Source organism: Salvelinus sp. IW2-2015, unplaced genomic scaffold (assembly GCF_002910315.2).
Source record: "Salvelinus sp. IW2-2015 unplaced genomic scaffold, ASM291031v2 Un_scaffold3509, whole genome shotgun sequence".
Lineage (NCBI taxonomy): Eukaryota > Metazoa > Chordata > Actinopteri > Salmoniformes > Salmonidae > Salvelinus > Salvelinus sp. IW2-2015.
This window is the reverse complement of record NW_019944789.1, coordinates 1-61308: the sequence shown is the minus strand read 5'-3', so window position 1 is coordinate 61308 and position 61308 is coordinate 1. Positions and strand designations below refer to the sequence as shown.

At 44.1% G+C, this 61308-nt stretch overlaps 1 protein-coding gene across 1 annotated transcript; it reads left to right on the top strand.

Moving 5' to 3' along the window:
* Positions 1 to 5440: 5440 nt before the first annotated feature.
* LOC112076003 (patched domain-containing protein 1-like) lies at positions 5441 to 57533 on the top strand (the record flags this gene model as incomplete). Its single annotated transcript, XM_070441142.1, has 9 exons — positions 5441 to 6448; positions 6762 to 6880; positions 11971 to 12066; positions 26636 to 26756; positions 32957 to 33187; positions 39425 to 39657; positions 39736 to 39974; positions 50339 to 50475; positions 56892 to 57533. Coding segments are annotated over exons 1-9 (1905 nt in total), but the record flags the coding sequence as incomplete, so codon positions are not given.
* Positions 57534 to 61308: the final 3775 nt, after the last annotated feature.

The window sequence follows — 61308 nt, the reverse complement described above, 5'->3', positions numbered from 1 at the left end:
TAAACAGGAGGAATATGCCAGCTAACAGGATAAAATAGATAGATACTAATATCTACATGTAAAAGAGGAATAGTGCCAGTAGCAGGAATAAATAGATGATACTAGTGTGAATTATACATGTTAATTGTAACAGAGCGAATAGGTGCCAGTAACACGATTAAATAGATAGAACTCAGTAACAAAGATGACCATGAGGTAATAGATAATACTATGTATAATACTATGTTACAGAGAATATGTGAACCCAGTAGCAGGATAAATAGATAGATACTAAGTATATACATTGTAAACAGGAGATAGTGCTCAGTAACAGGATAAATAGATAGATACGTAATATTACATGTAAACAGGAGGAATAGTGACAGTAACAGATATAATAGATAGATAATATATATACTGTAAACAGGGAGAAATAGTGAGCCAGTAAGCAGGATAAAATAGATAGCTAATATATACATGATAACAGGCAGGAATATTGACCAGTAGCAGCATAAATAACGAAGATACTAATATAACATGTAAACAGAGGAAAGTGACAGTAGCAGGATAAATAATAGATACTAATAATTACATGGTAAACAGGAGGAATAGTGGCCAGTAGCAGGATAAACATAGATACTAATGATAATATATACATGTAAACAGGAGAATAGTCCAGTTAGCAGATAATAGATAGATACTAATATATACATGTAAACAGGAGAATAGTGGACCAGTAGCAGAATAAATAAGAGTAGATACTAATATAACATGTTAAACAGGAGAATATAGGAGTAAACAGGATAAATAATGATACTAATGGTTTAATTATACATTGTAAACTAGGAGGAATAGACCAGTAGCAGATAAATCAGATACGATACCTGGAAGGAATATATACATAGAACAGGAGAATAGTGGCCAGTAGCAGATAAATAGATTAGATACTAATATATACATGTAAACCAAGGAGGAAATAGTGGCCAGTAGACAGAATAAATTAGATTAGATACAATTAATATATACAATGTAACAGGAGAATAGTGACCAGTAGCAGGATAAATAGATAGAATACTAATATTACATGTAAAAACAGAGGAATTGCTGGCCAGTAACAGGATAAATAGATAGATACTAGAATATATACATGTAAACAGGAGGAATAGATGACCAGTAGCAGGATAAATAGATAGATACTAATATATACATGTAAACAGGAGGAATAGTGGCCAGTAGCAGGTTAAATCGATAGATACTAATGGTAATGACAATCAATAATCATTGAACAGCAGCGTAATAGAGTACTAAATCTAATCAATACTCTTTGTAACAGCAGCGTAGGTTTTTGTCTGAGTGGGTAGAGACCTGTGGATGGGCATAGAGTCAGTGTGGATAGTCTGTGGGAGAGGGAGAGCAGTAGTATTAGCAATATAACAGTCTTATGGCCAGGGGATAGAAGCTGTTTAGGAGTCTGTTTGTGAGAGCCTTGATGCACCAGTACCACATGCCGGACTGGATCATGGAGAATAGTCCATGTCTCGGGTATCCAACAGGGTAAATGCAAATTGACAACCCCATGCTTCAGCCCATGTATTTATAGCCACTATGTTGCATCAATTATTGGGCTCATATTTTAAATATAATTTTAGATGTGGTCAGCATCATTCTATTTTCAGTCATTTTGGAGTAGAATGTCAATCTAAAAAGTCCCCAGAACTGAGCATCTCAGTCCTTCTACATAAAATAATTATACTGGGGAGGACCGCGGACCCCTTCAGCAAGGGGACTGGAATTGCGCAAACTTACAGTTTAATACATGTACGACATGATCTTCTTTCCCTAAAAGCATGATGGTCATGACTTTTTTACATGAAAGAGGGGTTTAACTTGGCCCCAGACAATCGATCTGAGATTAGGTTCAGTCATGGGATTTTCTTTTGCTTTAACAAAAGTGTACAAAGTGTATTGGTTGCGTACACAGTTTAGCAGGTGTTATAGCGGTGCAGTGAAATGCTAGCTCCTAACAATGCAGTAAAGTGTCAAACAATTAAAATGGCAAGAAAAATAAATACAAAAAGGGAAGACTGGCGGGACGAATCCAATTAACAACCCAAATAGCACTGTAGCAGTATCAGGGAATTTATACAAGATAAACTAAGAATAATATGTACAGCAGTAGATATATTAGAGTAAGCTATGTCAAGAATCCAGTATATAAATAAATATGCGATGTGTATGCACAGTGTAACTAAAATCCCATTTACAGTAGTAGAACTATTATGATGGGATCCAGTATGTAAATACACAGTGTGAAATGGGAAGTGTCCTGTGCTTCAGTGTCTCGATAACATGTGACAGCAGCGTTGGCTGTGAGTGTGTGTTTGTGAGTATAAGGTTTTTTGCAGATGTTTACTGACACAGGCCATATTCAACGGGTGTTGTACACACGTCACATGACGTTAGCTAACGAGCCAGACACCTAATGTTAACTAGTTAAACAACAATGAACAAAGTGCCAACAATGAACAAAGTGCCAACAATGAACAAAGTGCCAACAATGCCTAACATTGGGCTCTAAATAGAAAAGCAAACAGCTCTGGAAAACAAATAATAGCGTCCGCTAGGGAGCCAGTCAGCCAACGTTAGCTAGCTAGCGAACAGTACACTTTAGCTCACGCTTAAGACATAAGACATATAACAAGCTAGCTTGGTAAACAATGAACCTAGCTAGGTAAACAACGTTTAAGATCACACACGTAACGCAACGTTAGCTAACGAGCCAGCCAACTAACGTTAGCTAGTTAAACAACAATAAACAAAGTGCCAGCAGTGAACAAAGTGCCAACAATTAACAAAGTGCCAACAATGCCTAACAATGCCACAGTGCTGGGAGTTAACCAACCAGGTCCAATGTTAGCTAGCTAACATTAGGCTCTATCTAGAACAGCACAAGGCTCTGGGAAACAAATAATAACGTCAGCTAGCGAGCCAGTCAGCTATTCGTAGCTAGCTAGATAACAGTAACGTAAACTCACCCCATTCCGTACAAATGTGCGCAACCGCAACATTCAAACGAGGCTACAAAGAAAACTAATGGGACTGTAGCGACTGTGTTGACTTCAAAATCGGGGATGTGAACTACGTTTCTATTCAAGCGTTGATCGACATGGCTCTATAGTATTGGAGAAAAGTTGAAAAAAACGGACCCTCCGTTACATCGTGGCGTGTCATGCCGCAACGTACAGCACGCATAAAGCAACTATTTCTGTCTTACAATCTCTCTCCACCCGGTGTAGCACTTCTCTCATCCTTTAAAAACAAGAAATCGAAAGTGACGGGGGTAAGGGGCGGATACCTAGTCATTTCTTACATCATCACTGCAAGCAATCATCATTCTCAAAGCCGCTGTTTACTTCTGAAGATCACTTTAGCACCGCCCTAAAAACCAGATTCAAATTCGACACAAACCTTCAAATAGGTATGTAATGACACATTATATAAACTCTTTATCGTGTTTTATTTACATTTTAGAGGCGATAAGGTGATAAGTTGGACAGATCGAGTGAAAAAAAGCATTTTCCCACATCTCTCCTTCTCACTATCACGCATTAGTTTCGCTTCTCCACCCGCCATTTTTAAAAAGACCTGACGGGGCTCCTTGCCTTCTTGAATCATGCAGAAACGGGCAGCGTTGGGGTCATGTAATTGATTCTGTTGGAAAGGGGAGAAATTGTGCTTTACAATGGTATTGACATTACAGTTGATCTGAAAGTATTATGTTTTTGGGGCGCTAAAATAAGGTAAATTGTACGGACCAAGGTGATGTACAAAAGTGAGTGAGTTTACGTTACACTTTAGCTTGAAATGAAAGCACTTTCTTTCAAAATGTAGATACGTGTAATATCTGAAAATGTAGCTATCTATCTTACCTGTATACATCATCACACATGATGGACACGTCTCCCTGTCAGGAATGCCATACCACGGTTGCCCTTAGTTTGAAGATGTAATCCGGAGACAGGTGTTTTCTCCATCTCTTTAGCCATCATACTCTAATTCCACTGATTTCAAAACTTGATCCTCCAGAAAGTGGAGGATGCAGCTCCACGACACGATACATTTAAAAAAAAAAATGGACAGGATTACAAACACAGACTGACAAGATCAAATAGACAGAAGCCTGCAGTATGGCAGACCAATCCAAACTCCTCTCTCGGCATGTCCAGCCCACTCATTATCTCAGCCAATCATGGCTAGTGGGAAGGTTGCTGACTTTTTCTGTTTCTAAACCAACTAGGCTCGTAAAAAATGTATTTGTATTTACAGAAAGCATACAAGTTTGTTATTAAGGCACATGAAAATTCACATGTTCCAGAAGGCATTTCTGCCAAAAAACGCATTTTGATTAAAAAAAACGTTCAAACGGCTCTCCTGTGAAGTCGTGACTTGCGACATACACCTAGTTTTCTGAATCGGGTCACATATGGTCATACATTTGGCAGGAGGTTAGGAAGTGCAGCTCAGTTTCAACCTCATTTTGTGGGCAGTGTGCACATAGCCTGTCTTCTCTTGAGAGCCAGGTCTGCCTACGGTGGCCTTGCTCAATAGCAAAGCTCACTGAGTCTGTACACAGTCAAAGCTTTCCTTAAGTTTGGGTCAGTCACAGTGGTCAGGTATACTCTGTTTAGGGCCAAATAGCATTCTAGTTTGTTCAGGTTTTTTTGTTATTTCTTTCCAATGTGTCAAGTCATGATTTGTTTGGGTCTAATTGTGTCAGTCTCTTTCTCTCTTCTCTCTCTCTGCTCTCTCTTCGCTTTCTCTTCGCTTTCCCTTCGCTCTCTCTCTCTTCTCTCTGTGTGTGTCACCATAGCACCAGGAGCCATCACCATGGGAACCAGGGCTTGTCAAAGAAGAAGTGATCTGTCTGGTTACTATGGAAACAGCTAAATACATTCCAACAGTAAACATACAGTACAGTGGCATTCAGAGTGACCAGTGAGATTGGAGCTAAATATCACCAGGGTCAGAACCAAACAGAGTGATGAGAGTGGTGTGAGAGAGAACACAATCTGATTACATTCAGTTACTTTTCGATCACTTTCCACTTAAGAGGCATTAGAAGAAGACAAAAGGATCCTTCAAATGCATTTTGTGTGTCATCATATAAGACTCTGACTTGTGTTCTCCCTCAGGTGGAACAAATTTAACCAATTTAATTTAAACGTGTGACTTTTTTTCGATGACTAATTGAATGTCAGATTTTTTTTGTCACAAACATTTTTTTAATGTAAAAGTAATCGAATAAGTAATCATCTACTTTTTGAAAAGTATCTGTAATCTGATTCTAATATTTTAGCTGGTAACTGATAACAGTTACAGAGAAAGAGGCTGGCGCTCCCACTGACTGCCTGAAATAAAGGATATTCGGAGTTTGAGTCTCTGCATTACCAGCGAGGCGGGAGAGAGGCGGGGCGCGGGAAGCTGTGACACCAAGAGGTGCATCAGTAACGGAATCACTGTTTACCAGCCAGCCGGTAATTAGTGATGTCAGTTTGTTAGAGCGTGAGGACAACGGAGAGGAGCGGCCAGTGGAAGAGAGAGTGGCGTGGAGCCACCGGGGTGATAATGGGGCAGTGGCGCGTGAGGAGGCGATGACAAAGCCTTTACCGCTGCAGCGCGACCTAACCGGATAACATCACCTACACACACCGGGGAATCTTTTTTCACCTAGTTTTACCGAGCCTGCACTCTCTGGGCCAGTGCTACTGGATTACCGAGTTACCGCGCTAAACTAGCGATTGTATCTATCTTGGCGACACCCAGAGAAGGGTGGATGAGGCGGGAGATATGAGGGTCCACTGCGCCCACTCTGGATTATAACGTCACCATCTAGCTGCTTTAAGGATAGGCTATCGCTTCTCTTGTCTGCTTTCACTGGATCTCTGTTGCCTTCATTTACCCATGTAGGTTAGTTCGAGTTCTGTCGTCTTTCTATGGAGCTTTCTCTATGTAAGTGCCATTATCTCCCGGTATCTGCTGCTCTCTAGGCTACTGTGTGTCTACTGTCTGCTGCACCCAACCTGTGGAGAGAGGGAGAGTTGAGGGAGAAAAGATAGAGAGTTGGGGGAGAGAGAGAGGAAGTGGGGGGAAAGATAGAGCAAATTGGGGGAAGAGAGAAAGGCAAAGAGAGAGAGAGACAGAGATCTGCAGGTTATTTATCTGTTGGAGCTACAGTCTGCCGCCAGGGGCTCTGATGAGTGAAGCCCTGAAAAGGAGCTGTCTGACCAGGGAGAACTAGGCTGTCCTCCTTCCTGTCTGTCTGTCTGTCTACCGGAGAACACTGGGACAGTAGTGCCTGTGGACCCGATGCTGTGTGCACCTGATGGTCGGCGTGCCCGCTGTTTCCTCTCGCTGGTGGGAGAGGCTCAAGACGTTGTGTCCAGAGCGCGCTAGGAGGATGCTGCGCCAGGTGTGTTTGTGAGAGAGAGAAGGATGTTTGTGTGTTTGTGAGAGAGTGAAGGATGTTTGTGTGTTTGTGAGAGAGTGAAGGATGTTTGTGTGTTTGTGAGAGAGAGAAGGATGCTTGTGTGTTTGTGAGAGAGAGAAGGATGTTTGTGTGTTTGTGAGAGAGAGAAGGATGTTTGTGTGTTTGTGAGAGAGAGAAGGATGTTTGTGTGTGTGAGAGAGAGAGAAGGATGTTTGTGTGTTTGTGAGAGAGAGAGAGAGAAAGGATGTTCATGTGTTTCTCTGTGTATATATGTGTGTGTGTGTGTGTGATTCAGGTGTTGCAGGCAGGCCTGAGGAGCTCTTTCCAGGCTCTGGGTCGGTTCGTGGCGAGCCACCCAGTCTTCTTCGCCTCCGCCCCCGTACTGGTGTCTGTCCTGCTGGGGGCCAGCTTCAGGTAACAGACACACCTACACATACAGAGCTCAATGTTATATTTTTTTATTCAGAAAAAGAAGCCACATGGCGTGAAGGGCCACAGCATGTTGATTGGTGCAGGCCTGTAGCAGACTCCTAAATTTGATGCAATGTTTGATGGTGCAGGGCCTGTAAGCAGACTCCTTCCAAATGATGACATGTTTTGATTGGTCACCTTAGAGCCTCTTTTGATGAGCCAAGGTAGCCTCCTCTCATGATGACATGTTGATCTGGTTTGCAAGGCCTGTAGCAGATCCTCCATGAAATTTGATTGCGGCCTGTAGAACCTCCTGATGATGCTTTATTGGTGCAGGCCTGTAGGCACTCCTAAAATGTATTTGACATGTTGATTTGGGTGCAGCCGTGTAGCAGGACCTCCTCAATGACCCTGACCATGGTTGATTGTGTGCAGGCCTGTAGCAGTACTCTCCTCATAGATGACATGGTTGATTGTGCAGGCCTATAGCACGACTCCTATATGATCGACCATGTTGATTGGTGTGCAGGGCCTGCTTAGACAACTTCCGTATAATGATGACAATGTTGATTGGTGCAGGCCTGTAAGAACGTCCTTCATGATGGCATGTTGATATTGCGGTGCAGCGCCATTGTTGAGCAGAACTCTCCAATGATGACATGTTGATGTGCCGTGCAGGCCTGCTAGGCCGACAGACTCCTCCATGATGACATGGTCATTGGTGCAGGCCTGTAGCAGACTCCCTCCATGATGACATGTTGATTGGTGCAGGCCTGTAGCAGACTCCTAAATGATGACATGTTGATTGGTGCAGGCCTGTAGCAGACTCCTACATGATGACATGTTGATTGGTGCAGGCCTGTAGCAGACTCCTCCATGATGACATGTTGATTGGTGCAGGCTGTAGCAGGACTCCTTCATGATGACATGTTGATGGTGCAGGCCTGTAGCAGGACTCCTTAATGATGACATGTTGATTGGTGCAGGCCTGTAGCACTCCTTCATGCATGACATGTTGATGGTGCAGGCCTGTAGCAGACTCCTCCATGATGACATTGTTGATTGGTGGCAGGCCTGTAGCAGACTCCTCTCATGATGACATGTTGATTGGTGCAGGCCTGTAGCAGACTCCTCATGATGACCATGTTGATTGGTGCAGGCCCGTAGCAGACTCCTCATGATGACATTTGATTGGTGCAGGCCTTAGCAGACCTCCTCCATGATGACATGTTGATTGGTGCAGGCCTGTAGCAGACTCCTCCATGATGACATGTTGATTGGTGCAGGCCTGTAGCAGGACTCCTCATATGACATGTGAATTGGTGCAGGCCTGTAGCAGACTCCTCCATGATGACATGTTGATTGGTGCAGGCTTGTAGCAGACTCCTCCATGATGACATGTTGATTGGTGCAGGCGCTGTAGCAGACTCCCCATGATGACATGTTGATTGGTGCAGGCCTGTAGCAGATCCTTCCATGATGACATGTTGATTGGTGCCAGGCCTGTAGCAGACTCCTCCATGATGACATGTTGATTGGTGCCGGCCTGTAGCAGACTCCTCCATGATGACATTTGATTGGTGCAGGCCTTGAGAGACTCCTCCATGATTACATGTTGATTGGTGCAGGCCTGTAGCAGACTCCTCCATGATGACATGTTGATTGGTTGCAGGCCTGTAGCAGACTCCTAAATGATGACATGTTGATTGTGCAGGCCTGTCCGTGTGCCAGTCGGACTCCTCAAAATTGATTACATGTTGATTTTGGTGGACAGGCCTGTAGCAGCTCCTCTCATCCATGACATTGACATGTGCAGCTTGATGTGCTGGTGCAGGCCTGTAGCAGACTCCTAAATGATGACATGTTGATTGCGTGAGGCCTGTAGCCAGACTCGCTAAGATGCATGACATGTTGATTGGTGCAGGCCTGTAGCAGACTCCTCCATGAATGACATGTTGATTGGTGCAGGCCTGTAGCAGACTCCTGAAATGATGACAGTGTTGATTGGTGCAGGCCTGTAGCAGACTCCTCCATGATGACATGTTGATTTGGTGCAGGCCTGTAGCAGACTCCTCCATGATACATAGTTGATTGGTGCAGGCCTGTAGCAGACTCCTAACCATGATGACATGTTGATTGGTGCAGGCCTGTAGCAGACTCCTCCATGATGACATGTTGATTGGTGCAGGCCTTGTAGCAGACTCTCCTAATGATCATGTTGATTGTGCAGGCCTGTAGCAGACTCCTAATGATGACATGTTGATTTGGTGCAGGCCTGTAGCAACTCCTCCATGATGACATGTTGATTGGTGCAGGCCTGTAGCAGACTCCTAAATGATGACATGTTGATTGGTGCAGGCCTGTAGCAGACTCCTATGATGACATGTTGATTGGTGCAGGCCTGTAGCAGACTCCTCCATGATGACATGTTGATTGGTGCAGGCCTGTAGCAGACTCCTCCATGATGACATGTTGATTGGTGCAGGCCTGTAGCAGACTCCTAAATGATGACATGTTGATTGGTGCAGCCTGTAGCAGACTCCTAAATGATGACATGTTGATTGGTGCAGGCCTGTAGCAGACTCCTCCATGATGACATGTTGATTGGTGCAGGCCTGTAGCAGACTCCTAATGATTGACATGTTGATTGGTGCAGGCCTGTAGCAGACTCCTAAATGATGACATGTTGATTGTGCTGCAGGCTGTAGCAGACTCCTCATGATGACATGTTGATTGGTGCAGGCCTGTAGCAGACTCCTCCATTATGACATGTTGATTGGTGCAGGCCTGTAGCAGACTCCTAAATGATGACAGTGTTTGATTGTGCAGGCCTGTAGCAGACTCCTCCATGATGACATGTTGATTGGTGCAGGCCTGTAGCAGACTCCTCCATGATGACATGTTGATTGGTGCAGGCCTGTAGCAGACTCCTAAATGATGACATGTTGATTGGTGCAGGCCTGTAGCAGACTCCTCCATGATGACATGTTGATTGGTGCAGGCCTGTAGCAGACTCCTCCATGATGACATGTTGATTGGTGCAGGCCTGTAGCAGACTCCTCCATGATGACATGTTGATTGGTGCAGGCCTGTAGCAGACTCCTAAATGATGACATGTTTGATTGGTGCAGGCCTGTAGCAGACTCCTCCATGATGACATGTTGATTGGTGCAGGCCTGTAGCAGACTCCTCCATGATGACATGTTGATTGGTGCAGGCCTGTAGCAGACTCCTAAATGATGACATGTTGATTGGTGCAGGCCTGTAGCAGACTCCTTCATGATGACATGTTGATTGTGCAGGCCTGTAGCAGACTCCTTAATGATGACATGTTGATTGGTGCAGGCCTGTAGCAGACTCCTAAATGATGACATGTTGATTGGTGCAGGCCTGTAGCAGACTCCTCCATGATGACATGTTGATTGGTGCAGGCCTGTAGCAGACTCCTCCATGATGACATGTTGATTGGTGCAGGCCTGTAAGCAGACTCCTAATGATGACATGTTGATTGTGCAGGCCTGTAGCAGACTCCTCCATGATGACATGTTGATTGGTGCAGGCCTGTAGCAGACTCTTCCATGATGACATGTTGATTGGTGCAGGCCTGTAGCAACTCCTCCATGATGACATGTTGATTGGTGCAGGCTGTAGCAGACTCCTCCATGATGACAGTTGATTGGTGCAGGCCTGTAGCAGACTCCTCCATGATGACATGTTGATTGGTGGCAGGCCTGTAGCAGACTCTCCATGATGACATGGTTGATTGTGCAGGCCTGTAGCAGACTCCTCCATGATGACATGTTGATTGGTGCAGGCCTGTAGCAGACTTCCTCCATGATGACATGTTGATTGGTGCAGGCCTGTAGCAGACTTCCTAAATGAATGACATGTTATTGGTGCAGGCCTGTAGCAGACTCCTCCATGATGACATGTTGTTGTGCAGGCCTGTAGCAGACTCCTCCATGTATGACATGTTTGATTCGGTGCAGGCCTGTAGCAGACTCCTCCATGATGACATGTTGATTGGTGCAGGCCTATAGCAGACTCCTAAATGATGACATGTTGATTGGTGCAGGCCTGTAGCAGACTCCTAAATGATGACATGTTGATTGGTGCAGCGGCCTGTAGAATACTCTTCATGATGACACATGCTGATTGGTCAGGCCTGTAGCAGACTCCTCCATGATGACATGTTGATTGGTGCAGCCTGTAGCAGACTCCTCCATGATGACATTTGATTGGTGCAGGCCTGTAGAATACTCCTTCATGATGACATGTTGATTGGTGCAGGCCTGTAGCAGACTCCAAAATGATGACATGTTGATTGTGCAGGCCTGTAGCAGACTCCTCCATGATGACATTTTGATTGGTGCAGCCTGTAGCAGACTCCTCCATGATGACATTGCTGCAGGCCTGTAGCAGACTCCTCCACTGGACATGTTGATTGGTGCAGGCCTGTAGCAGACTCCTAAATGATGACATGTTTGATTGGTGCAGGCCTGTAGCAGACTCCTTCCATGATGACATGTTGATTGGTGCAGCCTGTAGCAGACTCCTAAATGATGACATGTTGATTGGTGCAGCCTGTAGCAGACTCCTCCATGAGACATGTTGACTGGTGCAGGCCTGCTAGCATACTCCTAAATGATGACATGTTGATTGGTGCAGGCCTGTAGCAGACTCCTAAATGATGACATGTTGATTGGTGCAGGCCTGTAGCAGACTCCTCCATGATGACATGTTATTGGTGCAGGCCTGTAGCAGACTCCTAAATGATGACATGTTGATTGGTGCAGGCCTGTAGCAGACTCCTAAATGATGACATGTTGATTGGTGCAGGCCTGTAGCAGACTCCTCCATTATGACATGATGATTGGGTGCAGGCCTGTAGCAGGACTCCTCCATGATGACATGTTGATTGGTGCAGGCCTGTAGCAGACTCCTAAATTATGACATGTTGATTGGTGCAGGCCTGTAGCAGACTCCTCCATGATGACATGTTGGTGGTGCAGGCCTGTAGCAGACTCCTCCATGATGACATGTTGCAGAAAGTTATTCTGCTATTGTGTGTGTGTGCGCGCGCGTGTGTTTAGTCGGTACAGAGTGGAAGGTAACGTGGAGTCCCTCCTGGTTCCTAAACACAGTCTGGCGAAGATAGAAGGAAACCTGGTGGACTCACTGTTTCCTGTCAAACAGGTCTGTTATCTACTATTTACTGTCTAATAGCTCTGTCTCTACTAGTATCTACTATTACTGTCTAATAGCTCTGTCTCTACTATTATCTACTATTATCTACATATCTACTAGTATCTACTATTATCTATTATATCTACTATTACTGTCTAATAGCTCTGTCTCTACTATTATCTACTATTACTGTCTAATATATCTGTCTCTACTATTATCTACTATTATCTACATATCTACTAGTATCTACTATTATCTATTATCTACTATTTACACTGACTAATAGCTCTGTCTCTACTATTATCTACTATTACTGTCTAATAGCTCTGTCTCTACTATTATCTACTATTACTGTCTAATAGCTCTGTCTCTGCTATTATCTACTATTACTGTCTAATAGCTCTGTCTCTACTATTATCTACTATTATCTACATATCTACTAGTATCTACTATATCTACTATTACTGTCTAATATCTCTGTCTCTACTATTATCTCACATATCTACTATTATCTACTATTATCTACTATTAGTCTAATAGCTCTGTCTCTACTATTATCTACATATCTACTATTACTGTCTAATATCTCTGTCTCTACTATTATCTACATATCTACTAGTATCTACTATTATCTATTAGTATCTACTATTACTGTCTAATAGCTGTGACTCTACTAGATCCTACTATTATCTACTATTATCTACTATTATCTACTATTATCTACTAGTATCTACTATTATTGTGCTAATATCTCTGTCTCTACTATATATCTTAACTATCTACTATATCTACTATATACCTACTATTATCTACTATTATCCTACTATTATACTAATCTTTTACTGTCTAATGCTGTGACTCTCTACTAGATCCTACTATTATCTACTATCTATCTACATTAATTATTCTCTAGTATTACTACTATTACTGTCTATAGCTCTGTCTCTACTATTATCTCCCTACTATCTACTATATCTACTATTATCATTAACTACTAATAATCTACTATTATCTACGTATACTGTTAATATCTCTGTCTCTACTATTATCTACATATCTACTATTATACTTACTATTATCTACTATTAGTCTAATAGCTCGTCGTCTCTACTATTATCTAACACTACTCTACTTTATTATCTTAACATATTATCTACTATTATCTACTATTATCTCACTAATATGTCTAATAGCTCTGTCTCTAACTATTAATCTCACATATATCTACTATTAGTCTATGTAGTCTACTATTATCTACTATTATCTACATATCTACTAGTATCTACTATATCTACTTCTCTATTATCTTACTATTAACTGTCTAATATCTCTGTCTCTACTATTATCTACATATCTACTATTATCTAACTTCATTATCTACTATTAGTCTAATAGCTCTGTCTCTACTATATATCTACTATACTATATGTCGTACTAATCTCTGTATCTACTATTAATCTACTATTTATATCTACATATTAGCGTCCTAAAATATCCTCTAAATTCTCTACTATTCCGTCACATACACTTCATGCCTAAAAAAAACTATAGTCTATAAAACTAAAAAACGGCCCCTCTCTATTATCTACCAAAAAAAAAAACCTATTAATCTACTATCAACTAAATAGAGCTCTGTCTCTCTACTATACTATATCTACTAGTATCTACTATTATTCTAACTAGTCTCATGCTTCTTACATACTATATCTACATATCTACTATATCTACGTATTATCTACTATTATCTACTATTAGTCTAAGTAGCTCTATCTCTACTATTATCTACATATCTACTATTATCTACTATCATCTACTATTAGTCTAATAGCTCTGTCTACTATTATCTACTAGTATCTACTATTATCTACTATTAGTCTCATAGCTCTGTTTTTACTATTATCTACATATCTACTAGTATCTACTATTATCTACTATTAGTCTAATAGCTCTGTCACTACTTTTATCTACATTTTGTCTACTATTATCTGCATATTATACACATTATCTAGTATGATATACATTTTAGCTACATATTTTCTACTATCATCTACATATTATTTACTATTACAGTGCATTCAGAGTATTCAGACCCATTCACTTTTTCCACGTTACAGCCTTATTCTAAAATGGATTAAATATTTGTTTCACTCATCAATCTACACACAATAGCCCATAATGACATCACAATAGCCCATAATGACATCACAATAGCCCATAATGACAAACATTTTGCAAATGTATTAAAAAGAAAAAACGGAAATATTACATTTACATAAGTATTCAGACCCTTTACTCCTTTGGCAGCGATTACAGCCTCGAGTTTTCTTGGGTATGACGCTACAAGCTTGGAACACCTGTATTTGGGGAGTTTCTCCCATTCTTCTCTGCAGATCCTCTCAAACTCTGTCAGGTTGGATGGGGAGCGTCACTGCACAGCAATTTTCCGGTCTCTCCAGAGATGTTCGATCAGGTTCAAGTCCTGGCTCTGGCTGGGCCACTCAAGGACATTCAGAGACTTGTCCTGAAGCCACTCCTGCGTTATCTTGGATGTGTCCTTAGGGTCGTTGTCATGTTGGAAGGTGAACCTTCACCCCAGTCTGAGGTCATGAGCGCTCTGGAGCAGGTTTTCATCAAGGATCTCTCTGTACTTTGCTCTTTTCATCTTTCCCTTGATCCCGACTATTCTCCCAGTCCCTGCCGCTGAAAAATATCCCCACAATATCCCCACACATTTTTTTATTTTATTTAGTTAACCTTTATTGAACTAGGAACTATAAATATATGGATGAGCGATGGCCGAATGGCATAGGCAAGATGCAGTAGATGGGATAGAGTACAGTATATACATATGAGATGAGTAATGTAGGGTATGTAAACATTATATAAAGTGGCGTTGTGTGACATCGGGTGGTGTAGGTGTCCTGGAGGGCGTCCTGTGACATCGGGTGGTGTAGGTGTCCTGGAGGGCAGGTAGTTTGCCCCCGGTGATGCGTTGTGCAGACTTCACTACCCTCTGGAGAGCCTTACGGTTGTGGGCGGAGCAGTTGCCGTACCAGGCGGTGATACAGCCCGACAGGATGCTCTCGATTGTGCATCTGTAAAAGTTTGTGAGTGCTTTTGGTGACAAGCCGAATTTCTTCAGCCTCCTGAGGGTTGAAGAGGCGCTGCTGCGCCTTCTTCACAACGCTGTCTGTGTTGGTGGACCAATTCAGTTTGTCCGTGATGTGTACACCGAGGAACTTAAAACTTACTACCCTTTCACTACTGTCCCGTCGATGTGGATAGGGGGGTGCTCCCTCTGCTGTTTCCTGAAGTCCACGATCATCTCCTTTGTTTGTTGACGTTGAGTGTGAGGTTATTTCCTGACACCACACTCCGAGGGCCCTCACCCTGTAGGCCGTCTCGTCGTTGTTGGTAATCAAGCCTACCACTGTAGTGTCGTCTGCAATCTTGATGATTGAGTTGGAGGTGTGCATGGCCACGCAGTCGTGGGTGAACAGGGAGTACAGGAGGGGGCTTAGAACGCACCCTTGTGGGGCCCCAGTGTTGAGGATCAGCGGGGTGGAGATGTTGTTACCTACCCTCACCACCTGGGTGCGGCCCGTCAGGAAGTCCAGTACCCAGTTGCACAGAGCGGGGTCGAGACCTTGATGACGAGTTTGGAGGGTACTATGGTGTTAAATGCTGAGCTGTAGTCGATGAACAGCATTCTCACATAGGTATTCCTCTTGTCCAGATGCGTTAGGGCAGTGTGCAGTGTGKTTGCGATTGCGTCGTCTGTGGACCTATTGGGGCGGTAAGCAAATTGGAGTGGGTCTAGGGTGTCAGGTAGGGTGGAGATGATATGGTCCTTGACTAGTCTCTCAAAGCACTTCATGATGACGGAAGTGAGTGCTACGGGGCGGTAGTCGTTTAGCTCAGTTACCTTAGCTTTCTTGGGAACAGGAACAATGGTGGCCCTCTTGAAGCATGTGGGAACAGCAGACTGGGATAAGAATTGATTGAATATGTCCGTAAACACACCAGCCTTATATGCGTTGCGGAAGGAGGCATGAGGCATGGAGGCATGAGGACTGCAGATGTGGCCAGGGCAATAAATTGCAATGTCCATACGGTGAGACGCCTAAGACAGCGCTACAGGGAGACAGGACGGACAGCTGATCGTCCTCGCAGTGACAGACCACGTGTAACAACACCTGCACAGGATCGGTACATCCGAACATCACACCTGTGAGACAGGTACAGGATGGCGGTGTGTCACAGCATCATCGGACTGAGCTTGTTGTCATTCCAGGCAATCTCAACGCTGTGCATTATAGGGAAGACATCCTCCACCCTCATGTGGTACTCTTCCTGCAGGCTCATCCTGACATGACCCTCCAGCATGACAATGCCACCAGCCATACTGCTCGTTCTGTGTGTGATTTCCTGCAAGACAGGATTGTCAGTGTTCTGCCATGGCCAGCGAAGAGCCCGGATCTCAATCTCATTGAGCACGGCTGGGACCTGTTGGATTGGAGGGTGAGGGCTAGGGCCATTCCCCCCCAGAAATGTCTGGGAACTTGCAGGTGCCTTGGTGGAAGAGTGGGGTAACGCCTCACAGCAAGAACTGGCAAATCTGGTGCAGTCCATGAGGAGGAGAAGCACTGCAGTATTTATTGCAGCTGGTGGCCACACCAGATACTGACTGTTACTTTTGATTTTGACACCCACCCTTTGTTCAGGGACACATTAGTCACATGTCTGTGGAACTTGTTCAGTTTATCTCTCAGGTGTTGAATCTTGTTATGTTCATACAAGTATTTACACATGTTAAGTTAGCTGAATATAAACGCAGTTGACAGTGAGAGGACGTTTATTTTTTTGCTGAGTTTATTATATACTATTATCTACATATTATCTACATATTATCTACTGTTATCTTCATATTATCTACATATTATCTACTATTATCTATATATTTTGTACTATTATCTACATATTATCTTCTATTATTTACATATTATCTACATATTTGGTACTAGGCTAACGCTAACGGTGCTAGCCCACCATTGTTTTTATGCACGACTGGGCACAAATGCTTCAGGTGTGAGATGTTTACCACACAATCACAAGATGAAGACAACGTGGAACTGGAAAATGGACAGGGATTTATCTGCCCTACATGCACCACCATCAAGCAGATTAGAGAAGAGATCCTCCGGCTGTTAGCTCAGCTGAGAGAAAAGGAGAGCCTGTTTTCTAAGTCCACCAACCTTGCTGTAACCTGTTGCAAACCGAATCTCTAGCAAAGCTGTTGATGAGTCAGGCGTCATTGATCTGTCCCAATCCAAAGGACAGATGTTAATCTCAACTCTGCGGCCCAGTGGAGACTGGACACTCGCAAGGCATAGGAGATCGGGGAGGCAGTCTGGCCACCCTTCATCTATCCGAGAAGATCCAATTGTCACGCCCTGATCTGTTTCACCTGTCCTTGTGATTGTCTCCACCCCTTCAGGTGTCGCTTATTTTCCCCAGTGTATTTATCCCGGTGTTTCCTGTCTCTCTGTACAGATGTAATATTTACCCTGGTTTCCTGTCTCTCTGTACCAGTGTATTTATCCCTGTTTTCCTGTCTCTCTGTACCAGTGTATTTATCCCTGTGTTTCCTGTCTCTCTGTACCAGTGTATTATCCTGTGTTCCTGTCTCTCTGTACCAGTGTAATTATCCCCGTGTTCTCTGTCTCTCTGTACCAGTGTATTTATCCCTGTGTTTCCTGTCTCTCTTGTACCAGTGTTTTTCCCTGTGTTTCCTGTCTCTCTGTACCAGTTTATTATCCCTGTGTTTCCTGTCTCTCTGTTCCAGTGTATTTATCCCTGTGTTCCCTCTCTCTGTACCAGTGTATTTATCCCTGTGTTTCCTGTCTCTCTGTACAGGGTATTTATCCCTGTGTTTCTCTGCTCTGTCCAGTGTATTTACCCTGTGTTTCCTGTCTCTCTGTACCAGTGTATTTATCCCTGTGTTTCCTGTCTCTCTGTACCAGTGTATTTATCCCTGTGTTTCCTGTCTCTCTGTACCATGTTATTTATCCCTGGTTTCCTGTCCTCGTTACCAGTGTATTTATCCCCTGTTTCCTGTCTCTCTTGCCAGTTTATTTATCCCTGTGTTTCCTGTCTCTCTGTACAGTGTATTTATCCCTGTTTCCTGTCCTTCTGTCCAGTGTATTTATCCCTGTGTCCTGTCTCTCTGTACCAGTGTATTTATCCCTGTGTTTCCTGTCTCTCTTGCCAGTGTATTTATCCCTGTTTTCCTGTCTCTCTGTCCAGTGTATTTATCCTGTGTTTCCTGTCTTCTCTGTACCAGTTTATTTATCCCTGTTTCCTGTCTCTCCTGTACCAGTGTATTTTATCCCTGTTACCTGCTCCACCTGTACCAGTGTATTTATCCCTGTGTTTCCTGTCTCTCTGTACAAGTGTATTTATCCCTGTGTTTCCTGTCTTTCTGTCCCAGTGTATTTATCCCTGTGTGTCCTGTCTCTCTATACCAGTGTATTTATCCCTGTGTTTCCTGTCTCTCTGTGCCAGTGTATTTATCCCTGTGTTTCCTGTCGTTCTGTCCCAGTGTATTTATCCATGTGTTTCCTGTCTCTCTGTACCAGTGTATTTATCCCTGTGTTCCTGTCTCTGTACCAGTGTATTTGTCTCTGTGTTTCCTGTCTCTCTATACCAGTGTATTTATCCCTGTGTTTCCTGTCTTTCTGTCCCAGTGTATTTATCCCTGTGTTTCCTGTCTCCCTGTGCCAGTGTTAATTATCCCTGTGTTTCCTGTCTTTCTGTCCCAGTGTATTTATCCCTGTGTTTCCTGTCTCTCTGTACCAGTGTATTTATCCCTGTGTTTCCTGTCTCTCTGTACCAGTGTATTTGTCTCTGTGTTTCCTGTCTCTCTGTACCAGTGTATTTATCCCTGTGTTTCCTGTCTCTCTGTGCCAGTGTATTTATCCCTGTGTTTCCTGTCTCTCTGTACCAGTGTTTTTATCCCTGTGTTTCCTGTCTCTCTGTACCAGTGTATTTATCTGGTAGTCTGTTAGTGCTCCAGTCCCAGCGACATCAAACTGTTTTAGAGACTGACAGACAAGGTCTGGTAGTGCTCCAGTCCCAACAACATCAAACTGTTTTAGAGACTGACAGACAGGGTCTGGTAGTGCTCCAGTCCCAGCAACATCAAACTGTTTTAGAGACTGACAGACAGGGTCTGGTAGTGCTCCAGTCCCAACAACATCAAACTGTTTTAGAGACTAACAGACAGGGTCTGGTAGTGCTCCAGTCCTCCCTGTCAGAATAACCAACAGAGGACTTGAAAACTATTTACATTCCTTTAGGAATGGCACTACGGTTATTGTGAGTAACCTAATTTATGTTCCTATAACACCGCCTTCTAGTGAGTTTATACAAACTGTCATCTCCTACTATTCTGATAGATTGAAGACTGCCAGAAAAAGTGGTTGTAACATTAATAATTTTGTTGTTATTTGATTGGTTACCTCAATCCAGATGGGTTAGGGTTAGGACCTGGTTATTACCAAGGGTCTTTCTATTGTCATATCCTCTATTGTTGATGTTGCTTTATCTGATCACCTCTATGTATTTCATACTACCTTGTTGCCCATAGCACAGGGTAATACAGAACGCATTATATTTAAACATTATCTTACCTCTGAAGTTGCTACAGATTTTATTGAGTGTGTGAACAATACTCCACCACCTATTCTGCCTTCCTCTTGTGATGATTTAGTTGATCACTTTAATAGCTAATGAAGGACAACCGTTGAAGGCCACATCCAAACAGAGAGCTCCGTTTGGGGAACTAATCAATTAGGAAACTAATCAATTAAAGAGAAATTGCAGAAAGAAAGAGCAGAAGTGGACGAAGTCAAAGTTGCAGATCCATTATGATAGTCTGAGAGAGCAATTTGGCATATATAACAAGGCAATTAGAAATGCCAGACAGTCTTATTTTTCTAGCTTGATCACAAATAATCAGAATAATTAGAGAGTGCTCTTCTCGGCCGTTGATGGCCTGATAAATCCTACGCCCTCAAACCTATGTGAACTTTCCTTCACATCTAAATGTGATGAGTTTGCGGTATATTTCAGAGATAAAATAACCAACATTAGGCTGGGTCTGAAGTAAGACCTGATGAGAAGTTTGATGATATGTGCCCTAGCTTACTGTACTGCTGTAACGGCTGTCGTCGGTGGAAGAAGGTGAGGACCAAGGTGCAGTGTGATAAGTGTTCATGATATTTAGTAATAATCCACAACTGAACACTGAATAACAAAACAAACAAAGAAACAACCGAAACAGTTCTGTCTGGTGCAGACACACAAAGACTGAAAATAACCACCCACAAAACCCAACAGAAAACAGGCTACCTAAATATGGTTCCCAATCAGGGACAACGATTGACAGCTGCCTCTGATTGAGAACCATATCAGGCCAAACACAGAAATAGAACATCATAGAAAAACTAACATAGACAACCCACCCAACTCACGCCCTGACCATACTAAAAGAAAAGACAAAACAAAGGAACTAAGGTCAGAACGTGACACACGCAGAGGCATTATGGATTTATTTTCCCTGGTTGACACAGACTCAAGAAATTAATATCACAACTTAAGCCTTCTACCTGCCTTCTAGATCCTATCCCCACCACCTTCTTCAAAATATTAATTGCATATCTGAAGAAATGCAAGCTATTGATAATCTCTCCCTGTTCACAGGCACTTTCCCCACTGCACTAAAAACTGTTATGTGAAACCCCTTCTGGGGAAACGGCATCTAGATTCTTCAGCTCTTAGAAATTATCGATCAATCTCTAGCCTTCCATTCTTAAGCAAAATTCTGCAGCAATTGATGTTCAAACAGCTAAATCATTTAAGTGACAACTGTAAAAGAAAAAATTCAATCTCTTTTTTGTGCCCACCACAACACAGAGAAGGCTTAGTTAGTGGTAAATGATCTTAGAGCCGTGACACAGATGCCAAACAGCTCTCTGTCCTTGTACTCTTAGATTTAAGTGCTGCATTCGACACTGTTCAAATCAAATCAAATGTATTTATATAGCCCTTCGTACATCAGCTGATATCTCAAAGTGCTGTACAGAAACCCAGCCTAAAACCCCCAAACAGGTGTAGAAGCACAGTGGCTAGGAAAAACTCCCTAGAAAGGCCAAAACCTAGGAAGAAACCTAGAGAGGATCCAGGCTATGAGTACCTTGAGCGTAGCTGAGGTGCACCCGTGACCGGCTCGGAAGCCGGATTGCACAGCGGAGAAGGTACGGTGGGATTCGAAATGGTCAGTGATCTGTTTATTAACTTGGCTTTTGAAGACTTTAGATAGGCAGGGCAGGATGGATATAGGTCTGTAACAGTTTGGGTCTAGGGAGTCACCCCCTTTGAAGAGGGGGATGACCGCAGCAGCTTTCCAATCTTTAGGGATCTCGGACGATACGAAAGAGAGGTTGAACAGGATGGTAATAGGGGTTGCAACAATGGCGGTGGATAATTTTAGAAAGAGAGGGTCCAGATTGTCTAGCCCAGCTGATTTGTACAGGTCCAGGTTTTGCAGCTCTTTCAGAACATCTGCAGTCTGGATTTGGGTGAAGAAGAAGCTGGGGAGGCTTGGGCGAGCAGCTGCGGGGGGGGGGGGGGGTGAAGCTGTTGGCCGGGGTTGGAGTAGACAGGAGGAAGGCATGGCCAGTCGTTGAGAAATGCTTATTGAAATTTTCGATTATCATGGATTTATCAGTGGTGACCGTGTTACCTAGCCTCAGTGCAGTGGGCAGCTGGGAGGATGTGCTCTTGTTCTCCATGGACTTTACAGTGTCCCAAAACGTTTGGGAGTTAGAGCTACAGGATACGAATTTTTGCTTGAAAAAGCTAGCCTTTGCTTTCCTGACTGACTGCGTATATTGGTTCCTGACTTCCCTGAACAGTTGCATATCGCGAGGACTATTCGATGCTATTGCAGTCCGCCACAGGATGTGTTTGTGCTGGTCAAGGGCAGTCAGGTCTGGTGTGAACCAAGGGCTATATCTGTTCTTAGTTCTGCATTTTTGAATGGGGCATGCTTATTTAAGATGATGAGGAAATTACTTTTAAAGAATGACCAGGCATCCTCGACTGACGGGATGAGGTCAATATCCTTCTAGGATACCCGGGCCAGGTCATTTAGAAAGGCCTGTTAGCAGAAGTGTTTTAGGGAGCGTTTGAAAGTGATGAGGGGTGGTCGTTTGACCGCGGACCCATAGCAGATACAGGCAATGAGGCAGTGATCGCTGAGATCCTGATTGAAAACAGCGGAGGTGTATTTGGAGGGCAAGTTGGTCAGGATAATGTCTATGAGGGTGCCCATGTTTACGGATTTAGGGTTGTACCTGGTGGGTTCCTTGATGATTTGTGTGAGATTGAGGGCATCTATTGAGGGTTGAGGGTGCGATCAATTCACAAATGGTGTCCAGGGCACAGCTGGGAGCAGAGGGGGGTCTCGATAACAGGCGGCAACAGTGAGAGACTTATTTCTGGAGAGGTTAATTTTTTAAATTAGAGTATAGACCTGGAAGTATGACAGAACTTTGCAGGCTATCTCTGCAGTAAATTGCAACTCCTCCCCTTTGGCAGTTCTATCTTGACGGAAAATATTGTAGTTGGGTTTGGAAATCTCAGAATTGTTGGTGGCCTTCCTAAGCCAGGATTCAGACACGGCAAGGACATCAGGGTTGGCGGAGTGTGCTAAAGCAGTGAGTAAAACAAACTTAGGGAGGAGGCTTCTGATGTTGACATGCATGAAACCAAGGCTTTTTCGATCACAGAAGTCAACAAATGAGGGTGCCTGGGGACACGCAGGGCCTGGGTTTACGTCCACAGGAGGAGTAGGATGAGGGTACGGCTAAAGGCTATCAAAACTGGTCGCCTAGAGCGTTGGGGACAAATAATAAAAGGAGCAGATTTCTGGGCGTGGTAGAATAGATTCAGGGCATAATGTGCAGACAGGGGTATGGTGGGGTGCGGGTACAGCGGAGGTAAGCCCAGGCACTGAGTGATGATAAGAGAGGTTGTATCTCTGGATAAGCTGGTTATAATGGGTGAGGTCACCGCATGAGTGGGTGGTGGGACAAATGAGGTGTCAGAGGTATGAAGAGTGGAACTAGAGGCTCCATTGTAAACTAAAACAATGATAACTAACCTAAACAACAGTATACAAGGCATATTGACATTAGAGAGAGACATAAAGTGAGGCATAAAGTAATCACAGGTGTTGATTTGGAGAGCTATCTAAGACAACAACGGGTAAGACAACAACAGCTAATCAGCTAAAACAACAACAGGTAAAATGGCGATGAATGGGCAGAGAGGGTCAGTTAACTACACACAGGGCCTGAGTTCGCGGCTGGGGCCGACAGATAAAAAAATTAAAAAACATAATAATTAAAATAATTAAATAAACAGAATGGAGTACCGTGATTAATGGACAGTCCAGCATGCATCAGCTATGTAGCCACGTGATCATAGGGTCCAGGGGGCAGCAATAGATGGAACAGGGAAGCCGCAGAGTAGTCGCTACTACGCTAGCACGCGGGCGACACAACGTTTAAAGTTAGTAGTAAAGTTAGTTGCTCGGGGCTAGTAGAAGCGTCTGCTCCGACGTCCGACGGAGGCCGGTTGAAGGCACAGCGCATGGAGTATTCGTCGGCAGACCAGTCGTGGTGGTGCTGCGGGGCGCCGTGTCGACTAAGGATCCAAGCCAGATGGTGAAAGAGGTATTGTAGTTGTGGTAATTTAGTTTGCTAGCCGGGAGATGCGCCTGGCTCACAGCTAACTGGTGCTTCGGGGCAGGGGCGTTAGCCACTATAGCCACTCGGTAGCAGCGGTGATCCGGTGCCAAGGTCCAGAGCTTACGGCAAGGATCCGGTGGAGTAGTGTGTTCTAGCCGTGTTTGGGTGGAGTCCGGGTGAACAACTGAGTAGGCCGGGAGGTGGGTCTCAGGGATAGCTTCGGTACTGGGTAACTCAGTGGGTGCTAGCTAGCTGTGAAGATCAGGAGTAATGGTCCAGGGATTACGGCAGGAATCCGGCGTTGAAGTGGAGAGATAGTCCGTTACTGGTAGGCTGGCGAGTATTATCCAAGCTAAAAAAATCTAAAATATTTTAAAAAGGGCTGGTACCTGTGCAGAAGGTAAAGGCCGCTAGCAGTGGCTAACAATGACTAAATAGCTTGTAGCTGGTTAGCTTCTGATGGCTAGGTGGTTCTTGCTATAAGGTCTAAAAATAAAAAATAATAGCGGTTCCATATCACATTGGGTGAGGCAGGTTACCGGAAGGTATAATTGAAATAAAATGGAGAAGAGATTGAAATATATACAAAAAAGACGAAAAAATACAAAAGTACACGAGAGGACGAACAAAACACGTCTGCACTGCTACGCCATCTTGGATCAACTTAGAGAAATAACATATCATGTGGCTTTCCACAAGGTTCGATTTTTGGGTCCCGTAGTGATCAGTTTATATATGTGTTACCCTTGGCAGTGTTATCAGGAAGCACAGCATTGATTTTCACTGTTACGCAGACGATACACAGCATTTCTGTGTCATCAGAGGATTTAGCTCCATGGATAAATTATTAGGTGTGTTCGTGATTTAAACACTTGGATGGCTCACAACTTCCTCCAGCTATATCAAGACAAGATCGAGGTACTTATTGTTGGAGTCAAAGCACAGAGAGAAATCTGGCCGCACATTTATGGGCAATAAAGATAAAACACCAGGTAAAAAGTCTAGGTGTTATTTTAGATTCTGAACTCCATTTTGAATCACATATTAGGAATGTGACCAAAATAGCTTTTTACCACCTGAGGAACATTTCTCTCTCAGGCTGATACAGAGAGACTCATCCATGCTTTTATTAGAAGCAGTCTTGACTACTGTAATGCTCTCCTGTCTGGTCTACCCAAGAAACCATTGGTCAACTGCAGAACATACAGAATGCTGCAGGGTACTGACCAAGACCAGACAGAAACACATTACACCAGTTTAATGGTCTCTGTACTGTAAAACATACAGAATGCTGCAGGGTACTGACCAAGACCAGACAGAGAACACATTTACACCGGTTTAATGGTCTCTGTACTGTAAAACACAGCATGCTGCAGGGTACTGACCAAGACCAGACAGAGAAACACATTACACCAGTTTTAATTGTCTCTGTACTGTAAAACACTACAGAATGCTGCAGGGTACTGACCAAGAAACAGACGGAGAGCACACATTACACAGTTTAATGGTCTCTGTACTGTAAAACATACAGAATGCTGCAGGGTACTGACCAAGACCAGACAGAGAGCACACATTACACCGGTTTTAAGGTCTCTGCACTGGCTGCCTGTGACTTTTAGAATTCATTTTAAGATTCTTCTTTTGGTTTTTAAATCAATCCATGATTGTGCACTACATATCAGACATGCTTTTAAATGATGTACCCAATATGTTCCTCAGGTCCTCTGGCACTGGCCTTATAACTATCCCAAAGCCTAGGACTAAGAGGCATGGAGAGACAGCCTTATAACTATCCCAAAGCCAAGGACCAAGAGGCATGGAGAGACAGCCTTTAGTTGTTATGCCCCCAGCCTCTGGAATAGCCAGAGATCCTGAGGGGTGCCAAGAGGCAGCCTTTAGTTGTTATGCCCCCAGCCTCTGGAATAGTCTGCCAGAGATCCTGAGGGGTGCCAAGAGGCAGCCTTTAGTTGCTATGCAGCCAGCCTCTGGAATAGCCAGAGATCCTGAGGGGGCCGAAACTGTGGACATTTTAAAAATAGATATTTTAAATATTTTTAGCTTTGCTGTTCCTTAGGTTCTTTTTAGTCACTCAGTTATAATTGTTATTATTATTTTTTTTATCCTCTTGTGTTTGTTGTGTAGTAAATATTAACGTTTTTTCCCCCCAATGTTTTTTAAATTCGTTTTTCCCAGTGAAGCACATAGCAATGAATTCCATGTCTGAAATGTGCTGTACTAATAAAACTTTATTTAACCATTCCAAACACAAAAACGGGGAAAATAAACAAAAATCCAAAACACAGCAGAATAGAAAGTGGACAGTACCATGTGGGAGGAGACCTATGGGAGGAAACAATCCTTATTCTAATATACAGTGCATTTGGAAAGTATTCAGACACCTTGCCAAGCCTGTAGCGTCCTACCCAAGAAGACTGGAGGCTGTAATCGCTGCCAAAGGTGCTTCAACAAAGTACCGAGTAAAGGCTCTGAACAATTATGTAAATGTAATATTTCCCCCCACCCCCAAAAAATGTACATTTCCAAAAATGTATAAATCCTGTTTTTGCTTTCTCATTATAGGGTATTGTGTGTAGATTGATGAGGGATAAAAAAACGATTTAATCAATTTTAGAATAAGGCTGTAACATAATAAAATGTGGAACAAGTCAAGGGGTCTGAATACTTTCCGAATGTACTGTAATATATATTTTAGTAATGGTGGACTAAAAGGTCTGTTTGTTTGTGTGTTTGTTGCCAACAGATCTAAACACACCCTGTACTCTGACCTGCAGACTCCAGGTCGTTACGGTCGTGTTATAGTCACCTCTAGGAGAGGCAGCATCCTGGACCCTCTACACACAGACCTGGTACTCAAGGTAACGCTGCGTGTGCGTGTGTGTGTGTGTTGGTCAGAGAATGATATAGCGGCCTATTTTATGTTTGCTTAACACACTCCTCTCTCAGTGTAAAAAAACGCACAGGGCCAGCCAGATGAGCAGCAGTCAGTCAGTCAGCCAGGCCAGGCAGTGTATATACAATCTGAACCAGTCACTCACTCAGTCAGCCAAGCCAAATCAAATCAAATTTTATTGGTCACATACACGTGATTAGCAGATGTTATTGCGGGTGTAGCGAAATGCTTGTGCTTCTAGCTCCGACAGTGCAGTAATATACCCCACTCATCCGCACACTTTCCAGTCGAAGCTCGCATCCACTACAAGACAATGGTGCTTACCTACAGAACAGCAAGTGGAACTGTCCCTCCCTACCTTCAGGCTGTGCTCAAACCCTACACCCCAACCCAAGCACTTCATTCTACCACCTCAGGTCTCTTGGCCCTCTCGCACTACGGGAGGGCAATATTTGCCCAGTCCAAGCTCTTCTCTGTCCTGGCACCCCAATGGTGGAACCAGCCTCCCCCTGAAGCCAGAACAGTGGAGTCCCTGCCCATCTTCCGAAACCATCTGAAACCCTACCTTCAAACAATATCTTAAATAATCCTCCTCCCCTCAACTTAACCATCACTTGACCCCTCCCATCCAGAGGCTGCACTCCTAGTGGCCGGGGACTTTAATGCAGGAAAACTTAAATCAGTTTTACCTTATTTCTATCAGCATGTTAAATGTGCAACCAGAGGGAAAAAAACTTTAGACCACCTGTACTCCACACAGAGACGTGTACAAAGCTCTCCCTCGCCCTCCATTTGGTAAATCTGACCACAATTCTATCCTCCTGATTCCAAGCTAAAATGTAAGCAGGAAGCACCAGCGACTCGGTCTATAAAAGAGTGGTCAGATGAAGCAGATGCTAAACAACAGAGCTGTTTCGATAGCACAGACTGGAATATGTTCCGGGATTCTTCCGATGGCATTGAGGAGTACATCACATCAGTCACTGGCTTTATCAATAAGTGCATCGAGCACGTCGTCCCCACAGTGACCGTACGTGCATACCCCAACCAGAAGCCATGGATAACAGGCAACATTCACACGAAGCTAAAGGGTAGAGCTGCCACTTTCAAGGAGCAGGACTCTAACCCGGAAGCTTATAAGAAATCCCACTCTGCCCTCCGACGAACTGTCAAAGAGGTAAAACGTCAATACAGAACTAAGATCAAAATGTACTACACTGGCTCCAACGCTCGTCGGATGTGGCAGGGCTTGCAAACTATCAGACTACAAAGGGAAGCACAGCCGCGAGAGTTGCCCAGTGACACAAGCCTACCAGACGAGCTATGTAACCTCTATGCTCGCTTCAAGGCAAGTAACACTGAAACATGCATGAGAGCATCAGCTGTTCCGGACGACTGTGTGATCACGCTCTCCGCGGCCGATGTGAGTAAGACCTTAAAACAGGTCAACATTCACAAGGCCGCAGGGCCAGACGGCTTACCGTGGACGTGTACTCCGAGCATGCGCTGACCAACTGGCAAGTGTCTTCACTGACATTTTCAACCTCTCCCTGTCTGAGTCTGTAATGCCAACATGTTCAAGCACAACACAATAGTCCCTGTGCCCAAGAACACGAAGGTAACGACAGCCGGTCATCACATCTGCCCAAGAACACTAAGGTAACCTGCCTAAATGACTACTGACCCGTAGCACTCACATCTGTAGCCATGAAATGATTTGAAAGGCTGGTCATGGCTCATATCCACACCATTATCCCAGAAACCCTAAACCCACTCCAATTTGCATACAGCCCCAACAGATCCACAGATGATGAAATCTGTATTTAACTCCACACTGCCCTTTCACACCTGAACAAAAGGAACACCTATGTGAGAATGCTATTCATTGACTACAGCTCAGTGTTCAACACCATAGTCCCCTCAAAGCTCATCACTAAGCTAAGGACCCTGGGACTAAACACCTCCCTCTGCATCTGGATCCTGGACTTCCTGACAGGCCGACCCCCAGGTGATAAGAGTAGGTAACATGCTGATCCTCAACACGGGGGCCCCTCAGGGGTGCGTGCTCAGTCCCGTCCTGTACTCCCTGTTCATGACTGCACGGCCAGGCACGACTCCAACACCATCATTAATTTTGCCGATGACACAGCAGTGGTAGGTCTGATCACCGACAATGATGAGACGGCCTATAGGGAGGAGGTCAGAAACCTGACCGTGTGGTGCCAGGATAACAGCCTCTCCCTCAACGTGATCAAGACAAAGGAGATGATTGTGGACTACAGGAAAAGGAGGACGGAGCACGCCCCCATTCTCATCTACGAGGCTGTAGTGGAGCAGGTTGAGAGCTTCAAGCTCCTTGGTGTCCACATCACCAACAAACTATCATGGTTTAAACACACCAAGACAGTCATGAAGAGGGCACGACAACGCCTATTCCCCCTCAGGAGACTGAAAAGATTTGGCATGGATCCTCAAATCCTCAAAAAGTTACTACAGAGGGTAGTGGGTACGGCCCAGTACATCACCGGGGCCAAGCTTCCTGCCATCCAGGACCTCTACACCAGGCGGTGTCAGAAGAAGGCCATAAAATTGTCAAAGACTCCAGGCACCCTTGTCATAGACTGTTCCCTCTGCTACCGCACGGCAAGCAGTACCGGAGCGCCAAGTCTTGGTCCAAGAGGCTTCTAAACAGCTTCTACCCCCAACCCATAATTGATTCCTGAACATCTAATCAAATGGCTACCCAGACTATTTGCATTGCCCTCCTCCCCTCTTCTACGCTGCTGCTACTCTGTTATTATCTATGCATAGTCACTTTAACTCTACCTACATGTACATATTACCTCGACACCGGTACCCCCTGTATATATCCCCGCTATTGTTATTTACTGCTGCTCTTTAATTATTTGTTATTCTTATCTCTTACTTTTTTTTAGGTATTTTCTTAAATCTCTATTGTTGGTTAAGGGCTTGTAAGTAAGCATTTCAAGTCAAATCAAATCAAATAGATTTATATAGCCCTTCTTACATCAGCTGATATCTCAAAGTGCTGTACAGAAACCCAGCCTAAAACCCCAACAAGCAAGCAATGCAGGTGTAGAAGCACGGTGGCTAGGAAAAACTCCCTAGAAAGGCCAAAACCTAGGAAGAAACCTAGAGAGGAACCAGGCTATGAGGGTTGGCCAGTCCTCTTCTGGCTGTGCCGGGTAGAGATTATAACAGAACATGGCCAATATGTTCAAATGTTCATAAATGACCAGCATTTTTCAAATAATAATAATCACAGTAGTTGTCGAGGGTGCAACAAGTCAGCACCTCAGGAGTAAATGTCAGTTGGCTTTTCATAGCCAATCATTAAGAGTATCTCTACCGCTCCTGCTGTCTCTAGAGAGTTGAAAACAGCAGGTCTGGGACAGGTASCACGTCCGGTGAACAGGTCAGGGTTCCATAGCCGCAGGCAGAACAGTTGAAACTGGAGCAGCAGCACGGCCAGGTGGACTGGGGACAGCAAGGAGTCATCATGCCAGGTAGTCCTGAGGCATGGTCCTAGGGCTCAGGTCCTCAGAGAGAGAGAAAGAAAGAAATAGAGAAAGAGAGAATTAGAGAGAGCATACTTAAATTCACACAGGACACTGGATAAGACAGGAGAAATACTCCAGATATAACAGACTGACCCTAGCCCCCCGACACATAAACTACTGCAGCATAAATACTGGAGGCTGAGACAAGAGGGGTCAGGGGAGACACTGTAGCCCCATCCGATGATACCCCCGGACAGGGCCAAACAGGCAGGATATAACCCCACCCACTTTGCCAAAGCACAGCCCCCACACCATTAGAGGGATATCTTCAACCACCAACTTACCATCCTGAGACAAGGCCGAGTATAGCCCACAAAGATCTCCGCCACGGCACAACCCAAGGGGGGGTGCCAACTCAGACAGGAAGATCACGTCAGTGACTCAACCCACTCAAGTGACGCACCCCTCCYAGGGACGGCCAGTGACTCAGCCACTGTAAGGTGTTCACCTGTTGTATTTGGCGCATGTGACAAATAAAATTGGATTTGATTTATATCCAGTCAGTAACAACACATTTATTTCCAATATTGTTCAATGTTAGGGTTTAAAGCTCTGTTGTTGAGAGTGAGGTATGGTATGTAATGGGTAGTCTAGTGACCATACACACACACAAGCGCTGGTATATGCAGCATTCCAAGGTGTGTGATAACTCCGCCCACACACTGTGAATGGCATCGCTGTTTCCTAGTAACTGTAACCACGCACATGATCCCTATTGTCTTCTTGCCATGGAAACAGAACAGAATACTTCCTAATCTGTGGATACTTCTCCCAATACAGTGTTTGTATTGTATTATTGGACATATACAAACAGTATAATTATAGGAACATAATTATATACATACGGGTACATATGGTAGTAGGTGGATTATAGTATAGGTGCATACAATGCATTCTGAAAGTATTCAGACCCCTTCCCTTTTTTCACATTTTGTTACATTACAGCCTTGTTATAAAATGTATTAAATCATTTTTTCCCCTCATTAATCTACAAACAATACCCCATAATGACAGTTTTTAAGAAATTTTTGCATGTTTTTTATTTATTTTTATTAACAGAAATACCTTAAGTATTCTGATCCTTTGCTATGAGACTCAAAATTGAGCTCCGGTGCATCCTGATTCCATTGATCATCCTTGAGATGTTTCTACAACTGGTTTGGAGTCCACCAGTGATACATTTAAATGATTGGACATGACTTAGAAAGACACCTAGACAGCTGTCTATACAAGGTCCCACAGTTGACAGTGCACGTCAGAGCAAAAACCAAGCCATGAGGTCGAAGGAATTGTTCGTAGAGCTCCGAGACAGGATTGTGTCGAGGCACAGATCTGGGGAAGGGTACCAAAACATTTTTGCAGCATTGAAGGTCCCCAAGAACACAGTTACCTCCATAATTCTTAAATCAAAGAAGTTTGGAACACCCAAGACTCTTCCTAGAGCTGGCCGCCCAGCCAAACTGAGCAATCAGGGGAGAAGGGCCTTGGTCAGGGAGGTGACCAAGAACCCAATGGTCACTCTGACAGAGCTCCAGAGTTCCTCTATGGCGATGGGAGAACCTTCCAGAAGGACAACCATCTCTGCAGCACTAGACGGTAGCCACTCCTCAGTAAAAGACACATGACAGCCTGCTTGGAGTTTTCCAAAAGGCACCTAAAAGACTTTGACCATGAGAAACAAGATTCTCTGGTCTGATGAAACCAAGATTGAACTCTTTGGCTTGAATGCCAAGTGTCAGGTCTGGAGGAAACCTGTCACCTTCCCTACGTTGAAGCATGGTGGTGGCAGCATCATGCTGTGGGGATGTTTTTCAGCGGCAGGGACTGGGAGACTAGTCAGGAATGAGGGAAAGATGAGATCCTCGATGAAAACCTGCCCCAGAACGCTCGGGACCTCAGAAGGGGGTGAAGGTTCACCTTCCAACAGGACAACGACCCTAAGCACACAGCCAAGACAATGCAGAAGTGGCTTTGGGACAAGTCTCTGAATGTCCTTGAGTGGCCCAGCCAGAGCCCGGACTTGAACCTGATCGAACATCTCTGGAGAGATCTGAAAAAAGCTGTGCTGTGATGCTCCCCATCCAACCTGACAGAGTTTGAGAGGATCTGCAGAGAAGAATGGGAGAAATCCCCAAAATACAGGTGTGCCAAGCTTGTAGCGTCATACCAAATAAGACTTGAGGCTGTAATCGCTGCCAAAGGTGCTTCAACAAAGTACTGAATAAAGGGTCTGAATACTAATGTAAATGTGATATTTCAGTTTTAATAAAGGTGCACATGTTTCTAGAAACCTGTTTTTGCTTTGTCATTATGGGGTATTGTGATGTCATTATGGGGTATTGTGTGTAGATTAATGATGGGGGGAAAAAACGATTTAATCAATTTTAGAGTAATGCTGTGACATAACAAAATATGGAAAAAGTCAAGGGGTCTGAATACTCCGATTGCACTGTATGTTATATGCATACAGGTACTTCCATGTTCCAAAATAACAGCCTTGTTTCTGTGTAAAGGCAGTGATATCGCTACTGCTTGAATGGATTGGTAAAGAAACACAGAAATAAAGAATTCTCTCTCTCTTCAGCTCCATCGTGCTGTCGTTCAGCTCCAGGTTCCAGTGTTGGGGTTCAACTACTCTTTCTCCCACCTCTGTCTTCTCGACGACAAGAATACCTGCATCATCGATGACATCATCCGATTCCTGGAGGACAGCCAATCAGCTCGCTTCGCTAACCGTTCTTCCCTTCCTCTGCGCTACCCAATCACACGTCTGGCTGACGGGCGGATGGCCTACATTGGTCACCAGTTAGGAGGGGTGTGTACTGTGTATTTTCATTGGTCACTTGTTAGGATGAGTGTGTACTGTGTATTTTCATTGGTCACCTGTTAGGATGAGTGTGTACTCGTGTTAATTTCAATTGGTCCCTGTTAGGATGCGTGGCTGTGAGCGGTCGCTTCTCTTTGTCCATCCTGGTTTCAACACCTGGGTGTTAGCGCGAATTGGTTTGCTTATGTTGGTAACTGTGTACTTTCATACTATGTGTACCGCGTGTCTGTGGACTGAAGTGTGTTTCTGTGTTCAATATTATAATTGATGGTCGCTCATGTTAAGCTGGGAATTTTAAGGAGGGGTGTGTGTACGCTGCGCGTGTATATCCTGTTCTTCATTCGGGTACTTCTTGGTTTTTTACTTATGTTGGGTGCTGTTTGTGGAGCACATGGGGGGGCGGTTTGTCTGTGTATTGCGGGATGTGTGGATATGTGGTGTGGGGTTATGGCTTAATCGTGAGAATGCACTTTGATTTCTTTAGCAGTCTATAAGTGGGGGGGATTGGCGATTCATCTGTGCAGGGAGTGTTGCATCTCTTGTGTGATACTGTTGACGCCTGTGATTCATCTAAATTATAAGAGGTCTAGACGGTTTTAGGCCTGGATGGTGCATTGTACATGATCCACCAGTGTACGTCCATGTTCATTTGGTCATTGGACAGTGTGTGGTTTTTGTTATGCTAAAGCTTTGCTTGTGTGTGTGTGGTTCGTGGGGTGAATGGTGTGTGTGTGTAGTGTGTACGTGGTGCGTTTGTTGTGTTGGCGTGTTTGTAATGCGTGTGTTTGTGTGTGTGGGCGTTGGTTTGTGTGTGTGACGTTGTTGTGTGTGTGTGTAGTGGGCTGGTTGTGTGTAATGGGCGTGGTGGGGTTGTGTGTGTGGCGTGCGTGCGCAGGGTTGTGGTGTGTGTGTGTGTGGTGTGTGTGTGTGTAGTGCGTTCGCGTGCGTGGGGGGGTGGTTGGTGTGTGTGTGTACGTACGTGCTGTTGGGGTTTTGTTTGTAGATGGGTGTAGGTGCGTGCAGTGGGGGTTGTGGTGTGTGTTATCTGTACTTTGTTGTGTATTTTACGTGCGTGGGTTCTGTGTGTTTGTGCAAGAGGCACAGGTCGAGGAGAGGAGAGAGAGTTCCTCTCCGCAGATTCGGAATAATGGTTGAATTTCTGATGGAACCATCGGAATGTTTGTGGTAATGTTTGTTGTCGGAACTGTGCCGCAAATTGAACACAATAGCGGATGAATAAGCATGAAGGGGCCATCAGTCGCATACTGTTACACACACCCATGGCATTCTTAGGCTGTTAAACGCGCACGTGTGGTACTGTGTATTTGTACTGTTACATTTCATTTCGGGCCACACTGGTTACAGTCAGCCGCACACACTGTTTACAGACGCACTGATAAACGCACACGCTTTACACACACAACACACAGTTACGCACCACAGTTACACACACGAATGTCTAGTTTTACACAAGTTTTAATAGCTCTAAGGCACACAGTTACACACCCCCACAGTCACACACACACAGTTAAACACACACCCAACGTCACACAGTTACCTCCATAAGTTACGATACCACAACATGATTTGGTGTCGGTAGATTGCCAATCCGCTACCGCCATGAAGGAGTATTGACAGTATAAGCGTAAGTGGTCATAGATTCATCAAGAGGATGGCAAGTAAATGAGGGCCAATGTGGAGGTTGAGAGATTGTGGGCTTATGTTTGGGTGTGGTTACTGTCACTCTGTCTTGCTTTGTTATTGGTCTCTGTACTTTCTGGTCGTCATTTGGTATCTGTCACTTGGTGGTCACCTCATCTGGTCTCTCTGTATGCTGGTTCCTCCTGTCCTTGTGGTCTCCTGTCCTCTGGTCTATCTGTCATTCTGGTCCTCACTCTGGTCCGTGTCCCTGTTTCTGTGTTCCTCCTGTCTCTGTGGTCTCCTGTCCTTTCTGTGGTCCTCCTCTGTATTACTTCTGTGGTCCGTCCTGTACTCTGGTGGTTCCCTCCCCTGTATTGTGGTCCTCTGTCACTTGTGTCCCTCCTGTCACTGCGGTGTGGTTCCTCCCTGTCTTCTGGTCCCTCCTGTCATCTCTGGTCACTCTGTTTCCATCTGGTCCGCTCCTCTCATTAGCAGTATGAGTGATGGACGTTAGGCTCTGAGCAAGGGAAGGGGGGGGATATGGCGCATTTGTGTATGTGAGGAAGCAGCTGGAGAGCAGGCAGGGGAGCACTCGGTTGAGAGAAGAATCTGATGTTCCGTCAGGAGGAATAGGGTCAGATGGAATCTCTCGTTTTTAGAGTTCTCTGTGGCTGTATTGATGTCTAGTGTGAGCAATGTATGTTCTACTGGCTTCTCTCCTCACTTTCTTCTCATTGCATGTTCCTATCTCCATGGGTTTTATCTAGCGGTTCCCTTTCCATCTTAGGTCATCAGTTCTTGCCTGATCACATTCTTGTTTATTCGCTGGGCTGCTCTGAGAACCACAATAAGCCAGTTAACTCGTTCTGAAAATCATAAAAGTGGGCGTGTGTGTAGTGGTGGGAGAATTATGTACTTCCCATGGGGTAGGTCTTGGCTTTGGGTGAAAGCGAGTCGGCGTTGGGGCTTTTGCTGTGGAAGAAAGACCAAAATAATTCTGTTCTACTACCAACACAACGGGACATTGAGAAAGTTTGTTAGTGCGTGAGCCGCCCTTGTTTTATGCATTAGCTGTTTTGGGTTTCAGGCCCATCCGGGTGGTGGTGTATGTGGTGTATTTTTTTGTCTGTAGTCAGGGGGCTGAATAAGGGATGCATTTCGCGCTGCATGGGGGCAATTTTGTTCTGAATGACCTGGAGCAGAGGTGGGTGACTCTTTGTGTACGAGAACGACACAGCAGGATGGGACATAGTAAGGTTAATATTAATTTGATTTTTATTTATTATTCGCTCCAATTACAGTACAAAACGAATGACTCAGGACTAAAGGTTCTTTCAGGGATTTTGGAGGGATTTTAATGTGTATTACTGTTTGCATGACTGTTATATTCGTGGTAGCTTTTACAGAGCTCACGCTTTAAACAAAAGTTAGCTAGCTTTCAGATGAAAGTCTTAGTTATCAGATTTTCAGACACACAGGGTCGCATTGAGAGAATTTCCAATTTCTTTCACGATACGGAAAAATCTAAACAAGATGTTGTGGGTGATTTTCACAGAGTGAAGGCTGCCATATAGCCTTAGGTTTATCGGGGGGTTACCCAGTGTTGTGGCTGATTCTACGTGATTTTTCGAACTTTCCTCTATTTTCCCGTCTTTTCTCCGGCATCTTATTTTCCAGCTTCCTCGTCCGCCTATTTTCCGCTCTTTTCTCGTCTCAGTCCTATTTCCCCGTCCTATTCTCTATATTGGGTTTGCTCTTTGCTCTCGGTCCTCATCATTTTGCTAGCCCGTTCCTTTTTAATCTAAATTTGCGGTTCCACTGTCTCTCTCCACTCCCTATTTTCTCTTCCTCTCTCTCTCTATTTCCTCTCTTCTTCTTTCTTCGCCTGGTTTTCCCCTTCTTCTCTCTATCTTCCCTCTCTCTTCATCATATTTTCACCCACCTCTACTCATCTCTCTTATTACTCATAATATTTCGCCTCTATCTAATTTTCCCTCTCTTTTCCCCTCTCGTTACTATTTTTGTCACCCTTCTGCTCTTATCTTTTATAGTTTTTTTGTCCTACTTTTTTTTCTCTGTCCCTCTATTTTCTCTTGGCTCTTTCCTTTTTTAGTATCTACTCTTTCGGATTCTGTCGGCGATCTGTCTATCTTTCTCTGTTTCGCTCTCTCTCCTCTCTTCTCGTACTCTCTCTCTGATCTTTACGTCTCTCCCCTCTCGTTCTCTCGCCTCGTCTTTTATCTCTTCTTATATCTTCTCTTCTTTCTCCTTCTCTTCTCTTGTCCTCTTTAAGGTGGGCATGGTGTACAGTATCTCTTTTATCGGTCTTCTCTCTCTTGCTTCTCTTCTCTCTCTCTTCTCCCGTGTGCATTTCATCTATTCTATTTGTTTTTCTTTATACTACCTATTTCCTCCCCTTCTACCTATTTTCTTTTTCATTTCCTTCTCTCTCTCTCTATTTTTCTCCGTCTCTTTCGCTTTCTTTTTCATCTACATTTACCCCTATTTTTTACCTATACTTTCTTCTTCTTCTCTACCTATTTTTCCTTCGTCTCTGCCTCTCTCCTCGTCGTTGGGGCAATCACATCGAGGCACTTAGGAGTGGTGTGTGGTCTACTTAATTTATTAATCTCGTTGTATTTTCATTGTTTCCCCACCTGAGTTTCTGGGGCGGGAGTTTGGGGTACTGTGTTAATTTTCCATTGTGGTCACAGCTAGGAAGCCTATGGAGTGTGTGTACTTGTGTATTTCCATAATTGGTTTATTCCCACACAGTTAAGGGGGTGTGTTTTGTTATTTTCAAATCTGGTCTACATACTCCCTGTTTAGGATGACAGGGAGGGGGTGTGTTACTGTGTGTATTGTTCAATTGGTCACTGTTAGGGAGGGGGTGTACTGTGTATTTTTTCTTCATTGGTCACCTGTTAGGAGGTGTGGTCCTGTGTATTTTCATTGGTCACCTTCTGTTAGGGAGGGGTTGTGTTACTGTGTATTCATTGGTCACAGTCAGGGGTGTTTAGGGGGGAGGGGTGTGTACTGGTGTATTTTCATTGGGTATCACCCTTGGGTTTATTACGGACCTTGTTTAGGAGGGTGTTGTGATTGCGTTCTGATTTGAGACTAGAGTGCACACAATTCTTGGCAATTTCCACAAGTTCCCAGGTTTTCTCAAATCCAAGTTGGAAAGATTTCCAAAATCAAGAGGGAAAGAGCAGGACATAAGATTGCAGATGAAGGGACATGAGCAGTGAAATAGTTTCCAGAATAAGAAGGGGAATGAGCAGGAAATAAGATTTCCAGAATCAGAAGGGAATGAGCAGGAAATAAGATTTCCAGAATCAGAAGGGAATGAGCAGGAAGTAAGTCCTCCAACCAGGATTTCTGGACAACCTGAGGGGTATAGAGATACTCAGGGTTTTCTAAAGCTAACCAGCTTCAGTTAACTTCACACTCCATCCAAGTACTCGAACGGTGGATATTGCTCGTCCTCCTGCCTCTAACTCTAGCAGGCTTGTAACTTTGCGTTCATGTCACACATGGCTAGTCGACCGCTCTTCATTGAGACTATGCTGAAACATCAATCCATGGGTGAGTCAGTGCCACATTTTAATTTGTGCCGAAATTCAAAATGAAAGAAAATGATCTTGCAAATTCAGCAGGTTATGGAGTGAAATAGACTTTTAGAAGTGCTTTAATTGTATTACTTGTCGTTATCTTAGGATTGCATTGATAAGCATACCAATCACTTCTGTCTGTAGAACAGCTTGTTGCGTTGTGGCCATAGACATATAATCCATAGAAGGGTTTTGGAACCTCTAAACCTGAGAATTTAACTGTTAAACTCATGGGTACACTAGCAATAGCTGCCAGTCCTGACTTGAATGGGAACTGCTATCCTATGTCTATGGTTGGTTACGGCTGTTAGTTTGCCTTTAACAAATGTGAAAATATAATTGCGAGAAAAACATACTGTTTGGAAAGCAAATGTTGTCCTTACTAAATGTGTCATGTGATACATATTTTAATGACTTTTTTTACACACAAAAAAAAAATTTGATTAATAAAATATTGAATAAGTAGTCTACCTCGAATGAAAGGGACGATGACACAATCTTTGCAAGAGGAAGGGAATCTAATTTCATTGGTCCTCAACTCGTGGCTCAGACACTTAATTCAGGATAAATGGAGTTAGCTCTGAGTTACCCTGCACCCGAGCAGGATAGTTCTGAAGGACTTGTTGCCATAGAAATGTACCTGGCTCTCTCCTCAGTTACCTCGCTAACTCCTCAAACCTGTTTCGTAGGATATCCCTTTTTGGGAAAGTTATGTGAATTTTGCAACCTTTCTTTAAACGCAGCCTTTCTTCTGCTAACAACCCTTTACTGGCCCTTATTACCGCCCTCAGGTGACCTTTCCCTACTTTAGGGTCAGGGTTAGGGTTAGCTAACCCTGACCCTTATTACCGCCCTCAGGTGACCTTTCCCCCTTCTTTAGGGTCAGGGTTAGGGTTAGCTAACCCTGACCCTTATTACCGCCCTCAGGTGACCTTTCCCTTCTTTAGACGCAGCCTTTCTTCTTTTCCAGGTGCAGGCGTGGGGGGCGGGGCCTGCAGTACAGGGCCCAGGGGGTGTGTCTGGTCGAGGCCAAGGAGTCCGGAGCGCTAGAGCTCTGCAGCTGACCTACTACCTGCAGGCTCGCGGCGCCCTGACGGACAGGGTGGCTAGCCAATGGGAGCAGGCGTTCTGTGGCGAGCTGGGCCGGTTTGGGGCGGGACACCCTGAACTGAGCTTATACCCCTTCACTTCATCCTCTCTAAGGTGTGTGTGTGCATATGTGAGTGTGTGTGTGTCTCTTTCCTCTCTCTACCCCTCTAACTCAGCCCTCTCTCCCCCCAGGACAGACTTCCAGGCGTCGTCAGTGCTGGCTCGGCGCCCCCTGCTGGCCAGTGTATGTGTGTGTTTGGTGTTAGCCGTGGGCTGTTGTTCGATGAGGGACTGTGTGAGAGCTAAACCCTGGCTAGGGCTTTTGGCTCTGCTGTCTATCGCCCTCTCTGGTCTCACTGCTGCTGGCATCCTTAACCTGACTGGAACCACTTACAACTCAACCTACCTGGGGGTACCATTCATACTGCTGGGTGAGTTATGACTACCTATCTACCTGGGGGTACCATTCATACTGCTGGGTGAGTTATAACCTTCTATCTACCTGGGGGTACCATTCATACTGCTTGGGTGAAGTGGGTATCAAGCTACCTAATTACCTGGGTACCATATTACATTACTGGTAGGGGATGAGTTTACCTCACATTCTACCTGGGGGTACCATTCATACTGCTGGGTGAGTATAGATAATCCTATCTACCTGGGGGTACCATTCATACTGCTGGTGAGTTATGACTACCTACTCCTGGGGGTACCATTCATATGCTGTGTGAGTTATAACTCCTATCTACCTGGGGGTACCATTCATACTGCTGGGTGAGTTATAACCTCCTATCTACCTGGGGGGTACCATTCATACTGTGGATTTGGTTATTTTTTTATGAACTACCTACCTACCTGGGGGTTACCATTCATACTGCTGTGATAGAGTATAACCTCTATCTACCTGGGGGTACCAATTCATACATGCTGGTGAGTTATAAAACTCCTATCTACGCTGGGGGTACATCATTCTGCTGTGGGTTATGACTACCTACCTACCTGGGGTACCATTCATACTGCTGGGTGAGTAATATACCTCCTATATCTACCTGGGGGTACACATTCATACTGCTGGTGAGTTATAATCTCCTATCTACGTGGGGGTACCAATTACTACGGTGGTGAGTTATAACCTTCCTATCTAAGTGGGGGTACCATTAATACTGCTGGGTGAGTTATAACCTCCTATTACTAACGGGGGTAACATTCATACTGCTGGGTGAGTTATAACTCCTATCTACTGGGGTACACATTATACTGTGCTGGTGAGTTTTAACCTCCTATCTACGTGGGGGTACCAATATCATACTTGCGGGGTGAGTATAACAACTCCTATCTACGTGGGGGTACCATTCATACTGCTGGGTGAGTTATAACCTCCTATCTACCTGGGGGTACCATTCATACTGCTGGGTGAGTTATAACCTTCCTACTACCTGGGGGTACCATTCATACTGCTGGGTGAGTTATAACCTCCTATCTACGTGGGGGTACCATTCAATACTGCTGGGTGTGTATAACCTCCTATCTACCTGGGAGGTTAATCACTGCTGGGTGAGTTATAACCTCCTATCTACCTGGGGGTACCATTCATACTGCTGGGTGAGTTATAACCTCCTATCTACCTGGGGGTACCATTCATCGTACTCCACCACTCCAACTGCTCTTAAATGCTAGTAAAACTAAATGCTCTTCAAACGATCGCTGCCCACACCTGCCCGCCCGCCCGTCCAGCATCACTACTCTGGACGGCTCTGACTTAGAATACGTGGACAACTACAAATACCTAGGTGTCTGGTTAGACTGTAAACTCTCCCTCCAGACTCACATTAAGCATCTCCAATCCAAAATGAAATCTCGAATCGGCTTCCTATTTCGCAACAAAGCCTCCTTCACTCACGCTGCCAAACACACCCTCGTAAAACTGACCATCCTACCGATCCTCAACTTCGGCGATGTCATTTACAAAATAGCCTCCAACACCCTACTCAACAAACTGGATGCAGTCTATTACAGTGTCATCCGTTTTGTCACCATATACTACCCAGCGCTGCGACCTGTATGCAAACCCACTGGCTCCAGGTCATCTATAAGTCTTTGCTAGGTAAAGCTCTGCCTTATCTCAGCTCACTGGTCACCATAGCAACACCCACCCCTAGCGCGCGCTCCAGCAGGTATATTTCACTGGTCATCCCCAAAGCCAACACCTCCTTTGGTTGCCTGTTTGGCAGTTTTTCCTTCCAGTTCTCTGCTGCCAATAACTGGAATGAATTGCAAAAATCACTGAAGCTGGAGACTTATATCTCCCTCACTAACTTTAAACATCAGCTGTCAGAGCAGTTTACCGATCACTGCACCTGTACATAGCCCATCTGTAAATAGCCCACCCAACTACCTCATCCCCATATTGTTATTTATTTTTGCTCTTTTGCACCCCAGTATCTCTACTTGCACATCATCATCCGCACATCTATCACTCCAGTGTTAATGCTAAATTGTAATTATTTCACCACTATGGCCTATTTATTGCCTTACCTCCCTAATCTTACTTCATTTGCACACACTGTATATAGATTTTTCTATTGTGTTATTGACTGTACGTTTGTTTATTCCTTGTGTAACTCTGTGTTGATGTTTGTGTCACACTGCTTTGCTTTATCTTGGCCAGGTCGCAGTTGTAAATGAGAACTTGTTCTCAACTGGTCTACCTGGTTAAATAAAGGTGAAATAAATATATATATAGTGCTGGTTGAGTTATAACTACCTACCTACCTGGGAGTACTCTCTCTCTCTATATATATATATATCTCCTCATCTCTCTCTATCAGAACTCAGGATAAGACCCAGATGCAGACAGCTAGAGTAACAGATGTATATTGACCCAAACAGTGGGCAGGCAAAAGAAATGTCAAAGGCAGGCAGAGGTCCGTAATCCAGGGCAGAGTCAATAAGGTATAGAACAGCAGGCAGGCTGGGTGTCAGGACAGGCAGAGGTTTGTAGACTGGTCAGAGTCAGTGAGATACAGAATGGCAGGCAGGCTCAGAGTCAGGGCAGGCAGAATGGTCAGAACCAAGGAAACTAGGAAACAGAACTTGAGAAAGCAGGGAGATGGGAAAACGAGCTGGTAGGACCTGACAAGACAAGACGAACTGGCAACAGAGAACACAGGTATAAATACACAGGGGATAATGAGGAAGATGGGCGACACCTGGAGGGGGGTGGAGACAAGCACAAGGACAGGTGAAACAGATCAGGGTGTGACACTCTCTCTCTCTCTCCTCATCTCTCTCTCTCTCTCTTCTTCTCTTTTTTCTCTTATCTTTCTTAATCCTATTATTTTTCTTCTTCCTATTTCTCTCTCCTCATCTCTCATCTCTCCTTATATCTCTCTCTCCTCTCTATCCTCTATCTTATTTTTTTTACGATTTCTTTCCCAGAACCCACTTATAGCTGACTTGTGTGCTATGTATTTACTCTCTCTTGTTTCTCTTTCTCTGTCTCTCATTTTCTCTTCATCGTAATGTGCCTCTGTTTATTTTCAAGTCCATGCACTAGTCTCTAGAATCACATGACACCTAATCATCATGAAGCATGTGGCCTTGGTAATATGTGTGGTGTTGTGCGCTGCGGTTGTCCATGTCTCAAACAATTAGACGGTATTCTGATAAATCTATAGAAGAGAGCATGAGAGATGTTAGTTTTTGCTAACCCTATGAATCTCTGGTGTAGACGATGGAAGCTTCCATCGTCTACACAGCTGAAGCAATCCCCCAAAAGAACACTTCCATGATACTCCTTTACAAATAAAACAGATCTAGAGAGAAGGGAGAGAGGAGATCGATTTAGACATTACAGTGATCTAAGTCTCCAGGCAGATCTACTTCCCCCTACTCTCGCCTTTTCGCTACTCTCTCTCCCTTGCTCCCGCTGTCTCTCTGAATTTGTTCCAAAGTGACAGTATGTGTGTGCATACATTTTCATATGTGTGGCTCAGTGGGAATCAATCCACAATATTGTCTTTCCAAGCGGCATTGGCTAACCAAATGAGCCACACAGGATAATGTCTGATAGGATGGTCAAAGGCAGGATAATGTTGATAGATGGTCAGAGACAGGATAATGTACTGATAGGATGTCAGAGACAGGATAATGTCTAGATAGGATCGGTCAGAGACAGGGATAATTTCTGATTAGATGGTCAGAGACAGGGATGTGATGTCTGATACGTCACCTAGATTTGTAGTAGTAAAAAGCATTATCATAATCTACACACCACACACACACACACACAACACACACACACACACACACACACACCACACACACACACACACAACACACACCACACAACAACACCCACACACCCAGCAAGAAAATAGATTATCTCCAGCTTCACAGGAGGAGGGGGTCAGTGTCACTGATGAGTCACAGGTGGCCATGGCAACCACGAGAGGTGAAAGCCATCTGCACCCCCTCCCCCAGCACACACACACAGTAGCAGTGCGTGGGTAAAATCACTGGGGAAGCCAAGCCAGGATAAAAGCCATATGTGACCGACAGGCTCGATTCGGGTCTCATGTAGGAACATTTCAAATGGTGTTTTTTACATTGTATAACAGTAGAGACTCAGAGCTACAAAATGGTTTATCATACTCTACAGTTGAGGAGCAATGGGAATGTAATTCTGCTTTGAAAGTTGATCAACTTCTTACCCCACTTTTGAGAGAATGACACCTTGAATATTTGGTACACCTTCTGGAGAGCTCTTCTTTGTCTACACCCATTCAGCATTGTTCACACCCTCTTAAGAGCCACTCATCTCTTTAAGGATTCACATGTGAGGCCATGTACTAAACAGAGTAAGGTAGTGTAGTAAACAACCAAAGATTTCAAGACTAAAAGTGGGGAAAGTAGTAGAAAAAATACCCTCTATCTAGTCCTTGGCCTATATCCTAATCTGTCTTTGGTGCATGTCATTTTCTTCTTCACATACCGTCTCTGGTAAACACACACTATATCAAATGAAATCAATGTTTATTTGTCACATGCACAGGATACAGAAGGTGTAAACGGTACAGTACATTGGTTACTTGCATATTTGCATAGTAGCAATAGTAAGTGTCCAGATAAATATTGTATAAATATTTTGTAATTATTAGGTGACTCTTTCCCGACACACTTGTCTAAATTGATGGCTATAACCACGCTGCAGCCACATCTAGCTATTGTCTAGACATCTACACATGTTCATGAAATACAATAGATGGCCGTAATCAGCCCCAGACACACCTGGCCGAGTTCCCAAGTTGGAATTCCGAGTTGAATGACAGTTAAAACGATTATTCCTAGTTGGAGCGTTTTTTTCAGAGTTCCCAGTTGTCTTGAACGCATCAATAATCCCAACCTATATACTACTAGCAATACAAACTGATTGTAATAGCTAGTCACCATGCTTGAATCTGCAGGTAGCTAAAGCTAACCAACTAGGTAAAATGTTAGCTAGCTAGGCAACATTAGGCTATAATTCTGCAGTTTGATTGGAAATATGCGGAGGGATTCGAAAAGAAAACACACAGAAGGCTGTTGTGTAAAACACATTTTAAAACTAAGGGCAGCCATGGCATCCGTGACAGAGAGGGAGAAGCGTACATTCATGTATATGTGTAAGAGAGTCTAGCTCGCTACATTTTCAGATATTATACGTTTCTAATATTGTCAGAAAGTCGTTTGCAAATGGATTTCTGAGATACAAACAATATTAACTACACAGATCATACACGTAATGTTAGCTAGCGAGCCAGCCAGCTAACGTTAGATAGCTAGCTAAAAGTACGCTTTAACTTTCAATTTAAAATACTTTCTGACGGAATTAGAAACGTATAATATCTGAATGTAGCTAGCTCTCTTACCCACATACATGGATGCATGCTTCTCCCTCTCTCCCATGGTTGCCTTTAGTTTGAAGATGTGATCCGGAGACAGGTGTTTTATACAACGGCCTTCTGTGTGTTCTCTTTTCGACTCCCTCTGCATATTTGCAATCAAACTGCAGAATTGTCTCCATCTCCTTAGCTATCATACTCTGCTTCCACCAGGCATTCCACTGATTTCTAAACTCGGTGTCACGTGGGCTCCATCTCTGGCCTCTAGGTCACCAGGTTACTCGTTATGGCGCACACCTGTCACCCTCGTTACGCGCATCTGCGCATAATGACACTCACCTGGACTCCATCACCTCCTTGATTACTTGCCCTTTATATGTCACTCCCTTTGTTTCCTCCCCCAGGCGTTATTGTTTCAGTTTCATGTCTGTGCGTTGTTCGTGTTTCTTGTTTTGTATTATGTTTTTATGTATTTATTAAATGATTCACTCCCTGAACTTGCTTCCCGACTCCCAGCACACACGTGACACTCGGTCAACTGCTTCCCGACTCCCAGCACACACATGACACTCGGTCAACTGCTTCCCGACTCCCAGCACACACATTACACTCGGTCAACTGCTTCCCGACTCCCAGCACACACATGACACTCGATCAACTGCTTCCGTGACAAGAATGTTGATCGCCGTTTCAGAAGACTCTACCATGTCTGGTTCTATGAAAAATGTTTTTACCTAAATCAGGGATTTCCTCATCGTCTGATTCATTTTCAGAGTCAGCGAGAGTCAGCATGGCACAATCGGTGCTCCAGAAAGTGGAGCGCATTAGCAACACTTTTGCAGTTCTTCGTGATTTCTTTCAAAAAAGACATCATGTTATATTGTCTACACAAATTGAGCAGCTCATGTTATAGACAGAAGCATGTTTCATGGCAGACCAAGCCGAACTTATCTCTCGGCATGTCCAGCCCATCCATTTTCTCAGCCAATCATGGCTAGCGGGAAGGTTCCTGACTTTTTCCGTGGCTAAACCAACTAGGCTCGTAATTGTATAATTGTATTCATATTTACACATGGCATACGAGTTTGTTATTAAGGCACATGAAAGTTTATATGTTCCTGAAGGCATTTTGATAAAAAATAAATGTTTACGTTCAAATGGCTCTCCTGTGACGCACGACATACGCCTAGTTTCCTGAAACGAGTCACATATTAAAACAATGTGTTGTGATAATTGTGTTGTTTGCTCAATAAGCTGTTAGCTCATATGCCTTGGGACCGTGATACTTTTTGTAATTTAGTGTATGTGGACACCTGCTCGTCAAACATCTCACTCCAAAATCATGGGCATTAATATGGAGTTGGTCTCCCCTTTGCTGCTATAACAGCCTCCACTCTTCCGGGAAGGCTTTCCACTAGATGTTGGAACATTGCTGCGGGGACTTGCCTCCATTCAGCCACAAGAGCATTAGTGAGGTCGGGCACTGATGTTGGGCGATTAGGCCTGGCTCGCAGTCGGCGCTCCTATTCATTCCAAAGGTGTTCGATGGGGTTGAGGTCAAGACTCTGTGCAGGCCAGTCAAGTTCTTCCACACCGACCTTGACAAACCATTTCTGTATCGACCTCAATTTGTGCACATTGTCATGATGAAACAGGAAAGGGCCTTCCCCAAACTGTTGCCAAAAAAGTTGGAAGCACAGAATCATCTACAATGTCATTGTATGCTGTAGCAGTAAGATTTCCCTTCACTGGAACTAGGGGGCCCGAACCATGAACCGAACCATGAAAAACAGCCCCAGACCATTATTCTTCCTCCACCAAACGTTACAGTTGGCACTATGCAGCTGGGCAGGTAGCGTTCTCCTGGCAACCAAGATTTGTCCGTCGGACTGCCAGATGGTGAAGTGTGATTAATCATTCCAGAGAACGCGTTTCCACTGATCCAGAGTCCAACGGTGGCGAGCTTTATACCACTCCAGCCGTCGCTTGGCGTTGCGCATGGTGATCTTTGACTTGTGTGTGGTTGTTCGGTCATGGAAACTCTTTTTATGAAGCTCCCAACGAACCGTTTGTGTGCTGACGTTGCTTCCAGAGGCAGTTTGGATCTCGTTAGTGAGTGTTGCAACCGAGGACAGACGATTATTACACGCTACGCATTTCAGTACTTGTTCAGCAGTCTTATGGCTTGGGGGTAGAAGCTGTTGAGGAGCCTTTTGGTCCTAGACTTGGCGCTCCGATACCGCTTGCCGTGCAGTAGCAGAGAAAATAGTATATAACATGGGTGACTGGAGTCTCTGACAATTTTCTAGGCTTACCTCTGACATCGCCTATTATATAGGTCCTGGATGGCAGGAAGCTTTGGCCCCAGTGATGTACTGGGCCATTCACACTACCCTCTGTAGTGGCTTACGGTCAGATGCCGAGCAGTTGCCATACCAGGCGGTGATGCAACCGGTCAGGATGCTCTCGATGGTGCAGCTGTACAACCTTTTGAGAATCTGGGGACCCATGCCAAATATTTTCAGTCTCCTGAGGGGGAAAAGGTTTTGTTGTCCTGGCACCACACTGACAGTTCTCTGACCTCCTCCCTATAGGCTGTCTCATTGTTGTTGGTGATCTGGCCTACCACTGTTGTGTCGTCAGCAAACTTAATGATGGTGTTGGAGTCGTGTTTGGCCACGCAGTCGTGGGTGAACAGGGAGTACAGGAGGGGACTAAGTACACACCCCTAAGGGGCCCCAGAGTTAAGGATCAGCATGGCAGACGTGTTGTTGCCTATTCTTACCACCTGGGGGCGGCCCGTCAGGAAGTCCAGAATCCAGTTGCAGAGGGAGGTGTTCTGTCCCAGAGTCGTTATAGAGATTGCGTCATCTGTGGATCTGTTGGGGCGGTATGCACATTGGAGTGGGTCTAGGGTGTCCGGGAGGATGCTGTTGATGTGAGCCATGACCAGCCTTTCAAAGCACTTCATGGCTCCCGACGTGAGTGCCACGGGGTGGTAATCATTTAGGCAGGTTACCTTCGCTTCCTTGGGCATAGGGACTATGGTGGTCTGCTTGAAACATGTAGGTATTACAGACTCAGTCAGGGAGAGGTTGAAAATGTCAGTGAAGACACTTGACAGTTGGTCCGCGTATGCTTTGAGTACACGTCCTTGTAATCCGTCTGGCCGAGCGGCTTTGTGAATGTTGACCTGTTTAAAGGTTTTGTTCACATCGGCTACCAAGAGCGTTATCACACAGTCATCCAGAACAGCTGGTGCTCTCGTGCATGCTCCAGTGTTGCTTGCCTCGAAGCGAGCATAAAGGGCATTTAGCTCGTCTGGTAGGCTCGCGTCACTGGGCAGCTCGCGTCTGGGTTTCCCTTTGTAATCCATAATAGTTTTCAAGCCCTGCCACATCCGACGAGCGTCAGAGCCGGTGTAGTAGGTTTCAATCTTAATCCTGTTTTGAGACTTTACTTGTTTGATGGTTTGTCTGAGGGCATAGCGGGATTTCTTATAAGCATCCGGATTAGTCTCCCGCTCCTTGAAAGCGGGAGCTCTACCCTTTAGCTCGATGTGGATGTTGCATGTAATCCATGGCTTCTGCTTGGGATATGTGCATACAGTCACTGGGGGGACGACGTCATCGATGCACTTATTGATGAAGCCGGTGACTGAGGTGGTGTATTCCTCAATGCCATTGGATGAATCCCGGAACATATTCCAGTCTGTGCTAGCAAAACAGTCCTGTAGTGTAGCATCCGCTTCATCTGACCACTTCCGTATTGAGCGAGTCACTGGTACTTCCTGATTTAGTTTTGCTTGTAATCAGGAATCAGGAGGACAGAATTATGGTCAGATTTGCGAAATGGAGGGCAGGGGAGAGCTTTGTATGCATCTCTGTGTGTGGAGTATAGGTGGTCTAGGATTTTTCTCTCCCCTGGTTGCATGCTGGTAAAGATTTGGTAAAACTGATTTAAGTTTGCCTGCATTAAAGTCCCCGGCCACTAGGAGCGCCGCTTCTGGGTGAGAAGTTTCTTCTTTGCTTAATCAAACATTGTGATATTGTTGCATGGTGGTATTGGCAGCAGCTAATGGGGATGCCTAATAAATACAAATACCTGGCTAAAATGCTCGCTCGCTAGGCTAACTTCCTTTCATGGGAAACGTCGAGCCAGCTAGCTAACATTAGCCTACTACATCTAGCTACATATTGAACTTCCATCCTCTCATAGCAGGTACACAATTTTTATTAATGGTTGGATCATATTCGCCGTTATAATCATTGGCCAGTACGGAGAATTAAGGAAAACCACGAGTCCAAATCCATAGCTCCACCCATTACCAATTTAGGAAAGGGACTGTTTTAGCTAGCTAGACACCGTAGGACAACAATACGAGATGCAACAATCCACGTTTTTTCTGTCAATGACGTTTTGCTTTTGATGTGATCTGATTGGTGTGAAGCCAAATCCCAACTGCCAAATCCCAAAAGGACAATTCACAGTTAAACTCACTCAGTTTAGCTCAACACTGATTCGCTATTCTTTTAGTTTTTAAAAAATGATGTAGGCCAAATGCTCGCTGGCTTGTCTTGCTATTGAATTCAATGCTACAGGTGGCAACAATGTCATACTCTTTTTGACCAGACAGCATCAGATACATGGGCTACACTTTCTGAAAGAGAGGAGCGCTGTTTTGCTCGCTCGGATGCTTTATACAGTGACATACAATCAGCCTCTTGCGAATTGAAGGAAAATTTAGAATTGCAGAGAGACGAAAGATACACGTTAAAAAGGAAATGTTAAATACATTTTCTTTTTATTTGCTAACATTTTTGGCGAAGTCTGGCTTTCCTTGGCATCCAGGAATACACAAACACTGCAAACACACAAAACATATTTATCTCTATGTGTGTGTCTGTCTCCAGGTCACGGACTGTTTGGCACATTCGAGATGCTATCGTCATGGAGAAGGACACGTGAGGACCAACATGTTAAGGAGCGTGTAGCTAGCGTATTCTCTGATGTCATGCTGCGTTACTCAGGAGCTACACTGCTACATCAGGTCAGTCTGTGTATGTTTGTCTTTGTCTAGCCATGCTGTGACACTCTAAAGCCTTGAAGTCAATCTGGGTTGGGCTGGCCTTGGTGGTCTAGCTGGCCTTGGTGGTCTAGCTGGCCTTGGGTTCTAGCTGGCCTTGGGTTCTAGATGGCCTTGGGTTCTAGATGGCCTTGGGGTTCTAGATGGCCTTGGGGTCTAGATGGCCTTGGTGGGCTGGCCTTGGGTTCTAGATTGCCTTGGGGTCTAGATGGCCTTGGTGGGCTGGCCTTGGGGTTCTAGATGGCCTTGGGGTTCTAGCATGGCCTGGGTGGCTGCCTTGGTCTAGGATGGCTTGTGGGTCTTAGATGGCCTTGGGGTCTAAGATGGCCTTGGGGTTCTAGCGATTGGCCTTGGGTTCTAGATGCTTGGTCTAGATGGCCTTGTGGTAGTGCCGCTATGGGGGTCTAGATGCCTTTGGTGGTCTAGATGGCCTTGGGGTCTAGATGTGCCTGATGGTTCTAGATGGGCCTTTGTGGCTACGGCCTTGGGGTCTAGATGGCCTGGGGTCTAGATGGCCTTGGGGTCTTAGATGGCCTTGGGTTCTAGATGCCTTGTGGGCTGGCTGGCCTTGTGGTCTAGATGGCCTTCGGGTCTAGATTCTGTGGTTCTAGATGGGCTTGGGGTTCTAGATGGCCTTAGGGTCTTAGATGGCTTGGGGTCTATGATTGTCTTGGGGTCTAGATGGCTTTTGGGTCTAGAGGGTCTTGGTGTCTTAGATGGCCTTGGGGTCTAGATGGCCTTGGGGTTCTAGATGGCCTTGTGGGTCTAGCTGGCCTTTGGTGGTCTAGATGGCCTTGGGGTCTAGATGGCCTTGGGTTCTAGATGGCTTGGGTATCTAATGGCCTTCAGGTTCTAGATGGCTTTGGGGTCTAGAGGGTCTTGGTGTTCTAGATGGCCTTGGGGTTCTAGATGGCCTTGGGGTTCTAGATGGCCTTGTGTGTCTAGATGGCCTTGATGGTCTGGCTCAAATTGCGTTTAGAAATGATGTCATGTTAATAGGTAGACATTACTGTGCAGCTTAACTAACTAATTAGCTTCACTAATGTTGCTCGCTGTAACTAATGTTACCCCCATCCTCCTGCCGTTGCCAACTAGCCAAATGTTTAGCTTGCTGGTTAGCTAGCTAGAACTGGACCGTTGAGTGCTGAAGCGCGTAGCTCATAGAAATTGTCTGTCCTCGGTTGCAGCACTCACTACCAAGTTCCAAACTGCCTCTGATGTAAAGATCGCCGGGATTGAACTCTTGAGCAGTTGAAACGCTTCTTTGGAGTGATGAATTATGCTTCACCATCTGGCAGTGCGATGGACAAATCTGGGTTTGTTTCACCTGATGCCAGGAGAACTGTACCTGCCCCAATGCATATTGCCAACTGTAAAGTATTGTGGAGGAGGAATAATGGTCTGTGGCTGCTTTTCATGGTTCGGGCTAGGCCCCTTAGTTCCAGTGAAGGGAAATCTTAACGCTACAGCATTCTAGACGATTATGTGCTTCCAACTTAGTGGCAACAGTTTGGGGAAGGCCCTTTCCTGTTTCATGACAATGTCCCCGTGCACAAAGCAAGGTCCATACAGAAACGGTTTGTCGAGATCGGTGTGGAAGAACTTCACTGGCCTGCACAGAGCCCTGACCTCAACCCCATCAAACACCTGTGCATGAACATGCACCTGTGGAACGGTCGTTAAGACATTAACAGCTTACAGACGGTGGGCAATTAAGGTCACAGTTATGAAAACTTAGGACACTAAAGAGGCCTTTCTACTGACTCTGAAAAACACCAAAAGACAGATGCCTAGGGCCCCTGCTCATCTGTGTGAATGTGCCTTAGGCATGCTGCAAGGAGGCATGAGGACTGCAGACCAGGGCAATAAATTGCTATGTCCGTACTGTGAGACACCTAAGACAGCGCTATAGGGAGACAGGACGGACAGCTGATTGTCCTCATAGTGGCAGACCACGGTAACAACACCTGCACAGGATCGGTACATCCGAACATCACACCTGCGGGACAGGTACAGGATGGCAACAACAACTGCCTGAGTTACACCAGGAACGCACAATCCCTCCATCAGTGCTCAGACTGTCCGCAATAGGCTGAGAGAGGCTGGACTGAGGGCTTGTAGGCCTGTTGTAAGGCAGATCCTCACCAGACATCAGCAGTAACAACGTCGCCTATGGGCACAAACCCACCGTCGCTGGACCAGACAGGACTGGAAAAAAGTGCTCTTCACTGACGAGTCACGGTTTTGTCTCACCGGGGGTGATGGTCGGATTCGCGTTTATCGTTGAAGGAATGAGCATTACACCGAGGCCAGTACTCTGGAGCGGGATCGATTTGGAGGTGGAGGGTTCGTCGTGGTCTGGGGAGGTGTGTCACGGCATCATCGGACTGAGCTTGTTGTCATTGCAGGCAATCTCAACGCTGTGACTACAGGGAAAACATCCTCCTCCCTCATGTGGTACCCTTCCTGCAGGCTCATCCTGACACCAGACGAACCAGACGAACACCAGACAAACAAATATTTTTAACATCCACAAAAAGTGTCACAGCAAAATCTTATACACTATTTTTTCGCCCAGCTTTTGGAACTTTGGCTTTCCTGGACATTGCCACTATATTGTTATCACTGCATCCAATGGGTACAGATACAGCTTTAGAACAAAGTTCTACAGTATTAGTAAAAATGTGATCAATACACGTGGATGATCTTGTTCCTGTAGTGTTTGAAAAACACCCTGGTAAATTGATTAATAACCTGAACCAGATTACAGGCACTGGTTACAGTGAGAAGCTTTCTCTTGAGTGGACAGGTTGATGAAAACCAGTCAATATCCAGGTCCTCAAGAAAGTAGACCTCTCTGTTTACATCACATACACTATCAAGCATTTCACACACATTATTTAGATACTGACTGTTAGCACTTGATGGCCTATAGCAACAACCCAAAAGAAAAGGTTTTAGATGTGCCAAGTGAACCTGCAACCAGAACACTTCAATAACACTTGACATTTTCAGCCCTTTCCTGGGTAGCTTATCAGAGATATACAGTTGAAGTCTGAAGTTTACATACACTTAGGTTGGAGTCAATAAAACTCGTCAACCACTCCATACATTTCTTGTTAACAAACCATAGTTTTGGCAAGTTGTTAAGGACATCTAATTTGTGCATGACACAAGTAATTTTTTCTACAATTGTTTACAGACAGATTATTTCACTTATAATTCAMTGTATCACAATTCCAGTGGGTCAGAAGTTTACATACACTAAGTTGACTGTGCCTTTAAACAGCTTGGAAAATTCCAGAAAATGATGTCATAGCTTTAGAAGCTTCTGATAGGCTGACCTCATTTGAGTCAATTGGAGGTGTACCTGTGGATATATTTCAAGGCCTACCTTTAAACTCAGTGCCTCTTTGCTTGACATCATGGGTAAATCAAAAGATATCAGCCAAGACCTCAGAAAAATAATTGTAGATCTTCACAAGTCTGGTTCATCCTTGGGAGCAATTTCTAAACGCCTTGTAGGTACCACGTTCATCTGTACAAACAATAGTATAAACACCATGGAACCACGCAGCCATCATACTGCTCAGGAAGGAGATGCATTCTGTCTCCTAGAGATGAACGTACTTTGGTGCGAAAAGTGAAAATCAATCCCAGAACAACAGCAAAGGACCTTGTGATGTTGGAGGAAACAGGTACTAAAGTATCTATATCCACAGTAAAACTAGTCCTATATCGACATAACCTGAAAGGCCGCTCAGCAAGGAAGAAGCCACTGCTCCAAAACCGCCATTAAAAAGCCAGACTACGGTTTGCAACTGCACATGGGGAGAAAGATCGTACTTTTTGGAGAAATGTCCTCTGGTCTGATGAAACAAAAAAAGGGGGATGGTTGCAAGCTGAAGAACACCATCCCAACCGTGAAGCACGGGGGTGGCAGCATCATGTTGTGGGGGTGCTTTGCTGCAGGAGGCACTGGTGCACTTCACAAAATAGATGGCATCATGAGGCTGGAAAATGATGTGCATATATTGAGGCAACATCTCAAGACATCAGTCAGGAAGTTAAAGCTTGGTCGCAAATTGGTCTTCCAAATGGACAATGACCCCAAGCATACTTCCAAAGTTGTGGCAAAAAGGCTTAAGGACAACAAAGTCAAGGTATTGGAGTGGCCATCACAAAGCCTTGACCTCAATCCCATAGATGTCAGGTGGAATGGGCCAAAATTCATCCAACTTATTGTGGGAGGCTTGTGGAAGGAGGGAGGCTTGTGGAAGGCTACCCAAAACGTTTGACCCAAGTTAAACAATTTAAAGGCAATGCTACCAAATACTAATTGACTGTATGTATACTTCTGACCCAGTGGGAATGTGATTAAATAAATAAAAGCTAAAATGAACCATTCTCTCTACTTTTATTCTGACATTTCACATTCTTATAATAAAGTGGTGATCCTAACTGTCAGGAATTGTGAAAAACTGAGTTTAAATGTATTTGGCTAAGGTTTATGTAAACTTCCGACTTCAACTGTACATAATATGGAAACGAGCAAACAAAGCACGAGAAAAAAATCTACATTTTACATCTATTAATCCGTTGGTGTGTGTTGAAGCTACGAACCCATAGTCTCATCTCTTCCAGGCTTTTGGGAGGGAGCAGGGACAATGAGCTTGTCATAGCAGATGTAAGCAAAGTCCCTATGCGCTCTGGCAGCTTTCCTCTTCTGGCGCACAACTTCAGGGTAGTCCTCATTGAGGAAGATATACGTTCCTCTCAAGTTCTTGGCTTTTTCCAGAACAGCTACCTTGTCAGGTCGTCCATTCTTTTTTTAGTTGACTCGACCAGTATTTTGACAAAACACTTTAAGCTATTTTCTTGTTTTAATAACTGCGTGTAGAACTATTTTTGTTTGTTTAAAAGATCCCTCACCTGTGATAGACACCCCTGTCCTTAACGGTACTTCCGCCGGCTTTGGTCTTTGTCATGGTAGCAACGTAGGTTACACTGTTACTCCTCGCAGTTCGAGACAGTTCAGGTCACAGGGAAGTTTGAAAACAACAACCACAAACTGCAGGGATCTATACAGCCACAGGCCCGGGACAATCCACTGTCCCGGCCACAATGGCTAACTGTGTCGCGGGCTGCGTTCAAGCCCTCAAGAAAACCCTGCTAGGCTAGCTGCTACGCCAAACGGTTCCTCAGACCCGGCCATGGTAGGCAGGATCACTGGATAGATGGTAGAGGTCCCAGCAACTGATGCCAACCGCGTCGCGGGATCCAAACTCAAGAGGTAGCGAGCTAGTAACCAAACTTTTTCAATAGACTTTAAAAACTTTCCAAAACAACAAACCGAGCTCTCCCTTGTTCGGTGTGTGGTGGAAATTCAACACCAGGGACACCTGAAGTCAATATTAAACAAATCACTCTCTATTATCAGTTAACTGGAGAGGTTATAACAAACTCTGCACACTCAGTACAGGTCAGAAGTTCCTCCAGGGCGGTCCCTTAAGTTATCTTATATTCTGTTTACACAGACAAGCTATATTTGCTTGATTTACATTATTAATTATTCATCATTAACATTGGTTCCTGCATGACTGACCAATACCTCACAAGGCTTCTTCTCTCCAAGCTGAGACCTTGAAACTGAGATACCCCTTTTGGTTCCTAGACCAATGTTCTTGGCGTACTGCCAAATTGCTTATAGAGTGATTGTGAGGATTCCTCCCATGCGCAATCAATCAGTCACTTGCATGAACCCAGCCAAATTGGTTGTTAGAAAAGCAGCATTTATGCTAAACATATGATCTGTGTACAATCTGATACAGACAGACATTTTCCCTCACACACTTTCAGCAGGAAGTGAACAGCGATGACAGAAACGGGGAGGCTTTCGCAGAAGAAGGGAGACATACTTTTGGTCATGTTGTGTAGGTAGCTAGCTTTCAATAATGTAATGAATATGACCCGACTAGCTAAAACACCTGCTAGCTAATGTTAGCTCGCTAGCATTTGAGGGCTGATAACCAAACAACATGACTGACTCTGTTCTCATGAAATTAGTGTAGTGCAAAAATAAATGAAGGATCCAGCTTTGGTGATAATTCCTGTCCTATCTGGCTACTGCGGTGCTGCTTGTCCATGTGCTAGCTAATCTCAACAAACTCAGGCAAGCTAACAGGAACAAACCCAGACGTGTCAGCATTCAGCAGTGATCAGCTGGTGGTTGCATACAGTAGTAACAGCGTCACCAGCCCAAATCTAATCAGGCTAGCTCCAGTTGTGAAACTTGTCTGCGCTGGCCCGGGTTTCCTCCGACCCAGGGAATTTGGCCCTGACTTAAAGTGCCAATGGAAACGGTGTGTGTGTGTTCCCAGGTGTCTCTGGGTCTGGCTGCGTCTCCTCTGACCAACCTGGAGGCTGTCCGGCTGTTCTGTCGCTGCGCTGCATTGGGCGTAACCGTTGGTTACCTTTACACCTTGTCCTTCTACGCCACCTGTCTGGTTGCCACAGGTTACCTGGAGACAGGGTACAGACACGGGTGTTTCTGCCGCCGTGTCCCCAAGAAGGGAGCGCTGGACACCAAGCCACGCTGGTACCGCTGTCTCATGTACACACGCTACCAGGATGAGACACACTCACAAACTCACTCACACACACCCAACTCTACACACACACACACACCTAATGCTGCGCACGCCTACACACATACAGAAAATCCTGCACACACACACGCTCACACACACACTCCCAACACTACACACACACATGATCATACACCTAACACTACACACGCTCACACACACACTCCCAACACTACACACATACATGCTCACACACACATTCCAAATACACACACCCCAACCACCATCTCTGAACTGCGACCCCAGGACTCACACTTGTTGCTAGGCTGCGTGCAGCGTTGCTATGGAGACTGGATCACCAACACCTATGTGAAGCCCTTCATGGTTCTGCTCTACCTCGTATACATCTCCTTTGGCCTGATGGGCTTCCTACAGGTAACACACACACACACACACACACACACACACACTACTGACTCTACTGACTTTACTGACTCTACTAACTACTAACTATGCTGACTTCTAACTCTATTGACTACTAACTCTACTGACTCTACTAACTCTACTGACTCTACTAACTCTACTGACTACTAACTAATAACTCTACTGATGCTACTAACTCTACTGACTACTTACTAATAACTCTACTGACTCTACTAACTCTACTGACTACTAACTAATAACTCTACTGACTACTAACTCTAAATAAACTATACTGAACTTCTACTAACTCTACTGACTACTAACTCTAATAACTCTACTGACTAACTATACTAACTATTACTATCTCTACTGACTTTCTACTAAAACTTACTCTACTGACTCTACTGACTACTCTACTGACGACTAACTAAATAACTCTACTGACTGCTACTAACTCTCTAACTAACTCTACTGACTCTACTGAATCTACTAACTGACTACACTATGCTGACTTCTAACTCTATTGACTACTAACTCTTACTGACTCTACTAACTCTACTGACTACTAACTCTACTAACTCTACTGACTCTACTGAGCTCTACTCACTAACTAACTATGGCTGATTTCTAACTCTATTGAACTACTAACTCCTACTGACTCTATAACTCTACTGAGCTACTAAATAATAACTACTACTGAACTCTACTAACTCTACTGACTACTTACTAATACACTCTACTGACTCTACTAAACTCTACTGACTTAACTAACTCAATGAACTCTACTGACTACTTACTAATAACTCTACTGACTCTACTAACTATACTGACTCTACTAACTCTACTGACGACTAACTAATAACTCTAACTGACTCTACTAACCCTCACTGACGACTACTATAACTCTACTGACTCTACTAAACTCTACTACACTCTACTGACTCATACTAACTCTACTGACTAACTTTTAACTAACTCTACTGAATCTACTAACTCTACTGACGACTAACTATACTCTACTGACTCTACTAACTCTACTAACTCTATGACTCTACTAACTCTAGCTGACTACTTACTAATAACTCTACTGACGACTAATAATAACTCTACCTGACTCTACTAACTCACTCTGACTCTACTAACTCTACTGACGACTAACATAATAACTCTACTGACTACCTTACTAATAACTCTACTGACTACTAACTATGCTGACTTCTAACTCTATTCTAACTCTACTGAACTCTACTAACTCTACTGACTACTAGATCTACTGACTTACTTACTATACTCTACTGACTACTAACTATGCTGACTTCTAACTCTATTGACTACCAACTCTACTGACCACTGACTCTACTAACTCTACTGACTACTAACTCCACTGAACTACTAACTCTACTGAATTACTAACTCTACTAACTCTACTGACTACTAACGCTACTGACTACTAACTAATAACTCTACTGACTACTTACTAATAACTCTTACTGACTCTACTAACTCTACTGACTCTAACTAACTCACTACTGACGACAACTAATAAACTCTATCTGACTCCTACACTCTAACTCGACGACTAACTAATAACCTCTAACTGACCTCTAACATAACTCTACTGACTCTACTGAACTCTACTAACTACTAACTATGCTGACTTCTAACTCTATTTGACTACTAACTCTACTGACTCTAACTAACTACTACTCATGATTAACTAACTCTACTATCTCTACTGACTACTAACTTGACTACTACTCTACTAACACTACTTAATAACTCTACTGGACTCTAAGACTATACTAACTCTACTTGACTACTATACTCTACTGACTCTACTAACTCTACTACTGACTACAACTCAATAACTCTAACTGACTCTACTTAACTCTACTGAAATACTTAATAATAACTTACTGACTCTACTAACTTTCTACTGCGCGACTACTACTAAAACTCTACTGACTACTTACTAATAACTCTACTGAACTCCTACTAACTCTACTGACTCGTGACTAAATCTACTGACGACTAACTAATAACTCTACCTGACTCTACTAACTCTACTGACTATAACTCTAATAACTTATACTGACTCTACTAACTCTACTGACTACAACTAATAACTCTACTGACATCTTACTAATAACTCTAACTGACTCTACTAACTCTACTGGACTCTACTAACTCTCACTGACGACTAACCTAATAACTCTACTGACTCTACTAACTCTACTGACTACTAACTCTAATAACTATACTGACTCTACTAACTCTCTGACTCACTAACTCATAACTCTACTGACTACGTTACTAATAACTCTACTGACTTCTACTACTACTACTGACTCTACTACACTCTACTGACTACTAACTAATAACTCTACTGATCTACTAACTCTACTGCGACTAACTAATAACTCTATACTGACTCTACTAAACATCCTAACTGAACTCATACTGACTCTACTAACTACTAACTATGCTGACTTCTAACTCTATTGACTACTAACTCTACTGACTCTACTAACTCTACTGACTACTAACTCTACTAACTCTACTGACTCTACTAACTACTACTATGCTGATTCTAACTCTATTGACTACTAACTCTACTGACTCTACTACTCTACTGACTACTAACTAATAACTCTACTGACTCTAACTTAACTCTTACTGACTACTTACTAATAACTCTACTGATCTACTAACTCTACTGAATACTAACTAAATAACTCTACTGACTACTTACTAATAACTTCTACTGTACCTCTACTAACTCTACTGACTCTTACTAAACTCTACTGACGACTAACTAATAACTTACTGACTCTACTAACTCTTATGACTCTACTAACTCTACTAGACTACTATACTAATCTCACTGACCTAACTAACTCTAACTCTACTAACTTCTCTGACTCACTAACTCTACTGACGACTAAACTATAACTCTACTGACTATTACTAAAACTCTTACTGACACTATAACTACTGACTTCTACTCTACTAACTCTACTGACTCTACTAACTCTACTGACTAATAACTCTACTGACTACTTACTAATACTCTACTGCTACTAACTATGGCTGACTTCTAACCTCTATTGACTACCAACTCTACTGACCACTGACTCTAACTAACTCTACTGACTACTAACTCCACTGACTATTTTTCTCTTACTGATTACTAACTCTACTAACTCTACTGACTATAACTCTACTGACTACTAACTAATAACTTACTGACTACTTACTAATAACTCTACTGACTCTACTAACTCTACTGACTTCTACTAACTCTACTGACGACTTACTAATAACTCTACTGACTCTAACTAACTCTAACTGACGACTAACTAAAACTCTACTGACTCTACTAACTTCTACTGAATCTACTGATCTTACTAACTAACTAATCTATGCTGACTTCTAACTCTATTGACTACTAACTCTACTGACTCTACTAAACTCTTACTGACTACTAACTCTACTAACTCTACTGACTCTACTGACTCTACTAACTACTAACGTACTGACTGACTTCTAACTCTATTGACTACTAACTCTACTGACTCTCTACTAACTCTACTGACTACTAACTAATAACTCTGACTGACTCTAGCTAACTCTACTGAACTACTTACTATAACTCTACTGACTCTACTAACTCTAAACTGACTACTAACTAATAACTCTACTGACTACTTACTAATACTCTACTGACTCTACTAACACTACTACTGACTCTACTAAACCTCTACTGACGACTACTAAATTAACTCTA